At 46.7% G+C, this 70,698-nt stretch overlaps 1 protein-coding gene and 1 long non-coding RNA gene across 5 annotated transcripts in view; one reads left to right on the top strand and one right to left on the bottom strand.

Moving 5' to 3' along the window:
* Window positions 1–6,896, bottom strand: part of LOC107315534 — a 10,427-nt gene extending 3,531 nt beyond the window's left edge. Inside the window, exon 1 of the long non-coding RNA XR_001555950.2 lies at window positions 6,545–6,896. This is a non-coding gene — a long non-coding RNA (uncharacterized LOC107315534). The remainder of the gene's footprint in view (window positions 1–6,544) is intronic.
* Window positions 6,897–11,044: 4,148 nt separating this feature from the next.
* DDHD1 (DDHD domain containing 1) lies at window positions 11,045–67,254 on the top strand. 4 transcript variants are annotated; one of them, XM_015865941.2, is made up of 14 exons: window positions 11,045–11,780; window positions 14,559–14,669; window positions 24,896–25,069; window positions 29,789–29,890; window positions 35,167–35,295; window positions 37,050–37,197; window positions 45,383–45,489; window positions 45,621–45,727; window positions 55,215–55,477; window positions 57,511–57,586; window positions 61,269–61,418; window positions 62,029–62,281; window positions 63,187–63,357; window positions 66,238–67,254. In XM_015865941.2, exons 1-14 carry the CDS (start codon window positions 11,132–11,134, stop codon window positions 66,417–66,419), a joined length of 2,622 nt encoding a protein of 873 aa, XP_015721427.1. In that variant the 5' UTR covers window positions 11,045–11,131; the 3' UTR covers window positions 66,420–67,254. The 4 variants fall into 4 exon arrangements, with proteins under 4 accessions (XP_015721427.1, XP_015721428.1, XP_015721430.1 ...); XM_015865942.2 differs by lacking the exon at window positions 29,789–29,890 and having other exon boundaries at window positions 11,046–11,780; XM_015865943.2 differs by lacking the exon at window positions 14,559–14,669 and having other exon boundaries at window positions 11,132–11,780.
* Window positions 67,255–70,698: the final 3,444 nt, after the last annotated feature.

Here is a 70,698-nt window from a genome sequence, read left to right as displayed (position 1 = left end):
TGGCCTGGCTGCAGAAGTGACAGTCCTAAAGCACCTGGATGCTCCAACAGCTTCAAGGGAATATGTTGCATGAAAGAGCAACATTTTTGGGTTTAAAAGACCCTTGAGCTGCTCACAGGTCTTAAAAGCAGAAGGTCATCCAGTCGTTCACCTGCTGGTGTGCTAAATCCAGTTAATATCACAGGCTGTTGCTGCAGTTTTGCATGGAGTGAGCAGGATCATGTGCACATCTCAGTTCTGCACCAGGTTCTCACCTGCTCCCTCCAGGGTTTAAGTGAATTATTTTATGTATTTGCATAGGAGGAATAAAATCATGGCATAAACCCCATCCAAATGCCCCCTGATGTCAGAGGGAAAGTCCCTAGTAACGTTAATGGTCTTCAGATTGGGCTTCAGAAGAGCAGCTGCAAGATATTAACCGGCAGGCTCAGAATTCAGCTTTGCTTTAACTCAGCCTAAACCTTTGTAAATAAGTCACGGTAGGTCAGGGGAAAAGAAGCTCCTATCTGGCTGTGCTCCTCAATCCTACAGAATAAGCTCACACTGTTAAGAAAGAGGAACGCTCACTGAACAAATTCACCCTGAGCAGAGGAGTTCCCATTTCACAAACCCAAGCATTCAGGAAGTGCAGAAATTGCTGCAGTGATTCCTCACCTTTCTGCCACGGCTGACAACAATTTCCTCCTTGTTCTGCTTGGCATTCCCACTGTGGCCATTTCCTACTGCTCTCGACTGCCAAGAAATCCCTCTTGCTGTGGCAAGAAGTGTGACAGCTCCTCCTGGCACATAGAAGCAGGATGGAACAGGGAGGAGGAGCAGGTACACTGGAGATGCCCTGGGCTATAGGGGGCAATGGGTTGTTGTCAGAGGGGCATGGGTTGGTGCCACCTTCCTCTAGCTCCACTTGTCCCAACCATTCAGCCATGAAATGAACTGTAAACTTTATTTCTTTATTTCTTTTTCAGCCTTTCTTTCTTTACTATTTGAAGGTCTTTCTGAAGCAGCAGGTGCTAATCTGTCACTGATTGCTGCTCCTGCAGTATGCAACATGATCATCACTGCCGAATGCAGGGAATGCAGAGCTGCAGCAGGCCAAAGATGGGCAGTAGAGTATCACAGCATATGGAGAGCTTACATGGGCTGAAACATGGAAACATTAACATATCTTCCATTATGCAAATAATAGGACTCCTGTGTCTCACTGGTATATGTTCAGCAACTGAGAGACACCAGCATCAGGAGCACCATGCTGTCCCTCGTGGCAAAAGCAGCCACAGGCACTGCACTCCTTGCAGCTTGTTCTGGATCAAACGGCTTTAGAGCAGGACTTCCAGATTGGTACCTTGACCTCTACGTGGACTCTCTCTGTGATCTTGGCCACTGGTTCCAGGTGGGCTCTAACATCCCTTCCAATACAAGCCTTTCTACCAGTCTAAGATTCTATGATCTTAAAAGCCATCCATGTAAATATCTTTTTTTGTTTTTCTAGTCAGAGCAATCACTTCTGCCCCTAAACCTCTGTTTATGGCATTATCCCCTGCCATGGGCTGGATGCCCCCCAGCTGAGGATACCAGCAGCCCATCCACAGCCTCGGGCACCTCCAGGGATGGGGCACCACAGCTCTGGGCAGTGCTGGAGCCTCATCACCCTCTGCATTTAGTATTTCTGACCTCACAGCACAGCGTACAACCAGATGCGCTGCTGTTTTCCTATCAGCAGGGATTACGTTGCTTAAACCGTTTATTCGATACTGACTGATCGAGGAGGGCTCAGAGGAGCTGAGAGATGAAATGGGAACAGGAAATTCTGAGCACACACACAAGAAGCATTCAAAGTGAAGCGGTGCAGGTGCACATTCCCGAATGCAGGGAGTTTTCCATGGGAGCTGCTGTGCCTGTCAGCCACTTCTCAGGCTCTGGCTGCCATCTCGTGGCCTTGTAAGTCATCATCCCCATCCCTCTGATCACTGCAGCCCCAGCAGGACTTTCTCAAGACTGGTAATGGCAAATAATTCCAAGAAGTGTTTCCCCTAGGAAGGCCCTACTTGGAAGCCCCATACCCTCACATTGCAGTGGTTCTGACCTTTTCACCATACATACAGAGCATGCTTTATTTTCCACCAAGTGACATTTGGAAAAGGTAGAATCCAAGTAGGGGAGGATTAACATCACTTGTCCATCTGCTTGTCAGCCTTGAGGGCTGCAGTTCAGCAGTGCTCAGCAATATGCTCAAGGCTGAACCTGCTGCTGTTTTTCCCATGTGATGGTACTGGGACACGGCATGGCACAAAACAGGTTGGCACAGCATGGCCCAGCATGGCACAACACAGCTTGGCAAAGCATGGCACGGCACAGTGTAGCATGGCATGGCACGGCATGGTGTCATGGGTTAACCATGCAAAACCATGACACATGGCAAGACACAGGTTGGCAAAGCATGGCATGGCATGGCATGGCATGGCATGGAAAGGCCTGGTATGGAGTGGTACAACTCATCATGGCCCAGCAAGGCACAGCATGGAACACTTTGCCTGCATTGATCCCTCCTCCTGAGCTCTCACTTCAGCCCCAGCCCAGCAGCAGATCTCAGAGCCATCTGCAGCCTCAGTAAAACCACTGAAGCTCTGAGCAAACCCAAAGATCCACCTGCACGGAACAGCTTGCATGATGTAGTGTCCCAGGGAGATGTGGCACTGAGGGACGTGGGCAGTGGGCATGGTTGGGTGATCTCAGAGATCTTTTCCAACCTGAACAGTTCTATGATTCTATGACTCTGACAGGATCTGCACAGCTTCCTGAGAGACAGCCACTGGTGACATCATAGGTAAGGCAAGATTATGTCTCATCTACCTTCGGTCTGTTGGTTGTTCACCTGTAGCAGTGCTGTGACAGAGTGTTGGCAAAGCTTATGTCCAGTGCCAGGTACCTGAGCAGTCCTAGAGGCATCAAGTTGTTCCACATCATCCCTTCTCTAGTGCAGATTTAGATGGTAAAAATATTCAGTGCCTTGGGGCTGGCACCAGATTTCAGTTCTAGACATGCATCATCCTGAAGTCAGCCTGAGCCCACCAAAAAAAAACACTCCCATAAAGGAAACTTCTGGGTATCTCCAAGGATCACATCCCTGTAGGACCATTGGACCAGGCATTACTGTAAGATGTTCATGGCTGTGTTGTGCACTGTCCTAATACCAAAAGAGCCTCATGGGGCTGGAGAAGGTGAGATCATGGGAAAACTGATGTAACACAGAACCTGTTGTGTGGATGCATGTTCCATCTCACACCAGCCAACCAGCTCCTTCTCCACTCAACCTGCCGCCAGACCGGGCAAAATCACATTTCATGTTCTCTGTTCCACTTGGAGATTAAAGTCACTGGTAAGAAAGGAGGAGGGAAATCTGCCTTCTTTCATTCCTCTTCTGGATTTGAGGTGAAGGTTTAATTAAGTTCAGTGCTCTCATGGGACACAGAGTCAATGTCAAGCCTAGGCACGGGCTGTACACATTAGTGAGCACCCTCACACATTTCCCAGCAGAGTTGTGCAATGGATCTGATGTTTTATAGCAATAATGGTGGGGAAGCTCTGCCTTTCTCATGGCAAAATAGACTTTGCTAGCATGGTAGCCAAGATTTAAAATCACATGATCTGGGCTGTATGAATCAAATTCCAGCCCATCCATAACCTCTCGGGCTGTGGTTTCCCCACCATGGTTTACAAGCCTTCCTACACCACGACTTGCTCCATGTTCATGCTGGCAAACAGCAAGGCTAAGGCCACAGCCAGTTTACTACACCAGGCTGTGATAAGCAAACCCTGTCCTTTCCAAAGGGCTTTTGCAGCAAGCTTGGTCTTGCTGGGTGCCACGCGCTCGTGGTTCCCATGAATTACAGAGGAAGCTCTTGGCAGTGTGCAGGAGTTGGCTCATCCCATATGAAGGAATGTCTCAGCATCTGTGGCACTTGGACTAGCAGGCTTCCTGCTGCCAAGCAGAGCCAGAGCCGGTTCCTCACATCTTCTACTAGAGCAGCCTCAATCTGATTAATGTTGCCTAATAAGAAAATTTCAGTTTGCAGTCATTGACCTTCAAGAAATCACATGTGATACAATCTCTTGCAGCAAAAGTCAGGTAACTGCCGTGTGCAGAACAAGGATCCAGGTGCAGTTTCGATTCCTCAGACTGCACACATGGCCTCCCCAGGGCAGAGCAGAGCGGAGGAATATCTCCTTTGCCCTGCTGGCCATGTTCTTTGCAACACGCCCCAGGACACCATTGGCTTATGGGCCACCAGGACACACTGCTGGCTCATGGTCACCCTGCTGGCCACCAGGACCCCCATGTCCTTCTTTGCAGAGCTCCTTTCCAGCAGCTCAGCTCCCAACCTGTACTGGTGCATGAGGTTACTCCTACCCAGGTGTGTAGTCCCACCCTACGCTTGCCCTCATTGAACCTCATTATGTCCTTTCTGCACAACTCTTCAGCCTGTCCAGGCTAATAAGTGCTGGTTTGTTGCAATTAGACTTATCACTTATTGATAATTATCACTTACTACTAACATTTCTATGCGGATTTCTAAATCACTCCCTGCATTATCTCCTGGTGGAGTTCCACAGAAGCCACCTGACATGAAAAGTCAACATTAATCCATCAGTGACAAAGGTCTGGGTTGCCATGGGCAGTTCCCCTCACTGGTGGGTAAATCTGGAAATGAAAGGATGGAAATGGGGAGGGGGAAAAAAAACACAATAACAAAAAGAAACAGAGCCAAATTCCAGGATAAGCTTGAAAAGATCCCCTTCAGTGATGCTTGTGGAGCCACGGGGGGTAGGGAGTTTAAGTACCTGATCCCCTCAGCATTGGGTGCTCACTTTGCTGTTAGCTCAGATTTCTGGCTTTCCCCAGGCACTACAAGCAATAGGATCTTGCTTTGTTCTACAAGTAGATACAAAAATGCAAGGTAGAGAGAAAAGATGAATAAAAATAGAATCACTGCTTGACTTTGACTCTCATTTGCAATTTGGCTGCTGGGGAAAAAGATACTTTCCCCATCCTAGCAGCAGCCCTCAAACCTGACGCGTTTTTGCTGGCTTTGGGTTCTTTCCTTGGATATCAGACGTAGAACAGATGCAAAGCATGGATTCTTGGCTGGCTCCATTTAGAAAAGGAAAGAAGGAAAGAATATGCAATTACTGGAGAAGAAACAAAGACCTCGCAAAAACTGTAGCAACAGTGGAAGATGCATCTCCATCTGAGTACAGATGTCCACACCATGAAACCTGTCCTACTTGTGATACTATGGAATGCTGACACCAGGTTTGGATGTATGCCTCCATCACCAGCATCTCCCTTAGTACAAATCCCATGTAATATCCGGGTGATAAAGTCCCATAGGAAAGCCTATCCCTCCAATCAGGGTGTGGGATCAGATGCAGTGAGAGTGACACAACTCATCCCTCACCCACCCACCACTCGCACCACATCCATTTTCAAGGGCAAGCACCTGTTTTCCAGTGCAAGTGCCTGTGTGGGGAACAGGGCAGGGATCAGAACAGGCATTTGCACTGGAAAACACTGCTTTGCAGATCCTCCCATTGCAGCTTGCTTTACAAACACATTCTGGCTGTAAGCTTCTAACCAGACACAAAGTTCACCTGGGGTGAGAGGCCTGCAGGGCCCTGTGACTATTTAAGCCAATAAGCCTTTGCCCAGGCTTCTGGAAAGTTGTAGGAAGGGAAAATATTCAGAAAGGATTTGATTACTGCATTTATGCCAACTCGGGGACAGGTCCATTGGTCAGAAGTGGGAGGGATCTTTTCCCTCGCCATGTGGATGGAGACACTGTGAGGCTGTTTTGAGACCTTTCAAGTAACCTGAGTCACAAAAACTTCCACTGCAGCCGGTTTTGCTACTACAGATTTCCCACATTGGATGCTTATTCCTTCCTAAGAATCCTGTGATTCTGATTCTGGTCCCTTTAAGCCATAGCAGTGCAGGCTGTCTCATTTCAGCCCATAAGGTAGCAGTGATCTGAGAGAGCGGAACTGGGAAGAGCTCAGTCTCCGAGGCCCCTCTTTGATATTTCTTGCCAGGTTCTCCATTCCTGGCTGCACCAGGACTTCCACTATAAGCAGAAGGGAGCTCTCGTGCCAGACATGGTGTGAAAGAGGAGATGAGACCTCTTAACAGTATGTAAGAGAAGTGAAAGTATCTGACAGCAGAGACAGAACGAAGTAGCTGCAATATTCAGCAAAAAGCAAAACTGGAGTGTCAAAGGCTTCTGTATTTAGGGGCTGCTGGTGAAAGTGCTTCCATGAAGTGAACACAATGTGGAGTATTTATAGCAAGAATCCAAGCCCGGCCCTAGCTGTCACCTGACCAACAACAGCTCCAGCCAGCTCTGGCTGCACGCTGCCATAGCAGCTTTCCACAACCCTCCTGCACATTTCCAGCCAGGCACAGCAAGGATCCCACCTTACCCAGAGAAATGCAAGTCACGAGGACATTCCCTCTGGGCCAGTATGACAAAGATGATCCGAGGTCGCTCACCTGCTATTTGGTGTCAGCTTACCAAGACACAGCGTCTGCATCTCCCTGCAGCTTTAAAGGTCTTCTGAATCACACTCTGCTCCAGAGACATTTAAGACAGTATCTGACTTTACATGAGTGTTTCCATTACTGCTCTCCTGCCTGAAGCCATGTCCTTCAGTACCTCCATCAAGGATGCAATGACAAGCACTGCTCTATGATTTGCTAGAACAGTGACCTCCAACCCTTTATTTCCCCATCTACAGAAAGGAACAAGGTCTCCATTTTGCAGGTCAGTGGTTTTCACCGGAGGTCTTTGTGCTTTATCTCTTGGCGTAGCCATTGGCACAACATGAATCCAGAGCCCTTGTTTGCATTTTGATCTGGTCAAGTCCACAGTCAACACTTACCAGTAGGTGACACAACATTCCCCTTCTCCTCTCCAAAATGTCTGCGTCAGCTTTATTGGTTTTGGAGCTACAAAACTCATTTGCTTTCCATATGCCCACACTTTAGGCACTTCCTATATCCTGTTGCATCTGGAGAAAAAAAAACACACCATGAGAATTGCCTTTTCTATCATTTTTATTTGCTCACCATCCCTAGTAAGGAAGAAAAAAAATCAGTAACAACCCTTCCAACACTAACAGTAACAACCCTTCTAATACCATTCTATGATTCTATGAACACTGGGAACTGCCCAAATCCCAGAGCAAAGGAACAAAAATCTTTCTTGGAAGAGCACGTAGGAGGAAGGAACACATTACAGGACTGTGTGTATCTGGAGTAGCTGCTGGCAACCATGGAGCTGGGCAATGCCAGCTATAAGGAATCACAGAAACATCTAGAAAAGACACACAGGATCATCACGCCCAAAGACCTATTAGAAGAGCCTGGATCTGAAGGGCTCTCTCCGATGCATCTGGATTACAACCACATTTCTGGGAGAAGCCTTTTATCCACCTCTACAAGCACACACAGTACATTAAGTAAGTGAGCCCACCTATGACAAGCTCTTCTACAACAGCTCTCATCAGATGAAGGCTGAAGGGTTCTGGTTGGAAGACTGAGGAGATGGGGCAGCTGAGCCCAGGCATGGCTCTAGTTCAGCTTTTTCTTTGCCAGCAGCCTGCCTGTGCATGGCTTTCTGTGGGACTCATCAGTGCACAGACAAGCACTTAACGTTCAGTACATGCGAGCTTCACCAGACCAAAACCTGAAAGGGTAAACACTTCTGTCAGGGGTCATTACTTTGCTTTCTTCCTTCTGTTTGCCCTGGAACAACAGCAAAAGAAAAAGAGGGGGGGGGCAAGGGGGGAAACGGTTTGATTGAACAGTGCTGCCTTGAGAGAGACGGTATGTGATATCTCAGAAATGACCCCTCCTTGCCCCCAGTTCTTGTCTTTTAAAGCCAGAGGGATATTCTGTGCCTGTTTGCAGCAGGGGAAAAGGGACATGAAGCCGTAGCTTTGGAAGAACATCTCAGTTGTAGAGAAAGGCACATTTGACCTTGGCACAGAGGATGCACCAGAACTGCTGGTGTTCGAGGGAAAGAAAAACAAGCAGACGAGCCTCCCATGGCTGAAAGCAGGACAGAGGTCTATCTGGGAGGGGGGTTAATCCAGTTAACCAACATCCCTTCTAAAAGCACGAGGGTCAGTGTCTTCTGAGCAGAAAGTATCACGTTGTGAGCAAAGGTTTTTGGAAGCCTGCTTAGTTCGATGAAAAATGTTTTAGCAGAGACCAATTCCTCGCACTCTCAGTGTACCCAAATACATTTGGGTAGCTGTGAAACTGAAAAAAAAGCAGAAGTGTTTGATAAATATTTCCTGCCTGTATTTGGGACAAAGTTGAATGTCGTTTCCACGTTATATAATGATGGTGAAATGCTTCCCATGCGAGCAACTTAAAGAAAAAAGAACATTAAACAGCACAACTGGCATTTTAAAAGCAGCAGGTCTGGAGGACTTGCACGTCAGGGTTTCAAGAGCTCGCTGTTCAGATGATTGTGCTCACACATGGAATATGCGAAAGCCTAGAATTGGGCCAGGAGACCATTTCTAAGGTGAAACTCAGTGCTGTGTCAATATTTGAAGTGTGTGGCTGAGGTGAGCCCAGGTCGTTTCACGCTGGTTCATCTGACACTTCTCCTGACCTGCCCATAATGAAGTGGTATGTGCCAATTAACAAGGGGACGGAGAGTGGGGGTGTAACGAGATGGCAATCAGCATTTTCATGGGAAATGTAAACGTTCCTGTCAAAGAACCAATTTCATTCTGTTCCTTGATAAAATCACAGGTACCGTTGGCAGCAGTGGCAGTGTTGACTCAGAGCTGCACAGTGTCCAGATTTGAAGAAGAAGTTATATACAAAATCAATACAAGTGCATCATAAATGGCTTAAAAATAGCAAAAGGGAAGATCTTCAAATGGCTTTGTTAGAAAGGATTCATCAATGAGTAAAGACTGTCACTAATGGACTCCTGCAAGCACTCGGCCTCGCGCTGTTCATTGTACTTTATTTAGGACCTGGAAGAAAACACAACACGATTGCATCATTTCTGCCTTGTGATAAGTTCAAAACTGACCACGCTGTATCAAGTAGCACCAACAGGAGTAGCTTCTCCTAAAAAGTGCTGGGCTGGGGGTAACTAGAATAGCAGCAACAAAAGGAATCCAAGCTAAAATGAGCTTAATTAAAGGAAGCCCTTTACGCCTTCAGTTATAGCCATGCTCCCCAGGTTCTAGGGGAACCATTTTACACCTTATACATTTGCTTTTTACGTGGTGTAAGTTGGCAGCCATGGGATTGGAGTCCTGTGTCATGCCAGGAACTTTTGTGCTACTCCACACCCATGAACTGTGTGCTCCTAACCATACAAAGAGGAAAATATTCCTCTTCTGAGCTCTAGAGAGAGGTCTGGGCTCCCAGCTTCCATCCACATCAGTCTACCCAGCAAAGCTCTCCCCCACCAATTCAAAATGAACAGCTTGCCAAATTGCAGCTCTCGATGTGGTTCAGTCTGACGATGATGAACAATCTCCCATCCTTCCAACCTGCTACTTCCAACCTGCACTTAATCTGGCCTCTTTCTGTTTTAATGCAGTCCATTAACAGGATTCCCCAGCTGAAAGTGGATATAGGAGGCAGGGCACAAACCTATTCTGAGAGGTACAATGCCATGCAATACACAGAAGCTCCCTCGCAGGGTAGAGCCAAGCAGAAGGGAACGGTGCATTAAGCATGTGGAATCCCAGTTCCAGGAGGAGACATGGGAATTGGGGAACATGTGTACTGCATCCTGTTTTTATCCACAGCTGATGTGCAGGTAGGACAGGAGCATTGCTCACATACCCTCACCCCACCTCCTTGTTCCGGGCTGTGTTGCAAAATGAGGGGTTTCATACAAACAGGTGACCCCACCTCGGTATTTCAGGGTGTGTTCCTGGGAGGTTCTCCCTCTGCCACCTCCACATCAGCCATGAGATAAGACAGCGGGGCTGGGGACTGGGAACCATCCCTCATCTTCACTCTTGACATATCAAAGTGTTTTATCACCTGGCACCGATATGCATCTCAGCACACTGTCCTGCCAAGCACCAGGTGTGCACAGGGCAGGGTCACACACACAACAAGCACAGGTGAGCCCCAGCACCTCCCTTTTTGGTACTCATAGTAAGCATTCGGAGGATTGGGATCTCACATGAGGGTGAGACATCCCCAAAGCAGCAGGTGTGGCCTCACCTCAAGCACCAGGTGCAGGTTGGACACCACGATGCCAGAAGGACATAAAGCCACCAAAGAGCCACCAAAACAGGGCTATGGGGATGGGTCTGGAAGGCAAGGAGTGCATGAGGCCCCATGGTTTGTTGGGCCCAGAGCAGATTGAGGGGAGGCCTCGTGGCTGCTGCAGCTCATCACAGGGAGCCAAGGGCAACACTTAGCTCTATGGGGAACAGCATGGAGCTGCGTCAGGGGAGGGTCAGGGCAAGGCTGTGCCCCAAGTTAACAGAGCTCAGGGAGCGTTAGGACACAGCTCTGAGCCATAGAATGGCCTGGGTTGCAAAGGCCCACAGTGCTCATCCAGCTCCAACCCCCTGCTGTGTGCAGGGTCACCAACCAGCAGCCCAGGCTGCCCAGAGCCACATCCAGCCTGGCCTTGAATGCCTGCAGGGATGGGGCATCCACAGCCTCCTTGGGCAACCTGTTCCAGTGAGCCACAAGGATCGTGTATTCAGCGTGACTACATGAGCACACGGTGATCCCTGCAGGTTCCTTCCAACCCGAGATGTTCTGATACTCGTGTGGGTGCCACGTAACCCCGAGACGCGTCGCGGTCTTGTCAGAGAGAAGCTGCCGGCGGTGCCCGCAGTCCCTGTACAACAGCCCCGGCGCAGCCCCCACAAACCCCGACCCGTTGCCTCCCCTTCCCCCCGTCCCCGTCTCCCCGCACCGCCCCCGGCCGCGTCGCGTCGCGCGTGACGATGTGGCGCCGCCCCCGTCCGGACGGAGCAGCCGGCGGCTGCGGCAGCCGAGAGCGGGGCGGGAGCGGGGCGGTGTGAGCGGGGCGGCGCGGGGGCGGCCGAGGTGAGGCGGCAGCACCGCAGCATGGATTACCCCGAGCGCGGCTCGCCGCAGGGCGCCTGGGAGCCGAGCGGGGAAGGCGGCGGTTACGGCGGCCGCTACGAACGGGCGGCCGAGGGCGAGGAGGAGGAAGAGGAAGCGGCGGAGCATCCCCTGGCCCGGCCGCCCCGCCGCCCCCGGCATCGCTCCGTGCCGCCGCTCCGCGCCGCGCTCTCCACCTCTTCCTCCGAGGACGGGGAGCGGGAGGCGGCCACCGCGAGCGACTCGACCGGCGGCGCCGAGTTCGATTCGGCCGAGTCCGGCGCTTCGCTGCGCCGCTCCTCCAGCGCCGGGGAAGGCGGCGAGGGCGCGGGGCTGGCGAGCGGAGAGAGCGGCGGCGGCGGCGGCTGCACGGCGCTGCCCGAGAGGAAACGGCCGCGCTCGGCGGCGGGCGGCGGGCGGCCCCGCTATGAGGTGGTGCGGGAGCTGGGCGCCGAGGAGGTGCGCTGGTTCTACCGGGAGGACCGGAAGAGCTGGAAGCCCTTCATCGGTTACGACTCGCTGCGGATCGAACTGGCCTTCCGAGCGCTCGGCCCCGGCCCCGAGCGGACGGCGGTGGAGCCGGTGTGTGTGCGGAGCGGGCTCTACGAGGTGGACGTGGCCAACGCCGAGTGCTACCCCGTCTATTGGAACCGTGAGTGCGGCCGCTGCCGGCACGGGGGGGCTCGGGGTGGAGGGGTGGCAGGAGGGGCCCGCAGCGCCGACCAGGGCAGCTCCCGGCCGGCAGCTCACACGCAGACACTGCGGGTCCCTCGGGTGTGTAGGACCGAAGGACACGGAGCTAACGGGGCGCTTTTCCATCCCTGAAGGAGCGGACCCGCACACCTCGGGCTGTGGGATGCCGTCTGACTCCTGTCCTCCCCAAAAAGGGATGCTGGGTGTCCCCTGCCTGCACAGGGAGCTGCTCGGAGGAAATGGGTTTAACAGGCGGCCCTTCCTGCCCCCCTGATATGGATGGGTGGGGGGCTGAGTGCTCCCTGTTGCACCCATTTGATGCTCACATTTGGGGGTAAGGGATGGGGCCTGCTGGGCGACATGTGGCACACGTACTGTGCTCCCCTTTTGGCATCCAGGGGCATCAGGCAGCCTCCTGAAGCCAATACTGTGCGTCCAGGAGGTGAGGGGGTGCCCAGTGCCCATGGAAAATGGGGCACCACTCAACATAGATTTGAGACGGTGGGCAATGAATCCCACTAATGCATCGTGAGGGTAGGAGGCACTGGGTACCCCCATGCTGCATGGAGACCCTGGGCACCTCTTCGCACGCTTCTGGCAGAAAAGGGATCTGGGTATCTTTCCCTCTTTTTCCCCCCTGTGCATCTAAAGGAAAGGGGCATCTGGGCATGCACTCCCTGGCATACAGAGATGGTGGAATGGACATCCTGTTGTTTCTTGATAGGTACAGAGGAAGGTGGCTGAGAGCCTTCATGATTGTGCTTCCCCTTTCGCAGAATCACAGTCACACACAGAATGGCCCAGGTTAGAAGGGACCTCAACGATCATGAAGCTCCAACCTCCCACCGCAGGCAGGGCCACCAACCTCCACATTGATACCAGCCCAGGCTGCCCAGGGCCCCATCCAACCTGGCCTTGAACACCTCCAGGGATGGACGGGGCATCCACAGCCTCTCTGGGCAGCTGTTCCAGCACCTCACCACTCTCACAGTAAAGAACTTCCCCCTGACATCCAACCTAAATCCTTCATCCTTCAACTTCAATCCATTTCCCCTTGTCCTGCTGTTATCTACCATTTCAAGGAGTTGACTGTTTTCCAGATGGGGAAGAGTGAGTGAGAGTGGAGATGTGCTGTCACTTCTCACCTCTTCCTGCAGTATGCATAGCTGCTCTTCAGGAAGAGCAGAGTGATATCAGGCAGCTATTTGTCCACTGTCTCCCTGCCACAGGCATGCTTCTGATCTCTTTTCTTTGGTGAGGAGCAGTGGAAGAGCTGGCTGAAACGTGGCTTTTCTGCTGTTGTCATCCTCTCTTCTAGGAAAGCAACAGAGCTTCATCTCCCTAACCCAATCATCCTTCCACTGGGAGAGGCTTGAAATGGGACTTCTGCTTTCTGCTTCAGGGGGTTGCAACAGGCATCTCAGATGCACAGTCCTTACTTCTTATTCTTCCAAGTGAAGGTTGTTTACCACATCAACTTCACAAGGATGTGGTGATGTACACCTTCTCGCATCCTTTCTCAAGAGGCACCATCCCTTGCATTCATCTGTCTCCTTTGATAGAGGAGAGGGGACCTCTGGAAGTGGAGGTAAAAGAGTAGGCACCTTTCTTTGCAGGGGATGTGTCCCAGGGTCTTGCTGGACAAGCATCAGCTCTCCTGGAGCAGACAGGCAATGCCACTGCTTCCCCTCTGTCCCTAAAGACTTGCTTTCCAACTGTGTTCCTTCAAGGCCATGGGAACTGTAATGGAGCGTGAGATGCAGACCGGCCAAACAAGAGGTGTTGTCCTCACATGAACCTGGGAGAAGAGCGGGCAGTTTTCTCTGGTCTCTAAATTTGTGAGACTTATGTGGGAGATTTGGGGCTGATGAGAGTCGCAAAAGAGCAGAGATGTAAAAAACTGAGGCTCTTGCTCGTTTCTTCTTTCTTGTCATTTTTACAGGAGGGAGATCCATGAAAGACAGTAGCAGGTGGTACCATTCACTTGAGGTGTGTGAAACCTCTGTTTTTCAGCTTATCACCCCAGCAGACAGGTAGTGAGGCCAAGGAGCAAGGGGAGCTCTCAGCCCACACACGTTTTGAGTTAAAGAGCAGGCTGGGCACAGCTCCATGTTCGGACAGTAGGGTTTTTTCTATCACCACCCTGAAGCGATGACTGCTGGTGATTGTTGCATCTGCCACGTGGTTACAGTTCACCCATGGGTTGAGCAAACTGCTGCTGTCCCTCTTGCTGCCTGTGCCATAGGGACAGAGGGGACGGAGTGAGCAGAGCTGCCAGGTGAGGCAGGATTGCTCCTGGTAATGGGAGCAAGAGGCTGTGCTCATCAGCAGCTTAAAGGTTTAATTTCTTGACCCTTTGCCTGGTCTGTTTTGGAAGCTGATTCAGTCTCCTTAAGCCCGAGGAGCAGATGTCTGAAATAATAACGTGTGCTGTGCAGAGACAATTTCTGATGCTTGAAAGGAGAGGTTTCCAGAGGTTAGCACCAGAAGCAGCGCTAGATGGAGAAACAAACTCACAGTGCTAAAAATGGGGATAATTTTTCGTTCTCGGAAAGCTGATTAAAGAGTGCTCAAGTCTTCTTATCTTGTCTGCTCATTTGCAAGACTAAGATAAACTTCTGGTGTCTCAGGGATCTGTCAGTGCCTTCTGACCTAACGCCTCCTTTGCTCGCACGTTTCGTTGCCTCTTCCCTGTATATGTGAGAGTTCTTGCCTTTCTCCCATTCTCTCCTCCCAGGTGAGGCGGTGCGTTCCCCTGTAGGCAGATGGCCAGCATGGCTCTGCTGCGCTGCTGCCTGGTGCTCTCTGCCTGGTTCTCTGCTGCGCCCAGGCCCCAGAAGATTGCAAGGTCAGATCCCAAGGACTCTGTCTCATCTCCTGCTTCTGAAGACCTTGGTGTGGCTGTTATTCCCATCTCATGGCGTGCGTGCAGTTCTGGATCTGAAGGGTAGATGCTACTTTGGTCCCTGTCGTATGGGAGGGAGCTATTGCTGGCATATCAGATCTCATACTAGATACATGTGTGGGTAAGGGAGGAGGATCTTGCTCTCTGATTGCGTGAGCATGAAAAACAACGAGTACAACTGACATAAAATATGCTGAGGTGCACGTTAAAGAGTACAGGAACTGCTGTCTGGTTTTGCTGATTCATGTTTTCAGTTCAGAGCAAAGGTCAAAAGCTTTTATCTTTCTTCTTCCCTGTTGTTCTGTTCCACACATGTACCGCTCTTCAGGGACGGCTGCTATCTCACAGCAACAATGATGGGTGCCCTGACAGCTCTCCAGCTGTTTTGTAATCTCAATGACAGGAAGATGCTGATTGTAGCTTGGCTTGTGCTGAAATACTTCTTTCACTCTGTGTTGTCTGAAATCTTAAGCTTGCCACAGGATTCTTCTGTAACATCAGAAATATCAAAGTGAGTTACAGTTTGAAGAGATTAATTACTGAGAATTTTATCCTTACCTTGTGACCTCTGGGATTTATTTAATTAGAATTGTAGAAGTAGCAAAGACAGCACAAGTGAACTGAAATTGTTAGTGGAGGCTTCCAGATAAGTGAGTAGCTTGGAGCTGGGCTTCTTGTCTTCTGCAGACATGGTGATGAGTGGTATTTGCTGTGCAAATCTGCTCTTTGAATCCTCTTAGAGTGCCCAGTCCTCTCTGCCCTCCTACTCAAAGAGGGCTGCTTTGCAACTGTTTTTCTGTAGATTGACTTAGGCTGGTTTTCAAAGCCTTGATGAGTCTGTTTAATCTTTATACTGCAGACTTCTGGGTGACTGTCCTATTTATTGGCTTGGGACTCATGACTTTGTCTCATGCAACTTTTGCCCTGCCTTTCCCTTGCTTTTCGGCCATCGCACTGTCAAGTTACTGATTTCTTATATATTAGTCCACTTTCACTCCCCGGCTTGTTGTCCTCATCTCAGCATGTTCATAGAATCACAGAATGACGCAGGTTGGAAGAGACCTCAAGGATCATGAAGCTCCAGCCCCCGTGCTGCAGGCAGGGCCACCAACCTCCGCATTTAATACCAGACCAGTTCTCCAGTTCCAGACCATGTTCTCCAGTTCAAATTCAGGCTGCTGGGGTTACGTCGCCTCTACTGCTGTCTACCATGCAGCAATGCCTCTTAAAATGGAAGTAGGACTTCTATACAGATCTGTTGGTATGTGGGGAAAAACAAGCTCAGTAAGAGCTTTGTTTGGTATTTCTTTTTTTAATATGTATGCTTTTGTACCTAATAGTTTGGAGGCACCTATTACATAAAATACCACATACTGTATTAAAATAAGAATCCTTCATTAGGACCATCCTTGACTGAAGATATGGAGGTAGCTTCCACTGCACTGCTTGCTAGCAGAGATTCTACTTAGCCCATGTGTGAACGCTGAGGGGATCGTTGGATCCCCAGATATAGATTTTAAAATCCTTAAACTTCAGCTTGGTCAGGTTTAAAATCTGATGCAGGGGTGGAGGTCAGCAGCAAGATACAAACCCTTTTGTACGTCAGCCACTGCTTTGCTGTCGAGGCTGAACATCAGTGTGCAAGAGCTGCTGGGTGCTTCTCTGCTGCCTGCTGTGTGCAGGAGCGCTGGCTGCTTGTGCAATGTGAATTTCCACATTGGCTTCTTCCAGGTGGGCACTCTGAGCCCATCCAGTGGTGCAGGTCCCATGGCACTGCTTCCCTGGCTGCTTTATTTGGCATCCAGTATCCTGAGCCTGTGTGATTGCTTTGGGGTTTTTTTCTTCTATTCTGAAACAGAAATAGCATTAAAACACATTTGTGAGGTAGGTGAAAACTGAGGGTTTGGATCTAATGGTTTCCACTGCATGGTCTGCATTTTGTAGTCTGTCTTCAGCAGCAGAACGCTTCTTTAGTTGCTTTACAGCACACCTAGAACACTGCTGTTGGTTGTTGGGAACTCCTTGAACTCGGTTGATGCCATTTCTTAAAGGAGTTTTTCACTGAAGAGTTTTTTCTCACCAGGCACGTGATTCTTCACTTGCAAATAAAATATTGATAGCTTCCATGGCAAGGTAAAGCATTACTTTCGCTAACTGAGATCTTTCCTGGGTTTTACTTTTCTGCCTCTCCTCTTAATTGCATTGCTCAATTCCTTCCCAAAGTGTCTCGTTAGTTTCAGTCCAGCCATCTCGTTCCTGATCAGAAGGCTTATGTGATGGCAAGGCAGTTTGCAGCTCTGCAGTGCTCAGTGTGCATAGCTTCTGCTTTTTGGTGCCTTTCTCCCTTTCAGTAAGGGTAAGTTGTGACTTTCAGGATGCTTTTCTAAAGCACACAGGAGACGTTGGTACTTTGCTTGGATGTGCCTTTGAAGGTGAATTCCTTTTGCAAATTCAGCTTTTATTATTGTGATTTACAAGCACTGTTTAAGCAAAACTAATCACTTTTCTCTAGGTGATGTCAGAAGCACTGTCTGCTGGGTGTTGTCACCTCCAGCTGAGTGATCCTGCTTACAGAGTGAGTTGTGCTCACCCCTTGGTGTGGTCCGTCACTTCTGGTGGTTATGATGAACAAGGAGCAAGGCAGAGATGCTGGGAATGCTGTGGGCAATTCTATCAGTTGTATTTCTAAGGCCGAAAAGGATGTAGGTATGTAATGGCTTTAAGTGTTGGCCAGAAAGAAGGTCAGTAGGGTGGTACTCTCTGTTTGAGTGCAGGCTGCAAGTAGCTGTGAAGACACACCAGAATGTGCCTGGCAAGAGGCTGGAAAGGAGACACTGCAGAGACAGTGGACTTGGTGAAGAGCACAGTAAGTGAGCAGTGGGGTGGAGGATAACCCACTGCAAGGAAGGGAGAGGGAAGGAGATGAGAGAAGGAGTTGGTGTGCACTGAATGTATTTGCTCATCTGGTTAGTTGGTGCTCGAGGTAGGTGTTAGGTATGCACAGAAAAAAGCTTGCTTTTGTAAATACAGATATTCCTATGGAGGGGACCTGCTTCTGAAACAGCACATAAGTAATCATGGCTGCTTGGTGCTGGCGAGAGCTCGCTAGCAGGGACCTGCTGAAGAGCACTTCCCAGGAGAGCACAAACACTCAGCGCTGAGGATGTGATTGTGCAAAAGTCCCATGACTTTCAATGGGATTAGAGCACGTGCTCAAGTTCAGGAGGTGCTCACATATGTTTGTCATGTGGCACAGTCATTCTTTGGCAGTTCAGCTTAGCTTTTGCCTAATGCTGTTGCAAAAAGTGCAAGCTTTGTGTGTTAGAAAAGAGCTGATAAGGGACTATCAACTTAAGGACTACAGCAACAGGTGCTGCTGGTGTAAGTGCTTCACTTCAAAGTACTGGAATTAACATTGGATAAATTCCATTAATGGATAAGAACTCAATAAAGAGTTCTTATTTTTTTAATTTTAGAGCTTTAAAATTAAGGCTGCAACCTCTTCTTGTGATTTAAGAGTCCAGGGTTTTTTGATGAGTGTTGTTCCAAACACCACTGGGGCAGCTGATAAGGTGAGCTGCAGGATTTTGTGTTAAACCGTTGGCTTCAGATCTGTGTAGAGAGTAATTGCGGTGATCTTCCTTCAGCCACTAACTTAGAAGGAAAACCCTTCCTGAAAAACATGATGCATGCTGTATTTTGGGGGTAACTTCCACCTGTTATCTTGAAATTGGCTCAGTAAAGCAAAGTAGAATTATTTGTGGAGCAGCATAATATCGTTTACCACTCGGTGAAGGAAATCTCTTGGATGCTCAGTAAGATTCTGGCTGTGTGAATTCACGTGGCTGCCTCTGTTAAGTTTTCTGAGGTGGATTTCACCCATGAATTGCTTTTTAGGTGGTGGCGTTACTTCTGCAAGAGCAGAACAGGTTGCTGTGTTTGTAGTTAAACAAAGGAAGGTCATTCTGGCTGTGATTAAAGGAATGGTGCCATTTATTTAAATGCCAGCAACCTGCTTTATTCTGCAGTGATGGACTGGGAAATAGCTGGAAAGCTGCAGAACACTGTGCTGCAACAAAAAGCCTGTTCTGTTACCTAGCAGTCAGGAAATAATGAAATTTTAGGTTCTGTCTGTTTCATTACATCTGTCTGTTCACCCTGTGTGCATGATCACATCACTGGCATTCAATTTAGGAATCTCATGATCAGTTTTTATAGCCATCAATTCTCTTGAGCTTCCTGTTCTCTTGCATTCCTGTCCCTTCGTGAGGCTCTGCAACCCTTCCATAGTGGAGCTATGAGGAACAGATATTACCCTGCAAACTGTGCTCCGTGCATTTGCATTGGCACAAATAGAGTCTGCACGATGCTGTGGCTCTATGGGCAGTGGTGGTGATGGCTGGTTGGGTGCGAGGATGTACCCTGGCGCAATGTGGGTGAGTCTGGACCTCATATGTAAGTGAGAAGTCCTATGGGTTATGCACCAGTGGATGTACCTAAAATATCATTGTAAGGGCTGGTGAAGTGGGAACAAACAGCTGATATGAAGAAGTCCAGAGTGGCATCAAGGGTGTCATTGTAAAAGATGTTCATTTAAGTGGCTCCTGTTAAAATCCAGCTTCTTGTGTCCGGGTTCTTACTGGCAGTGCTGTGCTGTGCCCCAAGGCACAAAGTGCGTAGCACTTCTTAGCAGGACTTAAAATGACAAAGATTGATTCTTGCCTAGTTTTTTCTCCCTTTAGGAAGTGTGTGAGCTCCTCTCTTCAATATCTAAAGAGCTTTATCCTCATAGATAGATGCACTAGAGGTCATTCACAACTATAGTGCTAAGGAAGCCAAATTTAAGATATAGAAATAACTCTGCTGGAAAGCAGGAGTCCTGGCTATCGAGCCAACAGCACTTCATGGACCTCTGTTCCACATCCAGCTCTTTGGCTTTGTTGGTTTCATCAGAGTATAAGTTTCAGTTTACATTTTTTAGCCTCTAAATATTATATTAACCTTTTAGATCACATTGCTGGGTAAATTGTTACAGCTGTCAGGAGCTTCATGAGCGGATGGTGCTGGAGGTACCTTGACTTTGCCCTCAGCCCCTCTGAACCAGTTGGTTTGAATGACAGAATGGCCCGGGTTGGAAGGGACCTCAAGGATCACGAAGCTCCAACCCCCCACCACAGGCAGGGCCACCAGCCTCCACATTGATACCAGCCCAGGCTGCCCAGGGCCCCATCCAACCTGGCCTTGAACACCTCCAGGGATGGACGGGGCATCCACAGCCTCTCTGGGCAGCTGTTCCAGCACCTCACCGCTCTCACAGTACAGAACTTCCCCCTGACATCCAACCTAAATTCTCCCTCCTTCAACTTCAATCCATTTCCCCTTGTCCTGCTGTTATCTGCCCTTTCCAAGAGTTGACTCCCCTGTTTACAGTCTCCCTTTAGTACTGGAAGGCTGCAGTGAGGTCACCCCACATCCAAAGCTCACTGCATCTTGCTTTCACACCATTTTATTCTATCTACATGTCTCCCAGATTGCATGTCAGTTTACATTGACATTTCTGAGAGACCTCCTTTCATTTTCTCCTTCAAGCTCTGTTTGCTTTTAATCAGAAGTTTGTGTGGTCTCCGTTTTGCAAGTTTTCTTAGTTCTGAATCAAGAGGGGTGGAAGGAGCCAACATGAGCCACAGTTTGTGCTGTGTGCTATTAAATTTAGGTCTATGCAATTTCAAGGAACAAATTATGATGATCATTGAGTAGTACAAGAAGGAAGAAATGCAGGCAAAGTTAGCGCCATAATTTGTTTTCCCTCTGTGTTACAAGGGATTTACATAGCCTTCATATGCATTTTTATTTGGGTGGGGATCTCACAAACACTGTGCAATGAAATGAAATAGAATATATATGTGTGTCAATTACAGTGTGGATTGCTTCAGTTGGAAGGGACCTGTGGAGGCCATCTGGCCCAACACCCTGCAATGCACAGGGACACCCAGAGCTCCAGCAGCACTCAGAGCCCCATCCAGACCAATGCTGCTTGTGTTTTCCTAGTTCTTCCCCTACTGAGGACCTAGGTGTAAATTGCACACACATCATTAATTACAGCTTTTATATTTGTAGACTTTTTTGGGGAAAAAAAGAATGGGCTTTTTGTTTAAAAATGCATAAATTCTCTTTCTGTTGCCGCTGCTGGAACTGTTCCTCTCTAAAAGCGGTGAAATATGTATGACTAATTAAAACGAAGTGCCTTTCATTAGCTCCTGATCTCTGCCATTCCAACTTAGAGGTTCTGGTGTAAGCACAGCACGTCGGCGTGTACTGGCCAAACACACGGGGCCTCGCTTTGAAGCACCGCCAGCTGCAGATTACGTGGTGTAAGACTTAAGGCAGTAAAGAAATCAAGGCAAATCCTTTCCTGGGGATCAAGGTTGGAGTGGCGAAGATAAACTCTTCACATTACCTCTTACAGGGTTTGAATTCCATACTGGCGGAGAGAAAAGTGAAATTACAGCTAGATGTAAATATTTCATTCCTTTCATAGAAGGAAAGGAGGCAGGGAGAGCTTGGCTTACGCTTTCTGCAATCACCGGTGAATATTCAAGGTGTGAGTGAATGAGTGGATAGGAGTGCAATTGGGCAGAAGGGGCATTGCCCTGTACCAGGTGCTCTTTCTGCTGGGGTTTCCCAGCAGTGTAACAGTGATCAAGCCGAGATGTGAAATACAGTGAGCTGAGATGCTGTGACTGCTCGCACTAAGAGACAGAGTGGTCAGGCTTGGAAGGGACCTCTGGAGATCACCTCACTCAGTCCCCAGCAGTTAAAGCATTGGTGGGGAGAAACACCTGGGTCTCCCTACAATCCCACTGAACTCTGGAAAATGGAAGGACCTGAGCTATGGAAAACCTGGCTCCATCTTTGAAGTCCTGCTCTGCAAACAAAGCCCCGTAATGATCTGTCTCTGGATCTGGAAGTGATTTACAGATGGAGTGTTTTCCAGATAAATGCCCTTTCCAGCCCTAGAGCCAGATATATGATTTTATTCCTAAACCAAATTAGGCCGTAAAGATTTTACAATAAATGTTTTCATATTTCAATCGTTCTATTTTTCTTTTTCCTGGCCCAGCTTCTCTGGGAGAGGCCACTGCCCATCTATTATTTGAGAGCTGCTGTTCAGTGCCGTGCTTTGCTTTAAAGAAACACAGTGGGAAAGGGGTTTTTTTTGTCCAGGAGAAAGAGACTGAAAATGTTTATTTTAATTCCTAATGCTTGGAATTCTAGAAGCCTGTAGGTAGAAAATCCCAAGTGAAAACCTGGAAACCCTTCAGAAATGCAGAAGAGGTGTGTTGTCTTCTGTTGGTTGGGAGTATGAAATAGTATTCATATCGCCTCCTGTTCTGTTGTTGTTTTAGTCTGTTTATGGATGCAGTGAATGGAGCCTCATCAGAATGCATAGAGAGGAATTAAGGAGCTGCTTGCAGATTTTTCCCAGCGAGGATCAACATCTGACACAGTTGTGCCATTGCTTCAGCAACAATGGGATCCTTTATGCTCACTGCAGTTCTGCGTGTGCTTCGTCTCTTCCTGCAGACACAGCTCTGTTGTGAGAGCAGCAGAGCTGGATGTGTGTGCATTGCCCTGTGGAGCAGTGTGGGTGTGTGACAGGTTAAAACACGGGGGGCACAGCTGAGGTGAAGGCAAGCACACGGTGAGCAGCTACTGCTGGACTTTGCTTTCTGTTGTCTGTGCAGCAGTGATTAATAATGATTAATGTTGGCGTGGTTAACAGGTTGACTTTGAGAAACTTCACTCCAAAACCTGACGTTCGGCACTTCGTTCATGGGATGATGACTCTAAAATGAGTTTTAGTTTTCACAGATGAGTTCCAACCCCCCCCACCGCAGGCAGGGCCACCAGTGTCTGTTGGCGTTTTGGTCAGGCCAGCCAGACTGGTGTGGTCCATCCAATACTGCAGCAGTGGACAGAGCATTAAAACAGGCATTGAGGATCTTGGAAGGGAGGAACAGGAGTGCATTGGGATGTGCAGGAGGCTGGGATGAGAGAGGCTGGAGGTCACTGGAGCCTTTGTTTCAGGGGGTTTGCTCCATGCATTGTGCTGCATGCATGCTTACAGGGCTGCCTGTGGGCTTCCCACTTATGGGTACAGTTGGGTAATCAGCAGAGCACCCCTGCCAGCACCCAGAGGTGATGTGGGCCACTTGCTCCAGTTATCTGCCCCCAGCAGCTGCTTCTTTCCCTGCTGCTCGCCTCGCTGTGCTGCAGGAGCTGCCCAGCACCCAGAGCCTGCCCCGTTCCAGGTGCAAAGCCAGGGCTGTTAGGAGATGATCCACATTTCTAGTATTGTAGAAACAATGTTGGCTTCTAAGTCTTCTATGGAGAAGGTTTTGAAACTGGCTTTGGGATGTGGAGTGTTCCTGCCCAGAGGGAAGATTATTGTAAGGAAATTTCCCTTTCGCCTTCCTAGCTTGGAGCTGCATTGGTCTAAGAGATGAAGAATTTGGAACATATAAGGGAAGTGCTTGCGGGTCTCTGCTGCTTTTCATTCTCCCCTGTGAGCACCCATATGAAAGTACTTCACATCCTCCTGCTGACAGGCTGAGCATCTCTGCTTTCTGTTCCTGTCCTTGGGAACTATTTGTGCTCTCTTTTGGCTTTCCTGTTTGTTTGGGCTGATTTTTTCTTTGCATTTCTGTATCTAGTTTTTCTTTACTGTTTTTGTTTGTTGGTTTGTTTTTGCATCTGTTGTTGCTTTTCTCAGCTGCCCTTACCAGCTGCTTTCTCACCATCTGTGTAGGAATGGTTCTTTGAATGGTAAAGCCTTGGTGCTCTTTTTCCCTCATCTCCTTTCTGAAGTCTCTCCTTTTGTGGCTGAGTGCTTTGCTTCCTTGGAGATCTGTCTGTGTGCTGTGTGTGTACACGTGTACAGTGTTGGGGTTTGGTTGAGTCTCTCTCCCAGCTTGTACTGGAAGCCAGTGGTGGGATTGCTGTCTTGGTCTCAGATCTCAGCCAGTCCCATGGCCACAGTCCCACAGCCTCTGGAACCCTCACACTGCTCTCCCTGATTTTCCAGAGATAGAAGATGGGTCAGTCTGGAGAAGAGGAGGCTCAGGGAGATCTTAGCTACAGCTCCATGAAAGGTGGTGGTACTGAAGGGGAGGGTCGGCCTCTGCTGCCAGGCAACAGCAATGGGATGAGGGAGAATGGCCTGAAGCAGTGCCAGCAGAGGTTCAGGCTGGCTATGAGGAAACGTTTCTTTGCAGAAGGGGTAGTTCAGCAGTGGCACAGCTGCCCAGTGGTGGTGAGTCACCTTCCCAGAGGAGCTCCAGAACCATGGAGATGTGGCACTGAAAGACATCGGGCATGGTGGGGTGGGCTGGGGTTGGGCTTTGGGATCTTGGAGGTCTTTTCCAGCCTGTGTGGTTCTATGATGTTCTGAGTTAAAACGGATAGTATTGTCTCATTATGCTTGCAGGGATCTGTGTAAGGAGAGTTCTGACTCCTTGCATTCACAGTACTGAATCTGGGTGTCAGTCATGGTTTGTTGAAGAGCAGTGGATTCTAGCACCCACTTTTGGAGAGAAATCTGTTTTATCGCATGGACAACACATGCTCAGCACCCAGCTCCCCTGTTTGGAGTGCTGGAAGTGAAACTAGACGGACAGGGACTGAAAACAACCCCCTCTGAAGACTGGTTTTAATTAAGAAATGGCTTCACTCTTTAAAATCATCCTTTATGTTAACTGATACACAAATGGAGTTATCTTAAGTGCAGTTCCCAAAAGAAACAGGGCTCTGTGCAGTCAGGGTGAGCGTGTGTGGTTTGCTTTCTCCTCCTTGTTCTTCATCTTCTTTACAACTTTAAACCACTGGTTCCTGTCGATCAAACGGTGTAAAGGAGCACGGGTCTCACAAAGTTCTTCATTCTTTTTGAAGATGCAGGGCAGCCACGTAGAGAGGAGTATGAGTCCCATTTTTAACCCAGCTCTAAATTGGTTTTGCAGAATATACATCTTCCTGTGTGTTCCTTGCATCCTCAAACACACTCAGCCCCATGGGGAAGACATGGTGTTTCTTGGTGTGGTTGGGGTTTCCCTCCCTCTGATCTGCTGTCGGTCTGGGCTCTGTTGCATAAAAGAATCTCGTTTGGTTTTCAGAAACGGAGAAGATTCCGGTAATGCGTGGGCAATGGTTTATTGATGGTACGTGGCAACCCCTGGAGGAGGAGGAGAGTAACCTGATAGAGCAGGAGCACCTCAACCGCTTCCGGGGCCAGCAGATGCAAGAGAGCTTTGATATGGAAGTATCAAAACCTGTTGATGGAAAGGAAGGTAAGATTACTTTTCATAGCATGTAATCTGGGTTGGTTTTCTGTTCTACGTAATGGAAAAGGTTATAGGGTGCAGTTTGCTGTCCCCTTCTCCACTGTATCTTATTGTAGGATTTCCTGCTGTAGCACATTTGGTGAGCACTGTAAGATTATATTCACAGATAGACCTCTTGTTCCCATTTTGCTTAATGTTTCATATCTTTTAATTGTGTTTGAAATCTCATTTCAAAGTGTAATCTCTTTATGGGCTAAGAAGTGTGTCAGTGTCTGAATGCAAACTGGCTATTAGCTCTCTGGCTGGTGTTCCTAATTTCTGCCCTAAAGGGAGCATCCATTTTACAGATCACATTTCATTTTCCATTCTAGCTCAATCTGTGACTTTATTAGAGTAGTTTTCAGCTATGGTAAGTCTCGGGCATTCGTTCAGTTATGGAAGTCCTTATGTTTCAATCACCAGGCTGAGGGCGCTCAGTTAGGATTCTTGGCAATCTCAGTCAAACACATTTAACCTTCTTAAGAATGGTCTTCTAAACTCACCGTGCAGCTGAACTGATGGCTCTGGGTAAACGTAGCACAGCAGAAGTACCTTCTGCTTTAACAGCTCTGTCAGTGGGTGCCTAAAGTTGGGTGACCACTGACTCCCAGCACGGTGCCCACAGCTTCCGAAAGGTGCTTTTACCTGGTTTTTGTTTGCTTGTATCAATCTGTCATTTCAATGTACTGATGCAAATCCCAGCGTTGTTATTGCAGCTGTACCCTGCTGGGAGCACAGTGTCGTTTCTGGTAGGTCAGCAAGAGTTTGCTTGGAAAGCACACGCTTATGGCTGCTGAGTGCTTCCAGCCTCACCTCCTTAGCCTGACTGCCCTCAGAGTTTGCTTTGATCCTGGCTGGATTCTAAGTACGTTATTCAGCTTGTAGTGTTAGTCTAGACAGAGGAAGAAACATTGCAATTCCAGTACAGCTACAGGAGGAATCCACACTGAGGATGAGGAGCAGAGATTTGGCTGCATTTCTCTGACTGCTTTGTTGTAGAAGAGAATGACTGCAGACTGTGCAAATCACCATTGTAATATTGGCAGATTCAGGACAGTACCTTCTAGCTTGCCATCACTTACCTAACTTAGAAATCAATTTTTTTGGGCAAAAATAGTCCTCACATTGTCATGTGGTAGTTGTACTGGAAGCTTGATATTTGCTGCTCCTTCCTAAAGCAATCAGGTCTGACACCTTAAACTCCTCAGTGAGATGCTGCATTGCTGAAGCAGTATCTGTGGGCGGACCACAGACTCCCAGCTCTGATTTTTCTTCTTCCACTGTGCTGATATGCAGATGATACTGGAGGCTTTGGGGCCCTCACATTCTTTTGCCCATGAGTTGATGAGGTTTTTTCTCATCCAGGCTTTTTTGATAAGGACGAGGGCTTTGCTTATCTTTCTTCAGGAAGGCAGGGATAGGGAGGTGATCGTCCCTCTCTACTCTGCTCTTGTGAGGCCCCATCTGGAGTACTGTGTCCAGGTGTGGAGCCCTCAGTACAAAAAAGACATGGAGATTTTGGAAAGGGTCCAGAGGAGGGACAGGAAGATGATCAGGGGGCTGGAGCACCTCCCCTATGAGGACAGGCTGAGGGAGTTGGGTTTGTTCAGCCTGGAGAAGAGAAGGTTGCGGGGTGACCTCATTGCAGCCTTTCAATACCTGAAGGGAACTTACTCCCAGGAGGGGAGTAAACTCTTGGAAAGGGCTGACAATAGCAGGACACGGGGAAATGGTTTTAAGTTGAAGGAGGGAAGATTTAGGTTGGATGTTAGGGGAAAGTTCTTTACTAGAAGAGTGGTTAGGTCCTGGAACAGGCTGCCCAGTGAGGTTGTGGATGCCCCGTCCTTGGAGGTGTTCAAGGCCAGATTGGACGGGGCCCTGGGCAACCTGATCTAGTAAAGGTGTATGTTTGGTGGCCCTGCTAGGCAGGGGGGTTGGAACTACATGATCCTTGAGGTCCCTTCCAACCCGGGTAATTCTGTGATTCTGTGATTCTGTGTGAAGGCTCATTCTTCAAGCTGAACATATGTAGATTAATATCAGCACAAGGTGGTAGGTGACAGTTTGATCTAAATTCTTAGGTTCAAAAATTTAGATGTAAATACTGAAACATGAAACTAAGGAGTTTATTTGGTCACGCTGAGTTGGCTGTCACTGCCTTCCTGCAGCACTACTGACTTTTCTTGTACTGTGCTTGTAGCCACGTGTTATGCTTAAATATGCTGCTGCTGTAAAATCACTATAAATATTTGAGACCTTTATTATAACACTTGTTCTGTGAAAGCAGTATTTAAAGTGAAAACATTTTGAAGGGAATACAAAAAGGGTATTGTAATACCTTGTTAGCAGACAGTAAGATTAAAATGTACAGAATAAAGTAAGATTTACAAGCTTAATTTCATGCACGCAAAGACAGTTTGTTCAGGACTTGCTTATCTGAAGAGCAGCATTCTCTAGCAACCTCAGTGATATCAAGGCCGCTGTAAGATAAAAACAAAACCATGATCTTGGATAATAGCAAGTTCTGAAGGGATCTTAGGCTAGATGCTTTGCTAACATCATTTAGCTACAATAAAGGCAGGGATGTTCTGCAGCTGAAGTGTTGCTTTCTCTCCCTTGCTGTGCGATAGGAGCCCACGCACCCCCTGCTGTGTGCTCCTGCAGCACAGCTCCAGCTGCAGAGGGGGAGGAGCGGTGTCTGCAATACAGAGCAGTCTGTCTCTGAGCTGCAGGTTAGCTGTTAGTGGCAGGTATAGTTAGGTACCTGTCTTTTGTTACCCTGAAGGCACTTCAAGAATATTTATTTGACCAGGGACAAGTGATTCTGGAAGTTTAATGTATGTGATACTAAAACAGGAACAGATGTAGCTGATTGTATTTGCAGAGAGGTGGGGGAGCATCCATCCATAAAGATGCTCAGAATTCAGTTGGAAATTGCTGGAGCAACCTGATCCAAATGTGATATTAGATTCAACTGAAAAGCTGATCCTGTCTGCGGGAGAGTGGAGCAGATAACCCCCAGCAAGATCCTTCAATGGCAATCAGAGCTGTGTTCCTGTGAGAGACTGTAGGAAATGTAGAAAGCAATCCCACAAGTCAGAGTCAGAGCACATTTTGCATTGATTTTGAAACCTCATGAGTTTCTGGGGTTTCGCTATGGGCTTCAGTGTGTCATTAGATGCCATGACGAGTATAGGAATTGTGTTTGGGGTTTGTGCTGTTTTGCCTTAGGTTTCAAATACAGTTTTCTCTGCTCATTTAGGAAAGAAAAAGGCACATTAACAATAAGTTTTTGTCACAGCTGACTGCGTTAACCTTCGGAAAGAGAAGTCTCATTCATGCAGTCACAGGATTGCCAGGACCAGGAGGGATCTATGGAGACTGCGAAAGCAGCAGAGCCAATGAGGGCAGGTTGCCCAGGATGTTTCCATGGGGTTTTGATTATCTCCAGCAGAGGAGACTCCACAGCATCTCTGTGGGCAGTCTGTTCCTGTATTGCCACAGCCAGCACAGTATTCTGTAGTCTGTAGGCTGAATTGTTCCATTGAGTCCCAATGCAGGAATGATGAGCCTAGTTTTCCTTTCCTGGAGAAAACTGATGTGCAGCAGTAATATGATGTACAGCATCTATATGAAGGATGCTGACAGAGCTGTGAGCTGAGAGTGTGAGGAGGTGTGAGATGACATAAGCATGGAATATCACTGACAAGTTGCTGGACTGCAGAGCATTAATTGCTTCTGGTCCCTGTAAGGGAGGATGTCATGTCAGTTGCATTTTCCAGCAGGCAAGTTTATTTCCAGTCATTGCAGCCTCAGCAACGTTATGGATTCAGAAGCCCAACTGGAGACTCTGATTTCTCACTGGCTTTAAGCACACACTCTCCTGACTACATAAGGTTTTTGGGGCTTGCCTATGACCTGGGGCTGTTGGTATGAGAGCAGAAGGTGGGTTGGTAGGAGCTCACCCTCAGCCTTGCTGTGTAAGTGCCAAGAGCAGCAGCCGTGTGACTGCATGACTCGATCTGCTTGGCAGCAGTTTCCCCCTTCCTTAAAGCATTCCTTCCGTAATTGCACAGCACTGATGTGAAGGTAAGTCCATGGAAAAGAACCTTAGGTGCAGCTGTGTGGTGTTTCAGGAGTGAAGTAGGAGAAGTGAGAGTCTAATAGAAGCTGTGGCCTTGCCTTGCCATCCAAGGGAAGCTCCTGTTCAGGGTGGGAGGGCTGTCAGAGACATGATGCACGTGCTGCTGTGTTTCTCTGTCTTTTCTAGTCTAACTTGTAATGATTCTCTTGCAGCCTTTGGGGGAAATAATAGAGCTGTGCTTGAAGATGAGTTGTTTATTTTTCCAAATGTTTCGAGTCTGCTTAGAAGTGCCTTTGTTCTGCACTGTGCTGAGTTATGTGTTAATGCTTTGGTACGCCATAATGCAGAGGCACTCAATGAAGCTGCATACGCTGTCACAGCTTTCCTTCCCTATGTTGTGGTGTCACAACTGCTCGTGAAGAGCAAAGAGATGTATTTTGGCTGACGTGACCTGACGCTCGTGCTACAAAAGCAGCTGAAATTTATATGCTTTGTCAACACATGTATCGACTCTGTTTCTTTTTTAATGGCAATGTTAATGAAAAAAAATATGACACTCCTTTTAAAAATTTTACTTTGAAGCTCAGTGTTTTTACTTTTAGTTCTCTACTACCTCCCTCCCTTCTCCCTCCCTTCTTTGTTCAAATGGAGAGGATATAAGGAGAATTCAGATGCTGCATGCCTTAAACGAAAGCGTTCCCAAGGTACAGTAATTGTAGATTATTTTTTATCTTGTAGTACTCCTGGCATAGGAAGCTTTGCCTTCTAGTTTGCTTGTATCGGTTAAATGTATTAGAATTACATGCTTCAATTTCTTGCACTGTGTTGTTGCCATTTTCTCCACATGGGAAGGAAAAAGTACTGTGGGTCTTAGGAGGCAAATAGCAGTGCTGTGAGTCGTAGAGAGAAGTAGATGCTAGCAATATCATGCTGTAGTCTTTATTACAATTGCTTGTGGCTCTGATTAAGAACTTTTTGTTTCTTACGCACCTGCTTTGTGGTTTGACTTTCTCAGTAAAGCAGAAGCAATGCTTTTAGAATCCCTGCAGGCCCAGCATAAGGCAGATCGTGCTGGGGAGGAACTGAATAAAGAGTTTTGTGCTGGGTAGAATTTGCTTGGCTGCTCTTTGGATGATGGAGGCATCTTTAATTTTGTGTCGGAAGTTATTTTTCCTGCAGCTTTTTTTGTATTGGAATGAAAGAAGTCACCAGATCTAGGATGTAAAACAGGGAGGCTGTAGAGAAACCTGATCAAGGCTGCTGTAACACAGGAGGAACTTTGGGCTTTGGAGCAGCTGATGTTGTGCCCATTTGCTTCAGCAGGTGGGAGTAGTTCTTACAGGAGCTATTCAGGATCACAGAAGGTTCCAAAGCTCTTTACCACAGATCTTTGCCACTATTAAAGCTGGCAGTGATTAAACTCTTACTGACCACATTGTGGACATTGGAACCAGACTGCTGCAAAATGCTCCTTTGATTTAAAATGTCAATGTGGGGTTAGAGTTATTCCTGTCCTACTGTATATTCTTTCAGTTCCTAGGAGTATTCTGAAGGATGAGGATCTACTTTGGTATAAGTATTTGCCTTGGAATTCCTACCATCATATTTGTCTGTAGATGAGTTTAAAATGCGAATGTCTGAAAGCAAAGTGATGCCTTGTAAACCAGTTCCTGCCTCTTCTCACCCATGGAACTCAGATCTGTTAAAGGTGAAAAGCAGTAACTTCTGTTGTGGAAAGTCAGAAAAGACTTAAAGACTTCTGTCTTTTGATCTGTAACCATCGTTTTGAAATTATTTTATACATTATTTTTTCTCCAAATCGTGTTCATTTGTAGCATCGAATGGATTTGAATTAAAGTTGCATATTGGGCAATCAGTGATGTTCTTGAGTCAGAAGATGAAAATACCTGGGGGAAAAAACAAAGACAAGAATGGATGTCAAGCAGTGTAAATCTGTTCTCTGGTCTTGAGCTGTAACCAGAATGCCAGTGCCTTTGTGGAGCAGACGGAGATAACATCAGCTCATAACACTTCAAAGATGCTTTTCCCTATTGATTTTGACTTGCATTGGCACTCTGGTGGGAAAGGATCACCCCATGCTTCGGTCTTGGCAGGTGGATGAAAGTGCCAAGTTAAAAGCAGGTGCTTACCTTAAAGGGTATTTAATTGTAAACTGCTGGCCTAGTAAGATGCCATCTTCAGGTCCCTGTCTGCAGGTGCTGGAAGCATTCAGCTCCTGGAGCGCTGAAGCCAGCATGCTGTTTGTGCCCACCATGCCCACATCCCTCAGTGCCACATCTCCACGGCTCTGAAGCATCTCCAGTGACCCCACCTCTCCATGTGCTGCTGTGCCACTGCCTGGCCGCTCTTTCAGAGGAGAGATCCAACCTGAACATCCTCTGGCACAATTTAAGGCCATTACTATACTTCTCTCTGCTGTATTCCATCTGCAGCTGGGCTGTGGCTTCCATCTGGTTGTACTCTAGGTGTCTGTCTTGCTTGGTATTCCTGGGGGGAAAAAAAAAGAAGTTTGATTTCGCTTTCTTGAACACAAAGGCAAATAAAACTTGATCTCATTTTCAGAGGCTTTGGCTTTTTATGCCACTGAGCAGCATGCAGAATACTGAGGGGTATACTCCTGCTAAGAAAACTGTGCTTTCTTGATGTCGGAGAAGTAGTTCATGAAAACAAAGCTGCAAGAAACCTGATCGAGAAGGATGTTCCTGTCCCATGGCTTTACCAGGAGGTGCTTTCATCTTCTCTGCAATCCACATAGACAGAGTGCTCCAGGAAGACCACGAAGTGGAGGTATGAAGACAAAGAGCATCCATTTCCCTGTGCTCTACCTGCTGCCTGAGCTGAATTCTACAACTGCTTCAGTGAAACCACGGCACGCCTTGGTGACTTTCTGACACTCAGTGACATCAGTTGGCTCCAGAAATGTCACTTTGACCACCTCTGTGCCAAGTTGGTGGTTTGCATCCCAGTCAGCATTTAGGTCTGAAAAGAAAATGTACATTGTTATCATCTCATCTTCAGGAATAGATAATTCTCTCTCCCTCAGGTTCAAAATAGCAACAGCATTATTTGTTATCCCATGCCTGAAAAACATGTTTATGTTTTTTAGTTTTATTTTCTTTTTAAATTATTATTTTCACATTGCTATCAAATCTTCTCCAAATACATGTTTGTTTCCTGCCTCCCTGTTAACAAACTTTGTGAATGTCAGCAGTAAAAATCCCTTTCACTGGGGTGGCTTTGAGTCTTGAGTCTCATGAGAGTCCTAGAATGGCCTGGGTTGCAAAGGCCCACAGTGCTCATCCAGCTCCAACCCCCTGCTGTGTGCAGGGTCACCAACCAGCAGCCCAGGCTGCCCAGAGCCACATCCAGCCTGGCCTTGAATGCCTGCAGGGATGGGGCATCCACAGCCTCCTTGGGCAACCTGCTCCAATGAGTCAGGTTTTCTCATTTGGGGAGATTTATATTCTCATGATGGACAAGGCAGACCGGGTTGGAGGATGAACTGACATCCCAGTATTTTTGAGAGTCAGAACTGGGAGACAGAAAGTCTCACTCCATCTCAGAAAGCATATGGGATGTTCTGTGGAACAGGTGCATCAATCCTCAGACGGACTATTCAAGCAGGGCATCCCAGGAAGGAAAGCTGAGAAACAAGAACCGCTTATTTTAAACATTTTCTTTTGGGTTTTATGGGGGAAGGGAAGGATGTATATAATCCCAAGTGCTGAAAATATGTATTTATACATATTTGTATCTGACCTTGAATGCGATGTGTATCTACCTTGACAGCACATCTCAGCAAGGTAAGATATTCTGTTCCCAAGAGACAACGAAGCACAGTCCTGAACGTTACTGATAGTTTCATGAGGTGCTGTTAGAAGCAGACCCAATTTTTCAGGTTTCCTTCTGAATGCATTGCTAAATATCCAGCGAGACAGTGTTGGATGTTCATTTGCAGTTCCTTAGTGCATGCTTGCACAGGTTTTAGTTTATTTCAATGTGTCCTTCAACATAGACACTTTTGAAGAGGAGCATAGGAGGGAAGTTAGAGTTTATTCTTTCCAGGTGAGAATAATGAATACAAAATGGAGGAAATCTGCCACTTTCTGTGTTTCCTTTCCAATGAAGAGGCTGGACTTGATTCCAGAAAGCACTTGAGGATCTCTGCTCCTCACACTGCTGCTTCTTTCAATGGTAGCAAGCAGCTCATTTGGAGACTTCTCTGCTTCTTCCTGTGCATGCTTGGAATCTTGAGCATGGCATTCTCCATAGGCATCGTGCTTCCAGTCCTGCTCCGTCAGCTTCCTCAGGAATTACTGAGAGAAGGATTTCACAGAACTCACATGGAATGAACCTCTGCTGCTAAAGACCTGCTGAGTGGGTGCATTAAAAGTCTACAGCGATCATGGGCTCGTGGGTAGAGGAATTATCAGCCAACCAGAAGGAAGTGATGTGCCTTTGCCACTGGACTGCACACCTCCCAGCACATCGCAGCCTGCTGCATTGGCTCCACACTGAAACCTGTTGTTTTGCTAGGAATTTCCTTTCTTCTCCAGTTCTAAACTGAGATCTCTGGGTATGAGCTTCTCTCTTCACCTGTGAGGTTATTTAGGAAAAGCCACTTGGCTTGTTGGTTGGGTTCTTGCTATGTTACTTCTTGCTCTGTCCAGTCATCAGCCCAAGCTGCCACATCTAAGCCAGGCTGGCTTCCCTCCTTGTTTGCCACCGTAAAACAGCAGCGTAGTTCTACTTCTTGTGAATCAGCTGTTAAGTGTGGCAGGAGGGGGCAATCCTTTTCTAATCTCCTTGTTTCTCAGAGTCTTCATTTAGTTTTTCCTCAGGTTACTTTGGGGCCGTCTGCCTTGGAAAAGAGAGAAAAAAGGCTTCAGGGGAAAGGTTACACAACATTAATTAATTTGTGCTGGAAGAAACTTAAAATAGGAAGCCATGATGGCTCATGCTTTCTCATAATGTTTTTTGACTACAAGAAATTAGAGAACTTCAAGTGGAGGACAGAACAGAGCTGAGCTTGTTATGGAAAAAATAACATAAAGCCCTTACGAGTGTTTTCCATGGCTTCACAGCCTTTTCAGTAAGACTCATGATGTGGTTAAACAACATAGGGTTATTGCTGTTAGTTGTCAGCTCTCTGAATGCCAAGTGTTGCACATTGGCTGAGACCTGAGCAGCAGATTTCCAAGCACAGGCGATAGCTGTGTTGCTGGTAATACAGCATCGGTGATGCTGCTTTGCACACAAAGCTCAGCTGGGAGATTCTGAGTTGCATTATTACATGCCTGCTGTGCTTAACCCCAGCAGTCAGGCAGTGTGTCATGAGGTTGGTTCCAAATCTGGAAAGCACAATCACAGCATAATAAACACTAGAGCTCTTAGGAGCTTTTCGAAAGAGCAAAATTCTGCTCTGTGCCAGAAATTGCTCATTCAGAGGCTTTCTCATTGAACCACATTTTCAGCTCCTGGACAAATGAACAGCGGAAGCAATGGAGCCTTCTCATAGTGGAGCCTTGAAAGCCTCTGTGTTACTCTGGAGCTTCGTAGCCTTGGTCAGAAGTGGGGATCCCACTGTATGGCTGCAGGAGAGGTAGAAGTGCAAGGGCACTTTCCTAGCAGAAGCGCAGCAGCCAGCAGTATTGTGGGGGTGCATCTCCCCCTTCATTTTTTGCTTTCAGTTATAATAAGCTTTAGAATCCTACCAGCCCTAAGGAGGGTGCGGGAGGATGATGTGCAGCGTCCTCAGGGGTAGTATCCAAACTGCTCTTTGTTCTGGTCAGATTAATCCTACATGTAAAAGCTTTCCAAGGTAAGAAGTAGTATGGATTTAGGTGTAATAGAGCAGTAGATATAAATGTGTGTGTGTGAATTACCCTTCTCTCTGTTTGAAGAGGCTTTTGTTTTCCCCTTACCCATCTAAATTCAATGTTGTTCCTTTTTGCTGCAGCTATTCATAGTCTAAAGTTGAGTCGCAACCATGTGGACTGGCACAGTGTGGATGAAGTGTATCTGTACAGTGATGCAACAACATCTAAAATTGCAAGAACTGTTACACAAAAGTTGGGGTTTTCCAAAGGTAATATTTCTCAGACTTTGTAAAAAGATATTGCAAATATCTGTATCTGAAGTTTCTATATGTGACGGGCCCCTTTTTGCTGGTGGGGTTTTGCGGGGTGGGTATAATGGGTTCCTTAGGTTACCCTGAATAATTGTACCTAGACATGGGTTGTTTTTGTTACATTTGTTCCTTATTGCTTTGGAAGCAGCAGTTTGCATGTATGTACTGCATGATGCTGATGCTGTGGCAGTGCCTAACAGCCACAGTGTAAGAATTGCAGTTGCCTTTGCAACCTTAGCTTCCTCTCTGTACTTACAGACCGTGATGTGCTCCTTAAATACACAGCTGGACCTCCCCCTCTTGCCAGCATTTGCCTTTTTCAGTTCATTAAGCAGACCTGTGAACTGAGAGGAGGGGTGAAGCAGTTCCATCTAGATGGAAAACATTGTCTGTAGGAATCCAGGCTCATTTAAGCTCAGAATTACCAATTTTGTAGCTGGTGAGGCTGAGACAGTTATGAGAAAGGGTTTTCCTCTTCAGAGCAGAGGCAGATTGCAGCCAATCTGGAATAGTGGGACGCATCCTCCCTGCCGTGCTGCTCCTGCACACTGCTGGACTATAGAAACAAAATGAGGCACGAGCTGCTTTTGTTTTCTTCTTTGGTTTCTGAAGAGACAAGGTCAGGTAAAGGTTTGGCTTTTATCTGGTGCCTGTCTTCTGTAATTATTGCCCTCTTAACCCTCAGGGCTCTTGGATGGACACTTAATTAATGTTAGCCAAAAATTAATATAATTTAAGGCTGTCATTGCACAAGTTTCCAGGAGAGATGAAGTGCTCTATATCCACAGTGTGATTTTGGACAGCATGAAATAGATCATTTAGACATTCTGTCCTAAACAGTTTGGGAGGAGAAATAGCAAGTAAAAGCTCCTTGATAAACCTGTCACGTAGAAGAACTGCTCTCACTATTTTTGTTGTGTTTTCCTCCTCCTCTGAAACAAAATGAGTTGCTTCTTGCTGTTTTTTGCACATGAGGAGCAATGCTGCCTTGCTCTGTGTGGCCATCCAAAGGGCTCAGCTGGATGCGTGCTTTTCTGGTGTCCCACAGCTCTTAAAGCAGGCTGCTGCCTTCTGTATGGCTCTGTCACTAGAGGGGGATGAAGCCACACTGTGCCCGTGGGTTTCAGCAGCCACCTGCAGGGCAATGCGAGGATATCCATACCTGCCTGCAGAATTGGCTTTTGCTTTGACCAGTGAACTGGAGAATGCCTGCGGAAACATGGGGCTTAATTGGCTGCGAAAAGAATGTGCAGTTTGTCACTTTAGCAGGAGAAAATCTAAAGTTTTTCAACCACCCCCACTAATGCCATCAGAGATTGAGTGACGGTGAGTACCTGTCTGATGGCGAGGTTGTTTCAGTGATCACCTGCTGGGGAAGTAAGGTGGAGATATATGGAATTCTAATGGCTGGGGTACGTAGAAGAAAAGCATTATGTAATAGAAGTTAGTGGACAATCACACAACTCTTCTCTTAAAAGTCTCTTCACCGTGGAAATGCCTCCTAATACCATGACTGACAGAATTAACATCTAATTGCTCAGATCTCCCGGGAGTAGAAAACTGCAGATTATTAAAATACAGACTGAACCTTTCTGTGTATTTTCAGAATACTTTTTAATGTCTTAGTCTGGGACAAATGAAGCTTCTGTCAACATGTGAGACCATTGCATTTCGTAGAATGTCACTGATCTAGGATCATGTTTTTTCTGCAGCTTCAAGTAGTGGGACAAGGCTACATAGAGGCTATGTAGAAGAAGCTACATTAGAAGACAAGCCACCACAAACTAGTCACATTGTGTTTGTTGTGCATGGTATTGGGCAGAAAATGGACCAAGGAAGGATCATCAAAAATACAGCTATGTGAGTCCTTCATAACGTTTGCAGTAGCAACTCTAACCTGAATAAAATGCTGACAATGTAAATGACAGCAGATCCTTCAGTTTAAGCTGTATCTCTTCCTATTTCCCTCTCCCCTTGTCCCCCTGAGTCATTACTCTTTATACTGTGGGTGCATTGCTTTCTATGTCAGCTCAATGTGTGAGCCTAGGGAGAGTGGCTTCAAGCCAGAAGAGCAAGGATGTATTTTGTTTTCATGACCGACACTCCTGACTTCTAGGGGACTGTTCAGTGAATTTCTAGCACCAGCACTCAGTGACTTTGCCAAGTGAAGGAACATTTTCATTTGACCAAAATCAAGGGGAATCTCCATTGCTCCTGCAGGTTGTCAGAATAGCGAACAAGTGTGTGCTGGTAAGAGAGAAAGTGAGGAGCTAGAATGAATACTGGTGTTTGTAACAGCACCAAGTTACTTAATATGGTGGGAAGCTGTTGCTGAGAATCTGCTCATGGAGTTCTGTACACAGAAGCCTGATGAAAGGCAAAACATAATGAAATGCCTATGGGGTCTTTTCATTAAATGCCTTTTGTGCAGCTTGGTTTGCAGATGGGTTTTGATTTGACACCTGAGCTAACTTGGGAGGCCACTTACAGTGCTGGTGAACAGGAGGACACAGTGCTGAGTTACTGGGAATGCTGTCCCTGAAAATAGTTCTGTTGAATATTAGGAGTTGGGAGGTCCTGATGACAGAACTGAAGACAAGCTGTTGTTAAGGTTGGTTAGCTGAAAGAAGCAGTTAAAATGTGTTAGCTGCAGATCTGTGTTATGCAGATGGTTTAGTACGTGCGTCCCAAATAGTTCCACATTCCATCAAAGCCAGCAGCAGTAGCATTGTGCCCACTGCCTCCTGTGGAAGTGTGATGTGGAGTTGATTTCATGGTAAGAACTTTGTGACCCTCCCTTTAAACTCTGCTCAGCACTCTAGATTGGTGCTTATGTGAGTGACTGAGGTGCTGTTGCTCCTTGTGTACCATCGTGTCGGCAGGCTCTCCAGCTCCTGCAGCTCAGTGTTATCCTCAGCTATGGTAGAGTAGGCCTCTTGATTTCACTGCCATCATCTGTCATCTCAAAGCAACAACCTGCTATTTCCTGCTCCCCTCATGCTAGCACTTCACTGCTCTAATTTGTGGTGTTTTAGGAGCAAGCGGGCAAAACCACAGAGGGAGAAATCCACAGCCCTCGATAAAAGCCTGAAGCTGGTCACTAAAATATATGTAAAACCTTTTAGTTTTTTAGGAGCCAATTGCACTGACAATGCAGATATCCTACAGATGGGTTGCTGGTTTAACAGCCACCAGCAGTCATTAAGTCATTAAGACTTTTATTTTCTACTCCATTCTGCATTGAAAATGCATATGGGGTTTGTGCGTGTGGATTAATTTCAGCTCATGACAAAGTGCACAGGTGTCCATTCCATAAGAAGCCTCACTACAAATGGCAGCACATTATATGAAATCACAGCATGGCCTGTGTCACAAAGGCCCACAGTGCTCATCCAGCTCCAACCCCCTGCTGTGTGCAGGGTCACCAACCAGCAGCCCAGGCTGCCCAGAGCCACATCCAGCCTGGCCTTGAATGCCTGCAGGGATGGGGCATCCACAGCCTCCTTGGGCAACCTGTTCCAGTGCGTCACCACCCTCTGGGGGAAAAACTTCCTCCTAAGATCCAACCTAAACCTCCCCTCAGTTTCAAACCATTCAAGCACGAGCTTTTGTGCTTCAGCTAATTTCACTCTGGTCTCAGAGTCCCTCAGGAGCTATCAGACAATCAGTTGGTATTGCATAATGCTTTAAAATACAAATTACTGCCATAAATTGTGTAGTCTGTGCAAAACCTGCAAAGGAAAGCATCATGTTAGATGGATTCACTTATTTTTTAACTGATTGGTGGGGAGGATCCCATATGTTCTAGGGAGGGATTTTAGAAGCAATGTCTGCCAGGCCAATGCAGTGGCACTTCTCAGAAGCCATACTAACACTTTGTGTTATCACTTCTGTCTGTGATAAGTCTGTATATTATTTTTACTTAAGCCTTCTTCTGCACCAGGGACACAAAAAGTCAAATGCTGTCTTCTGAGAATGGACAAGGATGGGGACATGTGTTTTTTGACCTTTCAGACTTTTAAGTACGATCTAAGGAGGAATCATTTCAGTATTGTTTCCTTTAAAATGGACGTGGTTTAACAGGAAACCTGTAGTTGCAGCCATGCTGTCTGTATAACGTCACTGCCCATCATCACCACCATTCCTCTTTCCTTCCCTCACTAATATCTGTGTACAACCAGCAGCTGCAGATACATTAGCAGCCCTCAGAGCTCATCGTTGTCTTGGGCTGTGTGCAGCTCTGAAAGACTTGTGTGTCACTTGGGATATTGATGTTCCAGTGTGGGAATGAGGGATCCAGACTGGGAGAGAACAAAGGCAAGGCTGGTTAGAGGGAGCATGTAGGCCAACCACCAGGCTGATAAGCAGATGGACTCTCATGGTGTCTCTTCTCCTAGGCCTTTAGGAAATACCCAGGATGCTAGTTTAGTGTCGCACTGTATAGTTTATTACACATTGGGATGCTGCTGCAGGCATGAGTAGGTGACATCCATGTCTTTGATAGGCAAGTAAGCATAGTGCCTGCTGTACGCTGTTATCCCAGTGTTCAGGTAGGCAGAAAGAAGCAGCACACTCCATGATGCCTTTCATTGCTTCGGTGTGGTGCTTGTGGGGTCTCCAGGAGGGGATCTCCCTTCTCCCAGACCTCTCTCCTGCATTATATCTTTGCCACGTACACGTATTCTGACATCTTTCAGATTCAATCTACCCTGGTATAAAACCTTTGTATATTTTTCAGCCTGTGTGAGAGCAGCACTTCTATTCATAGCACAAAACCATTGCCCCACTTGGGCAAGTGGCCTTAAAAGAAAAAGAAAACGAAGTGCAAAAATGCAGCTTATAACTCAGACATGGAATTCTCTGCCTGTGACACAGTGGGCTGAGAGGCACAACCGGAGCTCAGTTGATTTGCTGTCCTCAAATTACTGCCTCAAGAAGAAACTGATGCACCTCCTGATGTATCTGCATCATTAGGCAGATACTGTTCAGCACAGAGCTGAAAACAGAGCTCTGCTTCCAGGGTAATTTAAAATTGGATGCACTAATTTCATTAAGAAATGGAGTTCAGCCTGCTCATTAATGTGCTTCGATGCTGGGGTTGCAGGGTGTCTTGTAAGTAGGTAAATGGAAAAGATGCATTCTATCAATGTTTGAGTGAATGGGTCTTTGGGAGCTGTGACACGATTTTGTTTCTGCACAGTACAGTTAAACACATTTATTGTCTAAATGTAGCACGGCAGCTGGTACAACAAGCTGCTCCTGTCAGTGGTGATATTAACAGCAAGACTCGTCTGAGAAGAGACAGTACCTCCTCCAGGCTGGAACAATGATTCAGCTGACCTGCTGCGAGCAGAATAACGAGCAGTGAGTTGTTCCAGAAGACAAGGAAATAGGGTTTATGTAACGGGAGGAGATGTCATATTCTGTATTTCCATGTATCAGAAACCAATATTGGATGGCTGAGCGTACTTTGCTGGCATTTTTGGTTTCCCATCAGGTGCATTATTCTGGTGTCGTGTGACTTCTGAGAGGATGCAAAGCGGACGTTAACAAATAAGAATCATTTGATTCATCCTGTTGTCTTACCGCACATCGCTCCTATCATCATCTAAATTCCTGTGCTTAAAAACTGAATGGAGTAATTGCTCTGCGTGTTTGCACAACAGCTGCGATGTTATGATGCTCCCGACTGCTCTTTCTCCAGGCCTGGTGTCTGTCTGCCTCTCTCTGAATCTCTTGTTTTGATCCAGATTCCTATTTGCCTTTGCTGCAGCTCACAGCACAGAAATCACTGTCTGTGTGATGGCGTCATCTTGGCACTGCACAGCCACCAATTACGTTTTTATTGCATGTCCCATTAGTGAGCTTTTTAATTGTGGATTGTCATTATAATAATTACTTCAGAGTGGCTATTTTGGTAAATTTCCAATTATATGCAAGCCCTTGCAGAGCACAGAGCATCTCAGAGTCCTTCCAGCCCTTTAAATGTTTGCTGCTTGGATCTTAAATCAAGATTTCCCATACTCTTCTTTTTGTAAGCTTTTCAGGTATTTGGCTGTTCTGATTACTCTCCATTTAAAAGCTTGCATTGCACTGCATGCACATTGTGTGTTTGTTTTCCGTTCTCTGGTGCTGGTAATAATCGCACATTCTTCTGAAATTAAGTATGCAAATAGTAGTGGTTGTTGTACCAGTCTCAACTCGAGCTTTCTTTGAAAGGCAGATGAGGTGTTCAGCCCAGGAGGTGAAAGGTGATGCTTAGGGTATTAATAGTGCTGTAGGAGCTTGTTCTGTGTGCATTAATAAGTTATCTGACACGTGAGTGCATGGTTGGACCAAAGCTATGGCAGGCATTACGTGCATCTCTGCACATGTCTGTTCTTCTTCCCTTCTTCTCCCCAGTCCTCTCCACTGCCCAAAGTTGCACTTACGCTGCTGATAGCAGCACAGCTAACTCCGTGCTCCTGTTGTGATCCGGATCACTGCAGTTAATGAAGAGCTAAAACCCCATCCAGAATAAGGGAGAGAGCAGTGAGGAGGCAGGGTAGGGAATGTCTGACCTGCTTTGCTGCCAAAACCAGCATCTCACCAAAGGGCAGCCTTGCTGCTGTCTGTAAGCTGTGCTAGGTAGGGAGGCACTTGGAGTACCTGAACTGAACCTCCGCAGTCTCCTCGTGTGGATCCTGTTGTTGTAAGGTAACATTTTAGGTTCCTTTGATCACGCAGACCCCATTAATCTTGCAAAGGATGAAGTATGAATCACGATTATGTTCACTTTGGTTGTCTCCTAGAATTTTCAGCTTTCTTCTGAAGTAAAATGAGTCTCCATATGTCCTAGAGGAGCACTCTGAATGCCTCAAGGTCTGAGAGCAGATGAATACCCAAAGCACAGTGTCAGAGGACAACACGTGTTTTACAGGTGCTCTTTGAAGTCTGCCTTGGATAAAACTGGAGTTTGCATTTCTGAAACACAGCTGAGCTTTTGAACGTGGTGTTACTTTTATTTCCCCTGGCTTCAGCAGAACTTGGTGTTTACAGCTCATGCCCACTGCTCACACTTTGACTTAGCAGACATAGCTTAAGCCAGCCCCATGTTTGTGGTATTATCTCCTCAAGGAGATGGGGAGTGCTGGGCTCTGTTTACAGAGCTCCAGAGTGGTGAAGTTAACAGAGCTCAGGGAGCATTAGGACACAGCTCTGAGCCACTGAATGGCCTGGTTTGCAAAGGCCCACAGTGCTCATCCAGCTCCAACCCCCTGCTGTGTGCAGGGTCAGCAACCAGCAGCCCAGGCTGCCCAGAGCCACATCCAGCCTGGCCTTGAATGCCTGCAGGGATGGGGCATCCACAGCCTCCTTGGGCAACCTGTTCCAGTGCGTCACCACCCTCTGGGGGAAAAACTTCCTCCTAAGATCCAACCTAAACCTCCCCTGTCTCAGGAGCTCAGGGCTGAGGCTGACTGATGTAATGCCTCCAAAACCCAAGACCATTCCTCATGCTTGGCTGTGGGTTGTCTGGCTGAAGAGTGTCTGTAGAGATGATTTGGGAACAAACAGAGTAGAATGTTCTACACTTCAGGTGTTTTGCTGCGTTACCAGCTATCAAGGGAATATTATAAAATCTGTGTACTAGATTAATCTTATCGTAGCTGGTTTCTTTTTGTACCAGTTGTGTGTGCTCTACAAAAGTAAAATGAGTAATGATTAAAAAAAGAAAAGAAATTAAAAGTAATAATTGTAAATACATTAATACATCTTTGGAATATACTTTCTTATGCAAGGATACCTACCTATGTCAGAATGGTGGTGTTATTTCATTGCTTTAGTCAGAGAGAGGCAGCCAAGTGTGTTTTATTTATGGTGAGTCTCAAAAGTATTTATTTTCAGGCCATTACTTATTGCTTGCAACGCAGCAATACCTCTCAGTGCTTTCCGAGGCATGCATTGCATCTGTGCTCAAGTGCATTTTCTCTTAGAAAAATCATAAATTCTGGTGGTTACGGTGTGCTGGGATATATAGATTTAAGTAATTGTTGCTTTGGGGTCAATATTTTAGCTTCCGTTTGTATTGGAAAGGGGAATAACTGTGCCTGGTTAGATGAGGATTTATCACTTCGGTTAATGTTAATTTCACAAGTGGCTGGATAGTCTTGCCAGCTAATAAAACAGCTGAAAACATTAGGGTTTTGTTAAGCCAGAAGGCATTCAATTAAGAGAAAAAAACCCCAAATAGCAAAGCAGAGATGCATTGATATAGCAGGTGTTTTGTGTATGAGCGTAGCCACACTGCTTAGCAATTACATCGCAACTTTGATCAGAATTTGTAATACAAAACTGCTGATGAAAACCAGTGGGAGATGCCATGTAGCGCCATGCACTGTGGTTGAGATGTGCTGCTCTGGGAATTGGTCTTCTAATGTGTTTGAATGGCTTTGTGACTCTTGGTTGGCATCAGGAGGTCAGTGTGAGGTTGCTGCTGTAAGATAGTGAGGCTGATGTGGGGGCAACCCCCAGATGTGGGTGAAAGTTGGAATTGTGCTTTGAGTTTAGCAAAGTGTTGTAATCTTGTTTCCTGGCAGGGAGTTGCAGTTCAGCCCCTCCTTGCCTGAGCTGTGCAAAATACATTCAGAAAGCATACGCAGCTCTAGGCAAGGAAAAGGTTTGTCAGCCCTAACTGAAGCAGGTTCTCTCACCTTTTCCCCACCTCATATGGGAAGGGCACTGTGCTTTCCCTTTCCCTTTCCCTTCTCTTTCCCTTCCCCTCCAGAGAAGCATCAGTAATGGAAAATATTTTAACAGCCTCCTTCTATTGTGAATGTGGTGCATCGTAGAACTACTTAGTACCATGTGAGCTGCCAGTCGAAGATGAAATTCAGCTCTGCGTTTGTTCCTCTGGACACATCTGCCTTCAGCCTTCCTGCACAGCATAAATCCTGTTAGGGAGTTGTGTGTGCGCAGGGCAACACTACACTGGGAAATTAAGGATGAATTTTGTCGGCATTTCTTCCTTTTCATCTGTGCTGTCGCCTCCTGTGGCAGTCTCATGGAGGAGCTTTGAGCAGCTCCTGTCCTGGTGTGGCAGCTCCCTGCCATGTCCTGCTGCCTTTGTTTTGAAGAGGTAAAGATGGACTTAATCTCAAGGCAGGAGTTTGACAGAGTTGTCTGTATGGGATACCACGTAGTGCTGACACTGCTTTGATGCAGACAGTTTTGCTCATCAAACAGAGGAGCTTAAGCGATTACTGTCTCAGGTGCTGGTGATACAGGCTAAATGGTTGCATTTCTGTTAAGCAGAACAAGAGCACTCAAGGAAAGTATCTCAGCGTGGGGAGGGGGGTTAAACTTCCCAAAGCACGTTTGGGTTGGTAGAAGTGCTGATGGGAGATTAATGTCACCATCATTTGGTCATAGCAGTCATGAGGAGGAGGCTGGCTTTGAAAATAGAAAAAATACACACGAGGCTTCAAAGCAAAACTCTGATGCTGTAACTGGGAAGCAGCTGCTGGAAGCTGCAAGTTGAAATGCTGATAAATCATCCCGTGTCTCACTCTGAGAACTCTTAAGCCTTCCATTCTGATATGAGAAGTTAACATTCTGACTTGTCAAGCACTGTTGTTATTAGTTTTCTTTGTGTTTAAAAGCACTGAACTGTCATCCTTAGTGATCTGAATGGTTGATTTCAGTGCGTTCAGGATTCCAAGACAGTAGAATTGTTAGTTTTCAGACCACGTGCTGCTCAAACCAACCAGAGTTAACAGATGGCTTTCAGTTGAACTTGGAGGGTTTGGATCAGGCTCAAAGTGAAACGCAACAAGCTCTGAAGCTCTTTGGAGAGCTCATAGCACACTGCTTCCCACTGCATGAGGATTTAAGCACTTTGTAACAAAATTGAGAGGTGAAGTAATTAGCAACGTTAGTAAGCATAGACTGGCATACTTTAAAAGTAGCACTGAGAGAAATGCATTGCACCTGGATGCACCAGTGTTATCTGATAAGAGCACCAATAGCAGCCTTAACAGGAACGTGTTCTTTCTGTTTTTTCCCCAAGGATGCGAGATACAGCGAGAAAAATAGAAGAGAAGTATTTTTCCAATCTTGCAACACATGTTGAATTTCTTCCAGTTGAATGGAGGTCAAAGCTTACCCTCGATGGAGGTACGTTGTTTGGTTGCTCAGTAGCTGCAGTCTGCAGAGCTGCCCCAGGAGTTTCATGCTGTGTTCTTTGCACTTTCTTTGTTTGGATTTCATCGTTCTCCTGAGTGTAACTTAAGTCTCTTTTCTTTCAGACACCGTGGACTCCATCACTCCAGACAAAGTACGGGGTTTGAGGGACATGCTAAACAGCAGTGCCATGGATATCATGTATTACACAAGTCCTCTTTATAGAGATGAAGTAAGTGGGATTTATGTGAATTTTACTAGCGCAGGGCAGAGAGACTGAAACAAACTGGATTTAGGACTGTTAGCAAAGTTTCCTTCTGAGATCCTGAACTGAACCAAGACATGCTGAAGGAGCAGGAACTTAAATGCATTTTGGCTAGATTAAACAAAGTAAAGTGTGCCACAGCAAGTGGCACCGCCTTTGTCATGTCTGCTTGTCCTCACCTCTTGTATCAGTGTCTGCATGCAGCGTGCCAGGGTCAGGGATTCCCATCTATCACCTGGATCTGACAGTGTTCATCCTAGGATTTGAAAGAGGAACAGCCAGGCTTCTATGCCAGATGGGTGATAGAAGTGTGTCTTTTGGTATTCTGCAGTAGAATACAGTCATCCCTGCTGCTCAGGGGCTCTGAGTTTGGTGTGTATTTTAGAGAAACTAAATGAAAAGCTGATGTTTGCATTTCAAGTAATCAAAATACAGAGTTTTAATGGGTGAAAAGTAGAAAAGCAACAACTGTAATCAGTGTGGCTTTAGAGCAGAAATGATTGTGTAAAATGGGTCTTTATCAGCAGATTAGAAACAGGCAGGTTTTTCACAGCTTTTTCATGCATCTGTGTATTCTGTGCTAAGGAACTCCTTAAAGGTGAGATCTTTCTTAACCTCTAACACAGTCCTTAGACTTGTGCCATTTCACTTCTGTCAAAGCTAAAGTCAGCTGGGCCAGCAGCATCTTTAAACTAACCGGTTTTAATGGAGGGATGCACTTGCCTTGCAAGAAAGGCAGGGCCCCACTCAGTCACATGTTTGTGTCCTGGAAGCTGCTGTCTTGTCTTGCCATTTCTCTGTAGGCCCACATGCTTTATTCTGTTCAGATGTAGCATAGTCCCATTCAATGGAAAAGCCTCAAAGGCAAAAAAAGTACCCCAAAGGTAAAGTACCCCGAGAGCATCCTTAGTCACACATCCTGGAAAAGCCCCACGGGGATGTTTTATGATTAGTTTCTATAGGAATTCTGTATTTCCTGTATTGACTGCATCATCTTCTTGCAGCTTTCATGCCAAACCTAAAACTCCTGATTTTCCTTATAGCAGCCATGGCTGTGAAATTGCTCTGAGCCTTTTAAGCTTCCAGTGCTAGAAATAAGCGTACGGAAAGCTGTGCTCTTGTTGCTCAGTAATGCGAAGTTTATTGTTCAGGGTTCTCAGCTGTGTATCAGGTTTCACTGTTGTGGAACTGGGAGCAGCTTGAGTTGCTGTAGCAAGTGAAGCAAACTTCTCTGGCAGCTCAAAAATAGATTTTTAAAGTGCATTAGAGGCTCCCCATGTCTGTGGATGTCTGCTGGGAGGTGGACTGGCTGGCAAAGGTTAGGTGTGCAGGCCAACAGTGCATGAAAAATTGAATTTGATGCTTAGTAGAGCTGTAGTTTTACAGGTATATCACATCCCCAAGGTATGAGAATTGGCAAATACAATGAGAGCACTGTGGCTGTGCTTAGATCTGATTAAGGAAGTTGTTTTCTTCACTTAATCAAGTGAATTTTCCTGCAGTGTTTGCAACAATGCACACAAGGCATTACACTGCTTTATTCAGACTGCACCAATAAATCTGAGGCCTATCTCAAAGCAACGCTGGACAGTTTGAATTGCAAGCATTAGTCCAAAAAAAGAAAGAAACAAGAAAGTAGTCGTACAGGTGTAATGCTAAAACCTTGAAGAACAGGTTCCCCAAATGAATGCCTGGGATGGATGCAGGTTTGCTGCTTCACTCCACTGTTCCTGTTCTGACCCTGAGGTGCTGGGGATGCGGCTTCTGGACTGATGCCATTCATTTCACTTGGAGCTGTGTGAGCTTCCACACAATACACGGTTCTGTTCATCTTTTCACCTTTTATTTTGCCTTTAGCTACAGAGGGGAGGCTGTGCACTCCTCTGGAAAACCAGCAGGTTTTATTCTTCTCCCCCAAAGTTCAGTGTTCACTTTGTTCCAAGTTCTCATTCCAGCTGAGAAGAGAGCCTTGTGTCCAAGCATTCACATGGTCACATGCCGCTCAGAATTAGCATTTCTGCTCCCCACTTCACAATGCCAACCCACTTCTTTGTGTACTGTTGGCACTCCTGAAGCTTTTCATCCAGAATTCTTAGAATTATAGAATCACAGCATGGCCTGGGTTGCAAAGGCCCACAGTGCTCATCCAGCTCCAACCCCCTGCTGTGTGCAGGGTCACCAACCAGCAGCCCAGGCTGCCCAGAGCCACATCCAGCCTGGCCTTGAATGCCTGCAGGGATGGGGCATCCACAGCCTCCTTGGGCAACCTGTTCCAATGCATCACCACCCTCTGGGTGAATACTGAAAGGAGTGAACGAAACTTTACTGTGAAATAAATTGACCAATACAGTGAGTTTGCCCTAGAGAAGAATAAAAGCTGTTATCCACCTGACAGCGCTTAAAAATACTTTGCTATTAGTTTTATTTCTAATTCAGAGGACTTTCCCCACATCTGGAAGTAATGCTGCCACTGCTTTAAAGCTTCTGTCCACTCTTTAAGCATCTTAGTAAGGAATTTTCAAGTGGGTAAATGTTGAAGGAAGAAAAGGAGAAGCTTTGTTGTATTGGCTTTCACCCGAGATAGCAGTCAGCTGCTCCAGATGCAGCTGGATTGCTCAGCGAAGCATTATGGGATCCTGGCAGGTAACCCCCTTTCTGATTGCAGGTATCATTATCTCCTGCAACACAATAGCAGAATATCCCAAAGGTGCCTCTTACTTGTGATGTGCAACGTGATACCAGCCAGGTATCAATAATTCAGTGAGCATCTGGGGCTGCCTGGGCTCATTGCTCAGGATGGAGGATGTTTGCAGCCCACAGATTCAGCTGTGGCATTTGTGTGAGCTGAACGTGGTGCTGTGCAGCTCCTCATCTGTGCTGAGGTCCCTGAGTAAAACAGGATCCCTGTTCAAATATTACACAGATGCCAATTTACTGCTTTTCTATATGTTTTGATGCTTGCATGCCTACCTTGAAATGAGCAACTTCACACTGATCCTGGTCTTGCTGGTGCAAGACTTTGTTTCACATCCACACCACTGTAGCTTCATGTTTCTTTAATAATAAATGCTCCTGGCTGATATTGGAAAGCCTAATTGACACATTGTGAATTCAGCATCGCCACCTTTGTTATATTGTTAAGTGCTTATTTTACTGGTCTTCAGTGTGCTTACTTCCAGCCTAATTGTAATTCTGTAAATTATTGATACGCATCGTGGAAGAAAGTGCCTTCAGTACAGGCTGAATATGATCGTAGAATCACAGAATGGCCTGAGCTGAAAAGAACCACAGTGATGGTCTGGTTCCAACCCCCTGCTGTGTGCAGGGTCACCAACCAGCAGCCCAGGCTGCCCAGAGCCACATCCAGCCTGGCCTTGAATGCCTGCAGGGATGGGGCATCCACAGCCTCCTTGGGCAACCTGTTCCAATGCATCACCAATATTATTTCCACCCATCTTGGAAAGGCCTTTAAAGATGCAGTTCAGATAGTGGAGCAGCCTCAGAAGATCAGTTGATGTTATGGGATGCTTCTTCCAGAGCTGAAGTGCAGGGAGGGCAGCAGGTCCTGCATTTCCCACCAGCTGAGGGCAGAGGGAATGAAGGCTCTGGGACACAGTGGCTGCAGGCTCAGTGTTGGAGGAGCCTGGCAGGCTGAGTCAGTGAAGGATGGCTTCACTTTGAAATGGCTTAACAGGCTGCTGTTGCACATGTATTAGAGTCGAGGGATTCATATTTGTGAACCTTGGAACCTGTATTCCTTCTTACAACAGGTTTCATCCCCCTGATGCAGGGTTTGGCAAAGAAATGTGCTGCTTTCAGCAATGAAAGGAAGTTGTTTCTATGTCTTTCAAAAGGAGAAGGGTGCGAAGCAGGAAATCTTGAACTGAGACTATTTGAACACTGTCTTTGCTTATTCTGTTGAACCTAATAGGGAACGGCCTGCCAGCGCTTTCATGGCTTACTTAATTCATTTGATTGTCAACTTTATACAGTGGTTACTGGATCTGCTTTCTGTGCAGTCTTGAGTACTGCGACGTGGGTACAAATGGCTTAGGCTCAGCTTCTCAACCAGAAAGGGGGTACTGAGGGAGACGAGCTGTGGGCAGATCTGTGCTTCCTATTGGTGTAAAATGACTAATAGATGAAGCCATTCCTGCCTGTTCACTCCGTGAAGCCTCATTCTGGCCTCTCATCTGTTGTTGTGACACTACTGGCACCCATCCATCAGGATATAGGACAGCTTTGTATTTGGGAGGGTCAACAGCCTCCCCACATTGTGTGCTGCCATGTTCTCCTGGTTCACGTGAAGCAAACTCCTTCTCTGTGCTTTTATCATAGAATCACAGCATGGCCTGGGTTGCAAAGGCCCACAGTGCTCATCCAGTTTCAACCCCCTGCTGTGTGCAGGGTCACCAACCAGCAGCCCAGGCTGCCCAGAGATCTATCAATCTATCCTTGAGCCACAGGTTTTTGTTGGCTCTTAAGGCCCTTATTCTATTCTGAACACTTTCTTATTGCCTGCTTGTTGAACAGGTTTATTCTTCTACAGTTCTCCTGGCACTTGGAGGGAGCTGCTGACAAAACTCTGTTCTACAGATCTCTTTCAGATTCTTTTCCCACAAAGCCTACAAAAACATTCCTGCTGTTCAAGCTGGAGGGGTGCAGAGGTCGGGTTTCCTGCACTCCCTTTTGATATGTAGCTATCCTTCAAGTTTTTTTCCTCTTGGACTTCAAGTTGTTCATGTGAGAAGACTGTCCAGTGGTGAACTCCTATGGAGAGGCCAGAGAAAGGCCCTGGAAAGTTACAGGGAGAGGTTGTTGGAAGTGACTGCTGCCAAAAGAGGACCATCAGCAGAGCCCAAATGAAGAGCAGCTTTTTTTGTTGTCTTTGACAGATCAAAGAGCTGGAGACCAGAGAGCTGCGTGCAATTTTCAGCTGCAAACAAGTCACTGAGGTTTTGAGCAGCAGCCGTGCAATGTCCGTGTCGCTTCTGTGCTCAGGGTGCCAGCAGGGGGTTTGTACTCCTTGTTCTCTTGGAAGAACTCATTTCTTTTATATTGAGGGAAAATATTGTTTTCTATCCTGGAAAGCCAGCTTTGGCCCCAGCAGCCTGCTGGGATGTGCAGGATCCTGCCTGGAGCTCCCTGGTGTGGACCAGGAGGTGTTTGTCTGACATGTGCGCAGCCAGTTTCCTTCTGCATTGCAAGAAACAGGAGCGCTCATCTACGCTTGAGTCTGACAGGCCCTCCTTCCGTCAGAACGGGAATGAACAGCTGTTTCAGATGTCGGTGCCTGTGATTTAGAGGCTTATTTACTTATTTAGAGGCTGATTAACTGCATCTAGCTCAACCTTCTCATAGTAGCTTCAGTCGAGACAGACAGCAGCTCCAGGTATTTCAGTGCTTCCACAGCTACTTACTCCCCTTCCTCTCTCAACAGTCCAGGCTTACCCAGGTACCCAAGAGCTAATTAGAGACATGATCAGCTTCTTCATAGAATCATAAAAGTCAGAAAAGATCTCTGAGATTCCCCACCCCACCCCACTGTGCCCCACATTCCTCAGTGCCACATCTCCATGGCTCTGGAGCACCTCCAGGGATGGTGAGCCCACCACTCTGGGCAGCTGTGCCAGTGCCTGACAGCTCTTTCAGAGAAGTTCTTCCTAATATCCAACGTGAACCTTCCCTGGAGCAACTTAAGGCCATCACCTCTCATCCTAAAGCTATGATGGAGATGAGAGCAGTGCGTCTCCGCTGGCTGAGCCTCTGTCCCTTGTTCATAAAGCATATATCCTTACCACCTGGTCTCCTTAATGGTTGGATGGGCTGCTGTTTTTCAACATGTTAGAAGCAATGTGGCAGGCAGGCATGTAATTGGAAAGCAGACAGTATTTATGGTCAGATCAGGGCAGGCCCAGTCATCCATTCCTATACCTTGATTGTCAGTCTTGGTTTGCCTTCCAGACTGCAGGACTGTCACTCTGGCTCTCCACATGTGTGCAGGACAATTCCTTGCTGGGCTTTTATTTAGGCTTGTGAAGGGCATGGAGCATTTAACCTCAGTTTGTCAGAATCAAAAACGATGACATCGGAGCAACTTGATCCTGTGGGCTTCAGTTTCTTCCATGGGAGATGCGCTGGCAACAGTTCAGCTGATAAAGGAAGCTCCAGGCAACTGGATTGACTTCTCATGGAGCAAAATGAGAACAGCTTCGCAGAGAGCTGCACAGTGGGTAGCAGAGTGCTGCATCTGCTTGGCATTTTTCTTCCTTCACCCTGCTTTGCTGAAATCTTTGACTGCTGGCAATCAAGACTTGCTTTCCCATAGGGACCGGAATAAAACACGTAGGAAATGCATCCATGACTCGGACGCTGTGCTGTCCAAATGGCAAAGGCTGCATCTCAGGTGTCTTTACTTTTGCACCTCTGCTGCTTGGCTGCTTGGTGCACCTGATTATGAGTTGCTGTAAAGTCTGTCTTTGAAATTTGACTGCATTGAGGGCTCCAGGCATCATGGAGCCTGCTTTATTTGCTTTATTTATTTTAATCCTGCACCAAACTTTTGCACTGAAATAACTGATCTGCTTACTGTGCTCAGGATTTATTTCTCCCAGAATCAAAACAGGGAGGAAGTGCTTTCCTAGGAAAGAAAAGAGGAAAGTAGGAAGATTTTTGGTACCTTTCTTTCAAAGGTTGCTGTGTTTTCAGACTGATGCAGTCAAAGGGTCAGCTGGGGTGCAGGGATTTGATGTGGCTCTTGCTGAAGGATTAGGAAGTTTTCCTTTTGATGCAGTGGTTCAGTGGGTTCCACAGGCTGACTGCTTTTCACTGGTCCCTCCTGGAAGAGCTGAGCAGAGCAGGCAGTGGATTAGCCAGCAGAGCAGCAAACAAGGATTGTGGGAGCAGCTGCGCGAAAATACTGACTCAGTGCTGCCTTTTGTGGAGGTATTTGAGCTTGTTTGGTCTGTGAGAAGCTTTTAGGAGATGATGATAACGCATTGGGCGAGCACTCAAGGAAACTCAAACCATTTTGTGGGTTAAGCCCTACCCAAAGCCCTGGGGAGCTGCTGCCAAAAAACAGCCCTGGAGAAATTGCTCTTTGTCAATGATTAAGGTGGAGACTGGTGGGGAGGAGGCAAGAGGGGAGGTGGGAACAGAGAAAGGGGTTGAGTTGTGCTTGCATTCCACTATTTGTATGGGTGCCCCATCCCTGCAGGCATTCAAGGCCAGGCTGGATGTGGCTCTGGGCAGCCTGGGCTGCTGGTTGGTGACCCTGCACACAGCAGGGGGTTGGAGCTGGATGAGCACTGTGGGCCTTTGCAACCCAGGCCATTCTGTGATTCATTCTCTGAACCAGTGATTTACAAACCACATGTGTCAGATATCCAGTCAAATTAAGTACTCACACTCTGGTTGTCAAATACAGAGCTATTTGGAGACCCACAGACAGTTTCCCAGACCGTGTTTTTGTCCTACTCCTTAATAACAGCAAGTTTCTAAGGATCTGAATATTTGTAAAGAAGACTGGATGTAATGTCCAACCTGGTCTTTGCAGGATTATCTTGTCTTACACCCCAAAGCAGCAAGAGAACATAATCTTATAATGAAATGTGACAATGCCAGAAGGTTACTTGCCCACTCTGTGCCTATGGGCTGTGGGCAGAGTGATGCAATATTCTTCCTGGAAAGAATCTGCTTTTCCAAGGAACTGGGGTAGTAGGGTACAGAGCTGTTGAGAAAGGTGGGCAGTGCTGGAAGCACTTAAGGACGTAGCTGAGTTGTTGTGCGCCTCATTTCTAACTTTCCATCAGAAATAAATAGTGTTGTGAATGTTGAGATCTATTATTTAAGGGTTTCAGAATTGGCTTGTTTATGGTTTTTAAAACAAGATGACATTACTCTTTTGCCCTTGTATAGATCGAGTGCCTGGGAGCCATGGTGAGTCCGACACTGGACACGTGGCTCTTATAGGAAGCGACTGAGGCAGCTGGGGTGGAAAGGAGACCCAGGGGAGACCTCAACACTACAGTTCCCCAACAGGGGGTGGTGATGAAGTGGCGGTCAGCCTCTTCTCCCAGATTACGGTGACAGGACGAGAGGTGGTGGCCTCAAGTTGTGGCAGGGAGTGTCAGATTGGGTATGAGGAAAAAATTCTTCGCAGAAAGAGTGGTGATGTGCTGCCAGAGCTGCCCGTGGAGTGATGGAGTCCATGGAGCTGAGGAGATGTGGCACTGAGGACACGGGCAGTGAGCGTGGTGGGGTGGGTTGGAGTTGGGCTTGGGGATCTTAGCAGTCATTTCCAACCTGAGTGAATCTGTGCTGCCTGCACTGAATAACCAGGAGCCAGAGCTCCATCCAGAGCATCCACTGCGTGCCTGGGGTTGTGGGCTCCCTGCTGAGTGCCCTGAGTGCAGGACACAGTGCTGTCTCCTTGGGGGTACCTGGAAGCCAGCCTGGAAACTGCAGGAGAGCAGCGTTCCCTTTTTTTCCTTGAGCACTTGGCGAAAGTCCTGGAACACTTTGATTTCAACAGATCTCTCTTATTTTGTTCTGGATTGTAATCAAAACCTTTTTGAATGCAGAAAGTGCCAACCAGCCGAAGCTGGTCCTGATTGTTATTTTCAGCCCTTGCTAAAAATCTCTGCCTGTTTGCTCATGTGTGAACGTATCCCCCAATGTCTGCACAGTGCCAAGCACAGGAGGCGGCATCACAACACAAAGGCTCAAATATGGGAATGTTGGTGCTTATTTCTCTGAGCTGTTGCAAGGCTTTGTTAATCATTTCACAGTGCTTTGAGGCATAGGGTTTGTGTGGTTTCTATCTCAGCAAAATGTGTATCAAACACTGACAGCGCTACCGTCATTCATATTTATATTCAGTAATGATTCAGGCTCTTGAAAAATCATGTCCAAATTACATGTTCTATAGCTTTAATTTCCTGTTGTTAACGAGGGAATGATTTGCAATTTCATGTTTGTCCTCCTGTACGCAGCCTGCCAGCATTGCTCAGTCACCGTGTTGAGTACCACAAACAAAGCTGCTTTCTTTTTGTATTGCCTTTTTTCCAAATCTCTCTAAAAAAGAGTTATTTCACTGAATCTTTGTGTTTTTATGTACGTGTGCACTACTATAGGACCTGAAGCAGATAAACCAGGACAAACTGGGAGATTCAGTTTGGACCAATATAGGGCCAATATTTATTTATTATAGCAGCATCATAGGATTAACTTATGATGACTGAGAACTTTGTTGCATTATTTGTTTTGCCCCCATACATGAGCAGTGGGCAGAATGGGTTCAAGTATGCTTTACAAAGATCCAAAACCAATTTGGGATATTTTCCCAATTACACAAACAGAACATGATGCCCAGGAGGCTGATCTATGTGCTGTGTGTACAGGAGCAGTAAGATATGTTGCTATTAAACCTTCTTCCCTTACCACCTTCAAACAGCTTGTCAAGGGGCTGCAGCAGGAGCTGAACCGCCTGTACACACTGTTCTGCTCTCGGAATCCAGAGTTTGAGGAGAAAGGAGGGAAAGTCTCCATCGTGTCCCACTCTCTGGGCTGTGTCATCACCTACGACATCATGACTGGATGGAACCCGGTCAGCCTTTACGAGCAGTTGCTGCGGAAGGAGGAGGAGGAGCTTGAAGACAGTTGGATGAGTTATGAGGAGCGACGTTTACTTGAAGAACTTTACCTAACCAAACAACGGTAATGCATCCACTTCTGGTTCTGAAAGGATAAAACCACTGCCCTACTTGAAGCCCTTTGGGTGTTTCCAGAACCCCCATGGCTCTTATATTTTACAGCTGATGTTCCTCTGGCATTGCTGAATGGCAGTGGTAAATGCTAAATGCAGGACTAAGCAGACAGGGAACTGGCAGTGCTAATTAGAGCTCTGAATCTATATTCTACAGACTATACCAAACACAAACAAGTAGCTGTTACTCACTGCCCACATGCACTGGGAGCTCCTTCTAGCCTAGGAGCCTAGGACAGGGTCAGGCCATTAGCCCCACAACTATTTGAGGTGAAACACAGCAGAGTAACTCACAGGTGTGCAGTGAGCTGAAACAGCAGAACCTGAGCAGTGAAATGCCAGAGTCTCTAGAGAAAAATGAGAAGTGTTCTCTAAGACTGAGCTTGGAAATTGAGCTCCACCAGCTGGGTGCAGATGTTTGTGGTTGCTGTGATTGAGCTTATGGGATTACTGCTGTGCTGCAGATCATTTACCAGCTTCTGCCTGCTGCCATTTAGAAATGTTAAGGCAGTTCTTAGAACAAAGCAGCACTGCCCATTGTGACAGATGGGGTCTTGGTTTCATTGTATGCAGGTGTTGGTAGGGATTCTCAGTATTAGGTGACTGTTTAGATAATTACTCTTTACCCACAGTGTTAAGGTGCTTTCCCTGTTCTAAACTGGGTTTCAGGGTACTGTGAGACTCTAGATAGAGAATCTAATAGTGGGAGCATGAACTTCAGTTTTTCCAGTGGTGTTTTGGAAGTGATAGTATTGCATCAGATCCGCCGCGCCTGAAATCAGTATGTGTGTAATTAGGGATTGGTACAGGACATCTCCAACAGCTGCAGGGCTGGATAAAGCACGGTCTTCCTGAAAGAAGAGAAGTAGGAGACCCAAGAATCGTGCCCAGGGGTAAGGTGACCCTTCAGGCTTATTACCAGCATGTGACCAGTGAAAAATTACAGTCTTCATACCCACACTCCAGCTCCTTAGGTATGCACTGAAGCGTTTCACGTTTCATCCCCAGTAATCCAAGTACCATTTGACACAGGAACTTCTGTGATAGATGGAGTGTCTTCCCCTGTTCGCAGACCATCATAGTGTAATTCAGTCTGGAATGGTAAAGGATGTCAGTTTTACTATCCTTTGGATTTCTGGTGTTGCAAGGCTGTCAAACACGTGGTGGATTTCTGGAGATACTGATGCCTGAGCAGGGTGTGTGACAGCATGCATAAATATACTACACTGTAGAATGTGAGCATGTAAATTCATTTATTGGAGCCCTTCAGCAGCGGCTCACAAGAGTCAAGAATTCTGTACACCTTCTTTTTTAAGACCAAATCGCATTCATTGAAGCATACGAACTGGTTGAGAGGAGTGCTCTTCAGAAAGCTTTAGCTCCAGACCAGTATCTTTCTAATCAGGATGACAGAGGTTAACCTTCATAGTTTTGCTTGCAGAATGCTTTAGGAGAAACATGAAGAGGTGCTTTTTCCTGTTTCAAGGAGGGCATGATGCTCTAGTGCTGGGTTAGACGTTGTTCCTCCTACAGAATGGTGAGAAATAAATGACTTTTTTTAGTGATAGCTGAAAATGTAGGGCCCTGCCCTCCAGATTTTGCACGACAGTGCAGAACTCCATAATGGGCCATGGATTTTCCTGTGGTTCTGGCTGAACAAAACAAACTAAAACTGGGCAGTGTGGCTGAAGAAGCACCAAGGAAGCAGGAGTTGAATCACCTGCTCCTGAGGAGGGAGGATGGGCACATGTTTGGGGTGATGAGCTTGGAAACTGTCAAGTCATGATTGATTCCTCTTGTGGTCAAAGAAACAGGATTTCACATGCATTGATTGTTAATCAACTGGGCTGCCTCAGAGGAAGAAGCAATGCAGTCACTCTCCTCTGCCTAACAAACTGTTGGACCCTCCATGAATTCCTGTTTGGATCAGATGCCTTAATACATCCGCGTTTTTCTGTCTCAGAAAGATCTGCTTGTTTTCTAGGTTGAAAGAGATAGAGGAGAGGTTACAAGACTTGAAGGCATCCACCATAGCAAAAACACCTGTCTTAAAATTTAAGGTATGTGTGCCTAGATTTTCACTGACCATCCTACTCACACTAAGAACACACTTTTAGTTTGAGTTATTCTAGTTTCTTTTTTTATTTCCATGCCACAAAACATTGGTAGAACAGCATGAATGTGTGCGGATGCCCAGAAACATATTGCTATATTCATGTATTTCTATTTCTTACAAATATATATGTTTCTCTGTCAATTCATAATCCAGTCTGGGAGTTGCTATCACACCACACACACATGTGGGAAGGTAAAAACCACTTGACAAATTGCACCAATCCCATACCTTGAAAAACTGCACTTCTGCTTTGTTGACTGATCCAACTTCCTCGGGGGCTGCTTCCAGCACATCACACCTCTGAGTCAGTCAGAGTCAGTTTCCTCCAGCAGTGGATTCTCCTTCAAAATGACTCTGGCCTGGCAGGTAGGACAGGTAACTTCTCATCTCATGAAGCAGATGGCTTGCTGGTTGGCTCTGTCAATTGCTGGCGTTTTGTATCATTGCAAAAAGACATTTTCTAGCGTTGTGGTGGGATGTGCAACGCTTTCTCGTTGCTCTGCTATATCCTAAAATACTAAGCAATAAAAACATGACATGATAGATAAGAAGAAAATAGATTATTGTTCTTAACTTGCCATTTGTCTTTCCTCCTGAGTTCAGAAGCACTCCCAGAAGCCAAGGTCAATCTTGAGCTGTGAAAAAGAGGAAACTAACTGTAATTCAATTTGTCATAGCCTTCTCCTTTCATCGTGGCTTAAAAACACATGTTGTGCTATTATCTCTACCATCAAAGAAGCTGGAGACAGACATAGTCCTCTTGCTCTGTGCAAAGATTATTCTTCACTCAGCTGTGTTTAAACTGAAGATTTCTTTGAACAGATGCTTTTTAGAGGGAGCAGGAAGGGAGGGGAAAAGAAAGCAGCGAGAAGAGAGACCTGTATCCAAATTACTCTTAGGTAATTTCCCACTGCTGTGCGTCCTTTTTCATACCCTTACTGAAGAAAAAAAAAAAAAGACATTTTGTTTTTTTTATGTCAGTACTCCTGGTGTAAAGCAAAGCTTGTGACTCTGACTGCTTGAGTATCGTGCATGGGACAGAACTCAAGGGGAGGGAAGGAGACTTGAGGGGGAACAGGAGGGCTTTCCATGAATGTGATATCAAGGTGCCTCTGCAAAGGGAGGATTTCTGCAGGATGTCATTGAGAGATGATTGCTCATCAGCAAGGCAGTGCAGCTTCCTGAGAGTAACTGCTTTGTAGGCACTGACTACCAAGCACCTTGGCTCCTGGCAGACAGAGCTGTAGTAGGATCTTCAGTTTTTATTCACTTCAGGTGCTTGATCTACAAATTGCTTTGGGCTGTGCAATGCAGGAGACTGGAGTCTTTGATCCCCGATCTCTTAGGCTGTCATACACAAACAAGCAGCTACGTGCAGTTGTAATGAAAAGGACGAGCCAGAATATGAACATGTAGGGAATGGTGTAATGCCTGCTTCTGCTTAACATTAAAATTAATCCGTCAGGTCTTCTGTTTACGAATCATAACCAGGAGAAAAATGTTATCCCGAAAAGTGGTGTTCTGAAAAATTCCTTCTCTGTTAAACAATTCCAGTAATATTTGTGAAGTGCCTCAGCCCTGCTTCGTGCAGGAACACCAGAACTGAGGAGATGCCTTCTAGGAAGCTTTCAGTCCTCTGCTCCCAGTGGATGTCATTGGATGGTGGTCTTTTCTTCAGCCACTTGGCTACAGTGCTAAGCATCTAATGAGTGCAATTTAAAGGGCTTTATTTTTGGAAGGCTTGCTTTTGATTTTTAGCATTTGCTGCTTTGGTATTGATTTATTGCCACCCTATAAGGTACCCTCCAATTGGTACTTTGTCTTTGTGAACTTTACCAGAGATGGAAGATCACGTTGAAGGCTTGTGCATGGAGAAGATAATGCAGCAAAGGACACTGCGCTCCAAGAAAAAGCATCTGTCTGTGGACACTGCTAATCTGGTATTTATTGATAGAGATGTGCACCTTGTGACCATTTAAATTATGTACCTTTGAAGGAGTTTTGCATGAGGAGAATTCTGGGAAGCATCAGCTGGCAGTCGCTTTCTGATTTCTTTCTGAAGCAGGAAGACCATAACTGTGTACTCCAAATGCTGCTTATAGGCACATCAGATGGACAGGGTTAGAAGTTACGTATTCACTTCAAAGGGTTACACGGTGAATATCTGTTTCTGTTGTGTTTGAAGATGAGATGTTATGTTTGAAGATGACAAAGCTTTTTGTCCAAAGTACAGAAATGTAAGGGGTCTCTGTAAAGATTAATTGAAAGAAGAGCTGCTTTGAACCAGCCTGGAGTAACACTGTAGATGACAACGAGCCGTGCTTTGCTGCATATGACATTGAATAGCTTTGCTGCAGACCTAGGGTTTTTTCCCATGGAATTGGAACTTGAGCATTCTTTTGGAAGGAAGAGGTGGAGTATCACTGCCAAGTGTGAGGAGGAAGAATGTTTTGTTCAGTGCTGGAATCTGGTAGATGAAACAGGCCATTATTTCCACACCCTCGCTCCATGTGCTGACATATAGCAAAGGCGGGTGGCAATCCAAGCATTCTCCACGTGCACTCAGCAAGAACAAAGTCGTTCCTCTCACCAGCTGAGTAGCAGCACGTTGACAGCTGCTTGGTTGCAGTGCCCTGCAAACCGGTGCTACTACTGGGAAAGCTACAGTGAAGCTGCAATAATGGTCAAATTAGTTTTTCATATAAGAAAATATTCTAAAGGTTAAGAAGTAATTTTGACTTTGAAAAATATTTTTGACTGCAGAGTTTTATGTTTAATGTTCCTGGGATATGATGTCTGAGGCTTGGTAATGGCATACAAAGCCATTCACCTCTTGGTCGCTGTTGAATCCTGGCCCACGTTGGTAGTGACCGAATGTCGTTACCACTGATGTGTGTTCAGTGCTGTGTGTCAGATGGGTTTACAGCTGCAGTGCAGGTTTGCTCCTCCTGCCTCGCAGTGCTGAGGGCAATCCTTGCAGCTTTGCACAGCGTGGGAATGGGCTGCAAGGTATCTCAGTGTGCTGTGCTCAGTGGTTCTGTTTGTGATGTGGTGACACTTCTGGTGAGCACCATTCTGTTCACTTAACACCAGATGTTTGTAAGAGAATGTACATTACATAACACCAGCTTGTTTGTGTATGTGACTACCAGAAGGGTTTTCCATAGGTCATCTTCAATGCTCAGTGTAGCTTGCATTGGTGGCTTGTGTAGCAAAGTGAGTCAAGGAGTACGAGCTGAGAATATGGTTATGGAGCTGTGGTGAACTTGGAAAACTTGCATGAGAAGCAGACTTCAATGATGTGAAACATGCCACATTTCTTTCCTTTGTGTCTTCTAAGTTCTTGCATTACTCCTTCCAGTGTTGGCAGACTTCTTCCAGTTCAAATATCCAACATGGCTTCCAATTCTCAGACGGTGCAGCATCACAACATGCAATTTCTCACAGCAAAAGAAAACCAAGAAATTTAACTTGCTGTGTTGCACTATGTACATTACAGTGCTCTTCCCTGTTTCAATTTACTAATACCATACAAGTCCCTTGGTTGAAACAGAGAGAAATCAAATCCAGCCGTGTTAGAACGTGTTATTCCCACCCTCGTTAACACAGATGAAATCTCTCCTTAGGTTGAGAATTTCTTCTGTATGGGATCTCCACTCGCGGTGTTCTTGGCGTTGCGTGGCATCCGCCCAGGAAACAGCGGCAGCCAAGATCACATTCTGCCCAGGACGATTTGTAACCGCTTGCTGAACATTTTTCATCCCACGGATCCGGTGGTGAGTTGTAATTGCAGGTGCAAGCTTTTACCTTTTTACATGTCGGCTGTGTGATGATGAGTTCTGTGTCCCTGCACAGCACTGTCAATGATTGCTGTGCCGTGTCTCAGGTTCTGTAACTGTGGAGTAACATTTGCTACGAATAGCTGCCTTCAGTATCATATGCTTTGCTTCTCTTTTCAAATAAGGGTAAGATTTGAGTGCACTCAACTTAGTTTTTTGCAAAGAAATGAAATAACTCTTCCAGTCAAGTTCCAACTTGGCTTTAGCTTACTGGCTTCCATTGAATGTCATAGATCCAAATCTACTGCTGCCATCACAAGCAGTTCACAAGATACTGTACAAAAACAAAGACACTGTTGTTTTCCCCAGGGGAATAACAGATTGTTAGAGGCTGGGATAGGCCTTGGGAAGGAAGTATAGGTATAGCTTTGTGCTGTTCTTATGCTCTTCCATAAGCAGTCAGTGTTAGCTGTCATCAAAGGCAGGATGTTGGGCCTCTGATCTGTACAGCCTTGGCAGTCACTTTGACAAGAGCCGACTGGATAGGAAGGGGTCTATATTTTCAGTCTTGCCACTCAGTTTTTTCTTTCCCGGATTCCTCTTGCAGGCCTATAGGTTAGAACCTTTAATCCTGAAGCACTACAGCAACATTTCACCAGTCCAGATCCACTGGTACAACACTGCAAACCCTCTACCTTACGAGCATATGAAGCCAAGTTTTCTCAACCCAACAAAAGAACCTACCTCAGTTCCTGATGGCGAAAGTGCTTCAACTGTACCAAGCCCAACCACTTCACCGGTCATGGTTCGGCGCCACTACGGGGAGTCCATAACCAACATAGGCAAAGCCAGTATACTGGGTAATTGTTCCTTGTCCTTTATTCTTCAGGGTCTTCTTGTAGAGCATCACTGCTCTGCGGTGTTTAAGAATTAACTTTCCGAATCAGAGTAAGCCCTGATTTAGAAGAGCTTCAAGTGACTTTCACTGGAGCTTATATTTGAGCACGCACATGCAGTTTTGTTGACTCAGGGACTTTCCTTAGCTCACTGTGTGGGATCTGGAAGAAGATTAGTGTGACCTGGTGCAAGAAATGCTGCCAGCCAAACAGATAGAGTGTATAAAAGCAGTTCAGTTCTTGAGTGAAGGCATGCAGCGTTTCCAAGCAGTGTTCTCTCACAGTACACTGATTTTTGCTGTTTTACTGCAGCAGCTTCATTGTCTTGTCCAGACGGTGGCAGCAAAGCCAGGAGAAAACATCTCAGATGTGTTCCTAGCTTTCACACCCTTCCTGAGCAACCCAAATAGTCCTACTGAAGGATGGCAGAGCATTTCTAAAGCTTTGTAAGGGTTATTCCATCACGAGGACCGTGAATGAAAGAAGTCTCAAATATTCCCATGGGATTCTTAGGTTCAGAAGGTAGCATCGTGGTTACGAAACGTTTGTCTTAAGCTTTCTGTATGGGAGGAATTGCAGCGCAGACGTAAAAGTTCCAATTTCCCTTCTGCAAAAACATTCTAGTCTATTTTTTTGTTCCTCGTAACTACAGGTTCCAAATTACAGCCTTGCCTTGTCCACTAGATTAGCGTCACGATAAACAGCGTGCACTTCAGTCAGATAAGCTGTTCCCACCCTAGAAAAGCATGAATGGTGTTTCCCATCACCCCGCTCTAATTGACGGGTACAGTGGAGGCTTTACTTTGCAGTTGGAATTGGCTGACCTCGTGCTTGTTTCCCTTTTGTTTGTTTGTTTTTGCTGAGCTCAGGAGCTGCGAGCATTGGGAAGGGCCTTGGAGGGATGCTGTTCTCCAGATTCGGTCGCTCAAGTACACAGACTGCAGAGCCAGGAAAGGATGGAGCAGAAGGAGAAGACAAGAAGAGCACTGTGGGAACGCCACCTTTCTCACACAGCAGCTCCAGCTTCCTCGAACCCACATGTTAGTGTCTGGCCCACCTTACGTGACCTGTGGGAACAGGATCTCCAGTGGGCTGCGTGTGTGTGTGGTGTGGGAGCACTGGGCAGGTTGAAGGAGGGGGTCCTTCCCCCTGCTCAGTGCTGGTGAGGCCGCACACAGGGTGTTGAACCCAGTTCTGGGCCTGCAGTAGAGGAAAGGCCTGGGCATGGTGGAAGAGAGCCCAGCGTAGGCCAGCGAGGTGCTGCAGGGCCTGAAACAGCTCTGCTGTGAGGGGGGCTCAGAGCTGGGGCTGCTCAGCATGGAGCTGAGGATACTTGGAGATCCCATCTGTGTCCATAAATAGCTGAAGGGAGGTGTGGAGAGGACAGAGCCCAGCTCTATGCAATGCTGCCCAGTGCCAGGACAAGAGGTAGTAGACATAAACTAGAGCACAGGAGGTTATGTCTGGCTATCAGGCAGCACTCTGTGTTGTGTGGATGGCAGAGCACAGGAATGAGTTGTCCAGAGATGCTGTGGGGTCTCCTCTTTGGAGATACCCAGAAACCATCCATGCACAGTGCAGCTCTGGGTGTCCCTGCTTGAGCAGAGCATTGGGCTGCATGAGCTCTAGAGGTCCCTTCCAGCTTCAGCCATTCTGTGGTTCTCTGCAGGCTGTCCAAGTAGTGACTTTGTTCTCCCTGTTGTCTTCTTTGTTTTTGTCCTCTTAAAAGACATTTATGTGTGTATTTGTGTCTGTCATGCGCACACACACACGTGTGTGTATGAGTTTTAGCTAACACAACCTGTCCATCAGTAGTTCCTAGACTATCTCTAGGGAAAGCAAAATAATTGCTTCGAGAATCTCAGCCTCTGTCATGAAATAGATTTATGTAAATTTGCCCATGCATTTGCAGACCTGAAGCATTCTCTGTTTATAAAGGCAGGTATGGCTGGAAACAGAGGCTGTCCTTGTCCTGCTCTGAACAGCACAGTGCAACTTTAGCAGCTGGGTTTTTTTTAAAGCACATATACTTCCTTTACAGACATTCATACTTTATTTTTAAACTTCTCATCGCAAGGCGTGGCTTTTGCAATCTAAGCAGTCACAAGTGTTAGCACTGTTGTATCTTGTGATTGCATTCACATGATGCATTGCAGTGTGTTGATTGCTGCCACTTCCAGCAGATAACCTGCCTGAGTCACTGCTGTGGACAGAGACTTGGCTTTAAACTTCAGGGAAATGGAGTGGTGTGTCCACCAGTATTGTGGAGCCCTTAACGAGGTCCCATTGCATGGTGGCACATTGAGGTCTCCTGCACGATTCCCACATCCCTCTTTGCTGAAGTCCCATCTGCAGTGCTGTGTCCAGGTCTGGAGTTCCCAATACAAGAAAGACAGGGAGCTGCTGGAGGGGGTCCAGAGGAGCCACAAAGATGCTCAGAGGCTGCAGCACCTCCACTACAAAGACAGGCTGACAGAGCTGGGCTTGTTCAGCATGGAGAAGGCTGTGGGGTGACCTCATTGCAGCCTTCCAGGACCTAAAGGGAGCCTATAAACAGGAGGGGAGTCAACTCTTTACAAAGGCAGATAACAGCAGGACAAGGGGAAATGGATTTAAGTTGAAGTGGGAAGGTTTAGATTGGATGTCAGGGGGAAGTTCTTTACTGTGAGAGTGGTGAGGTGCTGGAACAGCTGCCCAGAGAGGCTGTGGATGCCCCGTCCATCCCTGGAGGTGTTCAAGGCCAGGTTGGATGGGGCCCTGGGCAGCCTGGGCTGGTATCAATGTGGAGGTTGGTGGCCCTGCCTGTGGTGGGGGGTTGGAGCTTCGTGATCCTTGAGGTCCCTTCCAACCCGGGCCATTCTGTGGCCCATCCATAGGAGGAGAACTTGGAGCAGTGGCCTCAAATCTGTGGGCAGAGTGATGCAATCTGTGGCCCCAGTGTTTGCTTCGGAGAGAGCGGCCGCACAGCTTGCAGTGGGGTTTGGCTTCCTCCCAAGCTTCTGTAACAGAGATGGGGTTGGTCGGGGTGTTTTTGCTGCAGAGCAACCGGTTCTGAATGCATGCATCTCAGTGGAAATGACTGTGGTTGTCTCCTGGTATGCGGAGGCTCCAACTCCCTCTCCTTGCTGTGTTTGGAAAGCAGCAGAACACCACTGTGAGATGAAGGGCTGTCACTCCCTGGTGCTGCTGTGCCATGACTCTTGTTGTGATGCTCCATTTTTGCTCTCTCCCAGCCAAGAATTAAAATTCCTTGAAATTGCTTTTGATAAATGGCTGCATTTTTTACTCAATATGGGGTTTTGGCTTTTGTAGCTAAGCAGGCTTTTAGTTTTGTCCTTTTCATTCCGTTGCTCCTTGCAGAGATTTTCTAACCACTGAAGTGCCTTCACAATAGGTCGGCCATTGGCCCAGTGAAACATGCAGTGAGAATTGCTCTGAATGTGGTATTAATCAAAGCAACCATTACAATGAAAGGATAACTGCTGAAACATATTTGGAATAATCTGGAAATTAAAAAGGCTGGAGCTATGGCTTTCTGAAAGCACGTCATACTGCATGTAGTCTCAATGGGGATTCGGCTGCCAGAGGTACAACAGATCCCTTCATTGCTGCAGGCTCTGAGCATCCCCCTCCTAACAGAGTTTGCTAAAGGGACCACAGCATCTCCTGGGTATTTCTATGTAGTTATTGTAAGGAGCATAGATTCATTTCTATAATCATTATAGATTATATACAGTTACTTAAGCATATATATATATATATATATATATATATATATATATATACCACCTGTTTTCAAGCTGTAGGTTTGGTTTCTGCAGAATCAGAACCTAAAGGTGACAGACAAATAAGCAAGGATTTCTTTTCCTTCCAGTGACATTCAATTCTAACGGCGTTTCTCTTTCTTCTCCAATTTCTAGTGGAACTGGAGCACAGGATTGATTTCGAGCTCAGGGAAGGTCTGGTGGAGAGCAGATACTGGTCTGCAGTCACGTCGCACACTGCCTATTGGTCATCTCTGGATATTGCTCTTTTCCTCCTAACCTTCATGTACAAACACGACCAGGACGATGCTGACAAGTCCAATTTGGACGCTGTCTGAATTTTGACGGGGGGTTGGGAGGGATGGGAAAGGAAATCTGAAAACCAATGGCACAAAACGGATGTTAAACCGCGGTGTGTATGGCATGGAGGTTTCAGGTTTAAGTGCATGTTTGGGGTTTTTTTCCCGTTTCTAAGGAGCAAAAATGATTTGTATGGAAAAGCACTTTATAGTTTCAAACGTTTTGCAGTGCTTAATCAGACCTGGAATTCTTGTTGACTTTGCATAAGAAGACGACACGGCGTGCAGCACCTGGTGCGCACCGCTGTGCATTGTGCTCGGGTGACGTTCTTGTTGATGACCATTAATTGCTGTTCAGTTCATTAAAGTATAAACAGAGGAGTTGATTTAAAAAAAAGAAAAAAAATAATAATTAATTTCCATTAACGAAGTCTGTGTTACTTACAAACCTAAAACTGCCATGTTCCAATGTTGTGTGTGTCAGTCAATAACGGGCGGTGGTGTCGTCTCTCTAGGATCTGTTCAGCTGCACATCCTGTATCCACAGACCCATTCTGAGTGCTGGCTGCTGGGCTGTGTTCTATGTGGCACGCGGAGAAACCAACGCTGCAAAGCACCACGCGGATGTCAAATACTGTAATTATAATTTATTATCTCCCTTTCATTTTATCCCAGTGTATAAAACATTACTTTTTTACTGGTTTCCTTTGACATAATTTAAGAACCACGTTTATTTTCTACAGCGTTAAGACTTTTTCTCAGAAATGCATATCTTTGTACTACTATTCAGATGAATATATGGACACTGTGGCACACTTTAAGTATTTTTTCATTAAAATAAATATTTGTGGTTTCACACAAATGACGTTCATCACCTTCTTCTCAAAGGTGAGTCATTGCTTGGCCACGTCCAGCGTGTCTCTGAAAGAAGAAGGCTTTGCCCTCAGTGTGTAGAGGGCCCGTTTGCCATGAGTAGATGTGTATATATGTGTGTTTCTGTATAGAAACGTATGTTTGTGTGTGTATATTGGCGTGCAAGGTGCCGTCAAGAGGAAGGAGAGCAGCATTATATAAACTCAGTGAGCCATGAGGATACCAGAACTTAGATTGGGTTTGTATCTGAAATGAATTCAGCAGCCTCCAAGAGGGATGTGTTGTGATGAAAGGAAATCATCTCCCAGTGAAACACTAAAAGGTCATGGCTGGGATCTTAAGCCATGCACAGCTCTAGAGCAGGAGTGTCAGATGCACAGCCTCTGCGCTGCCTCTGGCTCGGGTACTTATGGTCTGTATGGCACATTTAGAAGCTGCAGAATCTCAGCTTTCCTTTGCAATAATGAAGCTGTGGTGTTGGCCAGTAGCTGTGTTCTCAATGTAAACAGATGTGGGACCATCAGCCCCAACTAACAGCCTTCTTAAATGTGGGAGGGGGAGGGCAGCAGCACTGCTGCTTGGGCTCTTGTTTGTGCCCGAGCGTGTGGTGCAATGGGGGAGGAGTGGGGTGTGAGGCTGTGTGTTGTGGTTAGGGATTTAGCAGCAATTACAGATGGATAAACAGTGCAAAGGGGGTAAAGGGAGGAATGGGAGGTGGGGGGAAGGGTGGAAGGTGATGGGAACAGCACTGCTATAAATGCAGCAAAACAGTGGGTCTGTGGAACTCTGGGTATTAAATCCTTTTGGCCTTGGTGAATCGTAGCTCATGCCTGGCAAGTTCACCTTGGTTGATAAATAATCATTAAAAATTCAAGTCTGCCCTTTAAGTGGAGGGGAGTTGGACACCTCATCTCCAGAAAGCAGGGCTTCTGTTAATGCGGCTGCTCTCCTTGTTCAATCAACCCTTCTTAATTAGGAGAACTCCAACGTAAAAGGAGAATCTCCTTTTACATTTGGAACATGCAAAACATTTCCGAGCACGCCCGGTTTGTGCTCAGGGTTGGGTGCTGTCACAGCTGCTCCATCCCCTCCCAGCAGTGGATCTCCACGAGATCTTGTTTGCAGGGCTACAAGCAGAGGGGGTTAATTCCTGCAATTCTTGTGGTCTGCGTAAACTCTGCTGTTGTCCAGACCGTGTTTCAGATTTATGGGATGGCTCTTTTCCCCGCACTGGGACGTGCTGGAGCCTGCAGAGCGCGCTCCATATAAGGGCTGGGATCCTCGTGTACCTCCTGTGTACCTCTGGGGCAAGCAGGGAGCGGGGCAGGAGCTGAGCATCGCCTGGCCTTCCTCCTGCTCTCATGGAGTGGATTCTGGTCCAGCATTGAAAAGCATCTCCTAACATTGTGACAAAGTGGGTGTGCCTGAAAGATAAATGGAGGTTTATTCTAAAGAGCACACAAGTGTATGGAGCGTGCCACAGGCAGAGTTTTGTCTTCAGTTCTCAACAAACCTCTCTTCCCCTCTTGCAAAGATGACGTGCTCTTTGATAACGGTGCTTTAAAGCCACTAGGCAACAAAAGGGTTGCCCCATGTCTGCAGCACAGCACAGCCTTGAGCAGAGCCCCATCTCTGCATGCTGGATTCTGAATTTCACACTTAAAACTTTCTGGTCAGATGGCCTGCAGCAGAATACTGAGCTGGAATGTGCTGGCTTCCAATGACTGCCTTGTTTTCATTCGCACAGCGATGTTTAGCCTTACGAGCTGTGCTGGCGGGTGGTTTTTCTTGAGAACCCAAGATAAGGGAAATGAACCGCCTTGTTGCCGTCTCCTGACTGATCTTCAGCTGTTTTCCTACGCTCGTCCTTCGGTTTCTATGTCCAAATTTGATGTTCGCTGCTTGGCTGTTGTTCTTTTTAATACAAGGTCATTTTGCAGATAACCTCCTGCCATTTTCTTAAATGTATTTTACTAAATTTCATCCCTTTGCTCCTTATTCTTCCAATTGTGGCTCCTACGTGACCAGCAACAGGGCAAGAGGTGACGGCCTCAGATTGTGCCAGGTGAGGTTCAGGCTGGATTTTGTTGTTTCTTCTCCAACAAAGCGGTGCTGCAGTGGCACAGCTGCCCAGCAGTGCTGGGCTCACCATCCCTGTAGTGCTCCAGAGCTGTGGGGATGTGGCACTGAGGGATGTGGGCAGTGGGTACAGTGGGGTGGGCTGGGGTTGGGCTTGGGGATCTCAGAGATCTTTTCTAGCCTTAATGATTCTGTGATTCCATGCTTGCTTTCTGGTGCTGCTTTGTTTTGCTGTGAGAGCCCAGCTGGCTCTCCAATTATTTCAGCTCCTTATCAGTTTGAGGCTAATCAGAAAGAAGTGTCCATTCTCAGGTCTGTGTTCCACCTACCTGCCACCTCTTCCTCCCGCACGATTCTGTTTGTCCTGCTGCTCCTTTCCCACACCACTCATGCAGAGCTGGCTGTGCCTCGAGCTGAATGGGTGGGAATTGATTTCTTTAACTTCATTCAGCACTATGTCAACTGTTTGCGGTTAGATAGTTAATGTACATTTGTGTGCCCTCTGCCCCACGAGTTTATTTCAAATGTCATTCCCTTTCCTATTTTTCTCTTATTGGCTTGGAGTTGAGGTTTCTGCCTTGGAGTCCCTCTCTGTTGTCTTTGACAGTTTTCATTGAATCATAGAATGACTTGGGTAGGAAGGGACCTCAAAGCCCACCCATTTCCAAACTCCTGCCATAGAGTTATGGAATGGGTTGGGTTGGAAGGGACCTCACAGCCCCCCAGTCCCACCCCTGCCATGGGCTGGCTGCCTCCTACCAGATCCGGCCCAGGGCCCCATCCAGCATGGACAAGTTGAATGTGAATGTTCATTGTCTGTAAGGAATAGGAAAAGCCCCAATAGTTGGAATGAAATGCCCGGCCGTCGAGCTTCCAGATCACCCTGGAGGTCAGTGCCCTCTGGTTCCATTAGAAAACAAATTCCACCTCAGCCCTTCCACTGAAGATGCCCCATCTCCCTGCAGCCCTCAGCTGTGTCCTTTCTCTATGGGTGTGAGAAGTCAGTGAGTCCAAACACAGTGTCATGGTTTTCCGTGCCTCAATGATCCCAAATGTGGAGATGGGAGAAGTGATGTGCAAACCCCCCTGCCCGGAGCCCTGCAGACCCCACAGCTGCTTTTTCTTCTTGCTTTCATGGCTCTGTCAGTCTCTCAAAGCGTGTATCACATCTCAGAGCAGTGCCATACTTTGCACTTGCAGATCAGCCTCTTGAAGGGTCTTGACATTTCACTGTGCTGCTTGATAGAAAAGATTCTTGGCCTCCAGATGAAAACAAAACATCAAGCTTGTTTGTGCTGAAGTGTCTGGTTTGGAGGTTTTAAATACTTTCTGTAGTTCATAGAAGTCTCCTTCAGCATAGGTTTTG

Source organism: Coturnix japonica, chromosome 5, assembly GCF_001577835.2.
Source record: "Coturnix japonica isolate 7356 chromosome 5, Coturnix japonica 2.1, whole genome shotgun sequence".
NCBI classification, from domain to species: Eukaryota; Metazoa; Chordata; class Aves; order Galliformes; family Phasianidae; genus Coturnix; species Coturnix japonica.
Note: the sequence above shows the minus strand (reverse complement) of the source record. Positions and strands in the feature narration are given on the sequence as shown.

Coding starts and splice junctions, on each gene's coding strand:
- DDHD1 (XM_015865941.2), top strand. CDS start 11,132: ATGGATTACCCCGAGCGCGGCTCGCCGCAGGGCGCCTGGGAGCCGAGC. Junction 35,296..37,049: donor AAAGTTGGGGTTTTCCAAAG/GTAATATTTCTC, acceptor TTTTTTCTGCAG/CTTCAAGTAGTGGGACAAGG. Junction 45,728..55,214: donor GTCCTCTTTATAGAGATGAA/GTAAGTGGGATT, acceptor ACCTTCAAACAG/CTTGTCAAGGGGCTGCAGCA.